Below are 72,089 nucleotides of genomic sequence, written 5' to 3'. Positions count from 1 at the left end.
CACATGTTGAGAGGGCTACTGTTTTTTGCTTTTTCGATGACCATGAAAATGTTGCGGAGCCAATATGAAATAGATATTCGGATGTGCTTTTATGATCATCCAAGCCACTACCATAATCACTATCTGAATAACCAACCAATTTGGAACTCTGTGAGTGTGTATAAAATAAATCATGATCCATCATACCTTTGATGTATCTTAAAATTCACTTTGCCACAATCAGGTGATCTTGTTTTGGCTTCTTCATGTATCTGCTAACTATTCCCATCGCGTACATGATCTCTAGCCACGTGATAGTCAAGTACCTTAAACTTCCAACAATACTTTTAAACAACGTTGGATTTACCGGCTCTCTAAATGAATCAACATTTAATTTCAAGCCTGGTTCTACTGGCATGGCTATCGGCTTGCAATCTTTCATTCTGAATTTTCTTAAAATATGTTCTACATACTTTTTTTGAGACATAAATATTCCATCTTTCATTTGTTTCACTTCGACTCCAAAAAAGTATGACATTTCACCAATATCTTTCATTTCAAATTCTTTAGTCATAGCTTTCTTAAATTCATTGAACATACTTGGATTGTTTCCCATGAAAAACATATCATCTATGTATAAGCACACGATCATGATGTCACCAACTCCATTTTTCTTCGTATATAAGGCATGCTCGTATGGGCTTTTCATGAACCCATCCTTCTAAAAGTATTCATCTATTCTTGTGTTCCATGCTCTTGGGGCTTGCATCAGCCCATATAAAGCTTTCTTTAGGTGATAAACTTTGTCTTTTTGTCCTTATCCAGGTGGTTGTTCGATGCATACTTCTTCCTCTAGGTAGCCATTAAGAAATGTTGACTTCACATCCATCTGATAAATCTTCCTTTCATTTTGTGATGCAATTGTCGTGAGAAGCCTTAAAGTGTCAACTCTGGTGACCGAAACAAGTACTTCATCATAGTCCACTCCATATTTTTCTTGTAGCCTTTTGCAACTAGTTTTTCTTTGTATTCCTCCACTTTTCCTTCTTTATTGGTCTTCATCTTGTACACTCATTTGACTCCAATTGGACTATGTCCTTTTAGTAGACTTGTTAACTCACACATGTCATTTCTTCTTATTGCTGCAATGTCTTCATCCATTGCCTTCTTCCATTTGAAATCTTCAATTACATCTTTTTATGTTTTTGGATCATCGAGTGTTGTTTCTATAGGTTTTATGATATCATAAATATCACGTAAACTGTGCATTCTTGTAGGTGCTTCCTCCGAGTTGCTGGTACTGCTGCTGATTGGTGATGACGATGTTGTAGGAGTTGCTACAATAGGACTTAGTGGAGGGATTTGATCATCGCCTCATTCTTGATTGATGAAATCATCTTCTTTGTCATCATTGAAAAATAATCCTTCAATTTTCTTTTCTTATTCACTCCATCTCCAATAGTCAACTTCATCAAATTCAACATCTCCTGAAATAATAACTTTCTTGGTGAGAGGGTTGTATAGCCTATATGCCTTTCTTTCTTTTTCATAACCAATGAAAAAGCATTTCACTCCTTTGTCGTCGAACTTCTTTCTCGTTTGGTCAGGAACATAAGCATATGCGATGCATCAAAAAATCTTGAGATTCTGACTCCTAGCTTTTGATTACTCCAAGCTTCATTTGGATTCTTATATTTTACACTTTTTGTTGGACACCGATTCAACAAATAAACAGCATATTGAACAGCTTCAACCCAGAATATTCTTGGTAAATACTTACCTTTAACCATGCTTCTTGCCATATCAAGAATAGTGCGGTTCTTTCTTTCAGCGACACCATTTTGTTGTAGTGTGTATGCAGTTGTCAACTGGTGAATAATTCCATGCTCCCTGCAAAATCTTTTAAATTGCTTTGAAGTATACTCGCCGCCTCTATTAGTTTTGAGTATCTTAATATAATGTCCACTTTGTTTTTCTACCATAACTTTGAACTCGATAAACTTGTCACGTGCTTTTGATTTTGTTTTAAGAAGATATATCCAATTTTTTCTACTAAGATCATCAATAAAAGTAAGATAGAATCTGTTTCCACCAAGTGGTGGTATATTAAAAGGACCTACTATGTCGAAGTGCACAACCTCCAATGGTCTCCTAGCTCATCGAGATTTTCTAACTTCAAAACTCTATTTGTGTTGTTTTCTTTTAATGTAAGTTTCACATAGTTGATCGGGAGGATTAATTTTTGGTAATCCATTTACCATCTTTTCTTTTGACAATAACTTTAGGCTAGAAAATCCAAGATGCCCGAACCTTAAATGCCACAACCATGAATCATCTTTGATTGCATTCTTCATACACTTCACCTCTCCAGATTCAATATCAATAGTGAACAGATGGTTACATGTCATATCAACTTAGGCAATAAATTCACCACTCTTATTTTTAGGGCGAGCATGCAATCATTCATATGTACTTCATATCCTTTTTCTAGAAGCTGTCCAAGGCTGATGATGTTGCTTTTCAAAGTTGGTATGTAATAAACATCATATATGTACTTCTTCTTTCCATTTTTTTGTGTAATTGTGACTTTGCCTTTTTAACTGATTAAACAAGTCATCTATATAAAATATGAGATATTCATTCTTTATCTTGAGTTTATTTCGTTATCAGATTTAGATAGAAATCTCATAAATTCTTCAGAAAATAGACCAAGAACTCACTGGAAAATGGTACATGGTTAATCTCTAATCCCAATTTTTTTTATGTATAGAGAAGGCAGATATTTATATATACCAAAAAACTTTTACATTCATTTCAAATCATTTTCTGTACAAAAATAATTAAAATAACTCTAGTTGTACTATTTGATTTACCAGACTCAACTATAATCACTACACCAATCTGATATTTCAATCAATTGATTTCAGTCTCAGTTCACTATAGTATTATATAACTTTAGCCAATCTATTTCTAGAATATTACCAAATTCGTGAAATGGTAGTAACATCATATCTATAGGAAAATCACAGTCTTAGATTTTCAAAAGACAATTTGACATACCAAGATAACCCTTATACTCTATTCCAATAGATTATGACCCGAGCATTAAGGGTTCAGGAGATAGATCCTTATCCATTACTAATACAGTGCAATGTATGAATAAGTTGTCCCAATAGAAATCAGTGCATACACAATAAATAATATAGAAGGAATAGAACATACCAAAAATAATATTGGGCACAGTAGTTTCAAATCCAACAATTGTGTCTTCGATCCCACTTCATTTAACTATGCTCAAGGGGTAGAGGTTGTAAGGTCACTGAATTGGCTTACACCAATTTTGTGAACCACTGACTTATTAAATCAAAAAGACATTTTTATTTCACTATTAGAAATTTACAAAACTGATAAACGATAATTTACCTTCTGTTTAGAAGTCAAAATATTACTATCTACCTCATCAAGGTCAACACAATTAGCTTCTATTAACATTCATTAACACAGAAATAAAATATTCTTAACCTCGTTTTTAGACATTTGTTACTGTCAAAATCAGTAGTCAGAATGTTACTTTTAACCTCATTACTTTTCATCGCATTCAGAATCAGATGACATCTTTAGAATCTACAAGAAACCAGGGGTTAGATCAGATCAATTATCGCACTATCACTAGTTTATATGGCATGTAATTTCTAGACTCTATTCACACTACATTCAGTCTAAGAATCAACTAAACCTTATCTCTGATACCATTAAACTTAACACCCTATACTCGGCCCAGTTGTCGAACTAGAGCTATAGGACGCTACAATAGTAAACCAAAATATTTACAAGCAATTTATTCGATAATACTCAATAATTAATAAATACAAGTAAATTCTATGTTAAACATGCATTACAATCAAAACCGAGTCTTAATCGGGCTTACGAAAGCCTTCGAACAAGTTTAGACCTAAATCGGGACCTGTAACACTCATATCCCATTTTCGTTGCTAGAATAGGGTTATGACACGTATTAGGACTTCTCATAATAACTGGCATCCAAATATCAAATAAATTCTATTAATATAGATATGTTTGAAACTAAATAAAATATACATGTACAAGCTTTAAATCGGGCCTTCGAGGCCCTAAAATAGTTTACGAATAATCGGGGACAAAATCGGAACAAATTAGGACATTTCAGGCAAAACTGAAAATTTTTCACCTACAAGGGTCACACGGCCATATGGCTCTTACACACGCCCGTGTGGCCATCCCACACACTTATGTGCTCAACCGTGTGTCAAATCGTATAACTCACTGACTAACATGCCCAGACACACGCCCGTGTGTGACACACAGCCATGTGACAGTCCATGCCCCAGGCCATGTGCACCATTAATTAACCCAAAACTTCCCTTTTCATACCCAAATGCTTGTGTACCTAAACATACCCAAAGTACATGCATACAAACCTTCAAAGTACATTCAAATAAGCTCAAAACATGGCAAAGCAATTTGTCTATGTGTCAAACCAATGTGTCATCAATAACACCACAACTCACACACCTAGACAATTCATTACTTTAAATTGAAATAAAAGTTACAAATGCACATCCAAGGTCATGCTTCCACAACCAAAATGCCCTACTCATTTCATACTCAAACCATACCAATTTCCAACTCATTCAACATACTTGTGTCAAAGGTTGCGCATGGGAGCCCGCAACCATGACGACCATGACGAACTTGTACAATCCATCGTATTCGAAGGAGGTCATTTGGCTCAATCAGACTGGTCTGTTGCTTGGAGAAATTGAAAGCCCATCTCCAAAGCTTGGAAAATATGGAAAGTGATCTTCAAATATAAGTGATCCTAGATATTAAATGTAATCTTTAGAAGATACGATTTTGTAATCTTAGAGATTTAATATCTAAATAGCTTTTAATCTTAGCCATTGATGTACTTTAATATATACCGTTTATTTTGGGGAGGCTCAGCTATAAATAAAGGCCTCTCCCCCTCATTGTAATTCACTAAGTTATTAATAGAATTTTGAGAGCATTCACTCAAACTTTTCTCTCAAGAGTTCTTACTTTTCTGTGGCTTTTGTTCATCTTTCAAGTTTATTCTTACTTTGTTCTTCTACTGTTCTTCATTGGTGCCTTAGAAGAATTCTGTTGAATTCTCAATTGTTGCGAGTTAGGCTGACTTAGGCATTTTTTAGCAAAGAAACTGCCTAAGGCCGTACGGATTACGTGGGAAAAATCTAAGTCTGTGACAGTTGGTATCCGAGCTAGAGTTCGAAGGCACCGTTGAAAGATGTCAAAAGAATTTACTGAGAATATTGAGGGAATGGAGACTCGTAGAAGGGCTAGGAAAGCTAGTCATTCAAGGGACATACTGTTGGCTTTGGAAGATCGAGTCGTCACTCTTTAGAAATCCATAGGTGATGTCAATGAGAGGATTGGTGATATCGATGATAGGGTCAATAATAGGTTACTGTCCATGAATGAGCAACTTAAAGATTATGTGTTGGACTCTGTTGAAAATCTGACTAGTAGGGATAATATCATTAAGGCTATGATAACAGCCTTGAAAGAGGATATTACGGAGCTCAAGGGTGAGCTCACAATCTATAAGGTTGCTTTGGGCAATTGAGGGTTAGCCGCTGTCGCACCCAAGCCCAGTGTGGATGTTCTCAAGCCCAAGGAGTTGAAGGGAACAAGGTCCGCAAGAGATATAGACAATTTTTTGTAGGGAATCAAGCAATACTTCTATGCCAATGGCATCAAGGACGATGCCACTAAGGTAATTACTGCTGCTATGTATCTTAATGACGTTGCTTTTTTGTGTTGGCATCGTAGACCCACCGATGTGAGATGTGGTGGGACCAAAATTGGGACTCGGGAGGAGTTCCAAAGTGATTTTAAAGTACAGTTTTATCCAGAGTATGTCGAGGATGAAGCTCGAGCAAAGTTGCGCCGACTCGCACAACAAGTCACTGTGAGGGAGTATGTACAGGAGTTTAGCGAACCCATGCTTCAAATCTCAGATATGGGTAAGAAAGAGGTATTCTTTTTCTTTATTATGGGTTGAAACTATGGGTGAAGCAAGAGTTACAACGCCGAGGAGTCCAAGAGCTTTCCAAGGCCATGTCTGTGGCAGAATCATTTATCGAATTTGGTGGGAAGAAAGACAAGCCTGAGTCCTCCAAGCCCAAATTCAAACCAAATGGCAATGGTGGGAGAGACAAAAAAGGGCCCACTAGGAATGGCAACGGTAAAAAGCCTTGGGACAAAAAGAAGAATGGCCCTATAAGTTGTTTCCATTGTGATGGTCCACATATGATCAAGGACTATCCAGAGAAGGCCGCACTCTCTGCTATGGAAGCAAAAGAGGATTCGGATGAGGATGATAATAATCTTGGTTCGATATTAGGGGGTGTCGAAGACAAGAAGGGTCATACGCTGATGTTTGTAGACATTATAGTGGCCAGCAGAAAATTGAATGCGATTGTCGACACAGGTGCGTCTGATTTGTTCATGTCCGAAGAGGCTGGGCATAAACTTGGCCTCAAGATCGAAAATGATTCAGGCCAGATCAAAATGATAAACTCAGAAAGTATTCCAATCAATGGGGTTGCAAAGGGAGTGGAGTCGGAGGCAATTAGACCGATAAGGCATCCATTAAGGTAATACCACTTAATGACTATGATTTTGTGGTTGGATTAAGTTTCCTTGACCAATTTAATGCGTCTATTGTTCCTTCTGGTAATTACATGGTGATTTCATATTCGAACCATCAATGTATGGTAAGAATGACAATGAAGGGAGGCATTGAAGGAAAGACCTTATCGATAATCCAATTTGCTGAAGGAGTACGTAGAGATGAAGTCTCCTACTTAGCCACCTTGAAAATCGAGGAAACTGTTAAGTCCATTGGTGAGATCCTGAAAGAAGTGGGCCAATTGTTGCAATCTTTTCGAGATGTGATGACTGCCCAGTTGCCCAAAAATTTTCCACCCAAGAGGGAGGTGGGCCACAAGATCGAGCTAGTGTCTAACATAGTGCCACCAACAAGGGACCCATATCGTATGTCTCTGCCGAAATTAAAATAGCTGCGGAAAAAACTAAAGAAACTTTTAGATGTTAGGTTCATTAGGCCATCTAAATCTCCATATGGTGCACCAGTGTTGTTTCAAAAGAAACATGATGGGTCGTTGAGAATGTACATCGATTATCGGGCTCTAAACAAGATCACTATGAAGAACAGGTACAATATTTCTCTTATTACGGATTTTTTTATCAGCTTGGTAGTGCGAGATGGTTTACCAAGTTGGATTTGAGATTGGGGTACCATCAAGTTCGGATAACCGAGGGGGACGAGCCAAAGACAACTTGTGTGATATGATATGGTTCGTATGAGTTTCTTGTAATGCCCTTCGGACTTACGAATGCCCCAGCTACATTCTACATCCTCATGAATAAGGTACTTCAACCTTTCCTTGATCGTTTCGCGGTTGTTTACCTTAATGATATTGTGGTGTATAAGTCTCTTGAGGAGCATGTGGGACACTTGAGGGAAGTGTTCCAAACTTTAAGGGAAAATGAGTTGTTCATCAAAGAGGAGAAGTGTTCATTTGCCCAACAAGAAGTGTCATTCCTAGGCCACATTGTGGGAGGTGGCAAGATCCGAATGGATAAGAACAAGATTCGGGCTATTATTGAGTGGGAGCCTCCAACCAAGGTGACAGAGATGAGATTTTTCCTTGGGTTGGTGAATTACTATCGACGCTTCATTGAAGGCTACTCTAGAATTACCACACCCTTGAAGGACATGTTGAAGAATGGGAAGGTATGGGATTGGAATCCACAATGTGAGAGGGTCTTTCATCAATTGAACAAAGTGATGACAAGAGAACTCGTACTTGCTTTGTCAGATTATTCGAAGCCTTATGAGGTACGCACATATGCATCAGATTATGCCATTGGGGGAGTACTAATGCAAGATGGGCATGCAATTATTTTCGAGAGTCAAAAGCTTAATTAGACAGGGTAAAAGTACACGGTCTAAGAAAAGGAGATGACCGTTATGCTACATTGCTTCGCGCTTGGAGACATTATTTACTAGGTTCCAGGTTCGTCGTCCTTACTGATAATGTTGCCAACAATTATTTTCTATCCCAAAAAAAGTTATCTCCCAAATAGGCTCGTTGGCAGGTTTTTCTAGCAGAGTTTGATTTCACAATGGTGCATAAGTCGTAGAGTGCCAACATTATGGCTAATGTGCATAGTTAAAATATGGAGTTTGCGGCAATCAGCCAACCTGATGGTTCCTTATTGGAATGCATTCGAGTGGATTGTCTCATGATCCCACAGCCAAAAATTTGATTAAGTTTGCCAATGAGGGGAAAACGAGGAGATTTTGGCTTGATGGGGAGCTGCTATACACTCATGGGCACTGTCTCTATATGCCCCATTATTAGAAATTACATAAGGAAGTCATGAAGTAGTGTCATGACTCAAGATGGGTGGGCCATCCTGGAATGCACTGAACCTTGACCCTCTTCGAGGATCCTTATTATTGGCCTCATATGGGTGATGATATGGAGAACTATGTAAAAACTTATCTAGTATGCCAACAAGAAAAGGTCAAGTTAAAGAGTCCGATCAGTTTGCTACAACCCTTGCCCATTCCAGAAAGACCATGGGAGAGTGTATCCATGGATTTTATTTTTGGTTTGCCTAAGTCTGATGGGTTTGCAAGTATTCTTGTTGTGGTAGACAGGTTTTCGAAGCTCGTGACGTTTATTCCAACTACCAATGAGTGCCCAGCTGAGGAGGCAGCTTGTTTATTTCTTAAATACGTGGTGAAATATTAGGGAGTGCCACTGTCTATTATCAATGATCAATATGGGTGATTCACGGGCCAGTTCTAGACAGAGTTGTTCAAGTCAATAGGCTCAGACTTGAACTTTTCCATGAGCATACATCCGCAAACTGATGGGCAAACCGAACAAGTGAATGAGTTGTTGGAGATATATCTTTGGCACTATGTGAGTGCCGCACAAAGGGATTGGCCTAAGTTGTTGGATGTGGCCCAATTTTCATACAACTTGCAACGAAGTGGGGCCATGAATCAAAGCTTGTTCGAGATAGTGACGAGCCAACAACCACTCAACCTAACGCTGTTGTGACCCATTATACAGGACCAAATCCAGCAGCTTATCGATTTGCAAAGGATTGGCAAGAGCAGAATGACTTGGCTAGGGCTTGTTTACACAATGAGAGTAAACGCAACAAGAAGTGGGCCGATCAAAATCGAAGAGATGTGCAATTTCAGGTGGGTGACTCAGTCCCTGCCAAACTATATTTGATTTTGCGATATACAGGTTTGTACAAGGGGCTTGTACAAAGGTATGAGGGACCGTTTCGAGTTGTGAAGAAAGTAAGCAAGGTGGCCCACAAGCTTGAGTTATCAGCAAATATAAAAATCCACCTAGTGTTTCACGTAAGCATGCTTAAGCCATTCCATGGGGATCAAGAGGATTCGAATCGAGGCAAGTTCTAATAAGCACTAATAGGGGTAAAGGTCTCCTACGACCGTGAAGTTGAAAACATTGAGGCAGATCGTGTGATCAGATGAAATTACCATCGACCGCGGCATGAATACTTAGTTTGATGGAATGGACTTCCCGATAGCGAAGCAAGTTGGGAACCTGCTGAGGCATTATGGCAGTTCCAAGGAAATATAGACCAGTTCTATGAGGAGGACGTGACGAGGGCATCACTAGAACAAGTGGGAGAGAATGTCATGGATTGCGCATAGGAGCCCGCAACCATGACGACCATGACGAACTTGTACAATCCATCGTATTCGAAGGAGGTCATCTGGCCCAATCGGACTGGTCCGTTTCTTAGAGAGATTGAAAGCCCATCTCCGGTGCTGGGCAAATATGAAAGGTGATCTTCAAATATATGTGATCCTAGACATTAAATGTAATCTTTAGAAGATACGGTTTTGTAATCTTAGAGATTTGATATCTAGATAGCTTTTAATCCTAGCCATTGATGTACATTGATATATACCGTTGATTTTGGGGAGGCTCAGCTATAAATAGAGGTCTCTCCGCCTCATTTTAATTCATTTAGTTATTAATAGAATTTTGAGAGCATTCACTCAAATTTTTCTCTCAAGTGTTCTTGCTCTTCTGTGGCTTTTGTTCATCTTTCAAGTTCGTTCTTGCTTCGTTCTTCTACTGTTCTTTGTTGGTGCCTTAGAGGAATTCTGTTGAATCCTCAATTGTTACGAGTTAGGCTGACTTAGGGCTTTTTTAGCAAAGAAACTGCTTAAGGCCGCATAGATTGCATGGAAAAAGTCTAAGCCCGTGACACTTGCATATGCTACAACATGACTCATGTTATCAAACATGTACTTACCTTGGACCAAAAAACCCCAAGCAACCAAGTTATACAACAATTTATACATAATCAGTCACAAAACATATTCAATAGCCCAATTACATGCCATATAAGCCAAGTTGTTTCAAAATCTACAAAAGGTTCCTTGAGATAGTGTGATGCTGCAGGTTGATTCGATTTCCCACCCCAAAACAAAATCTACAAAACACAAGAAAAACACAAGTAAGCTTAATGAAAGCTTAGTAAGTTTGCCAAATTAACGATAAATCTTACCAACAAACTCAACAGTTCAATTATAAGAAATAACAATGTAATCCCTGTCAAACACAGTTCAAACATGTAAGTATTATACCATACCATAACTCAAATTCTTCCGATTTCGGTAATGTATGATCTAATTTCAGTAAGCACAGAATCTCATTCGTTTGAGCTAGTTACAGAGTCTTGACCGGTTCACGAAGCTGCTCACAAAAGCTAACGAGAATCCGCAACGTATGCAGGATCTCAGTCATTATAATGATCCATTTCATCAGTACAGAGTATTAATTCATTTCACCAATTCACGATGCTGCTCACACAAGCTGTTGAGAATCTGCAACATGTGTAGGATCTCAGCCATCGGAACGATCTATGTCATCAGAATAGAGTAGCCATTCTATTCACCAGTTCACGATGCTGCTCATACAAGCTGTCGAGAATCCGAGACATATGTAGGATGTCAGCCATCGTGATGGTGTATATCATCAGAGCAAAATATTTATGTAGTATTCACCAGCTCAAAGCGTGATAACTTGTCAGTTGATCATTTCTTAAATATTTTCAATCAATCAATTATTAAGCATATTATGAATTTAATTATATAACAAATAATGTATAAAAAGAATCATTATATTATAGAAAAAATAGTACGAACTTACCGGACTGATTTGCAGTAACTGCCAAAGTACAGGGACAATTCAACAACTTCTCTATGCCTCGATTTTTAATCCATTCTTAATCCAATCAAAGAAGCAAAGCTAAGTCGAATATTTTCAACTTCTTCTTTTAGGGTTTTGGTTTGTTCTCCGTGAAGAATATGAAGTCATGTTCATTATGTTTCTTTGTTTTAATAATTATTCACCTCATTACAATTTTTCCCTTAAAAATTAAAGCAAATTTCACTCAAATTAGCATCTAGAACCATCCACTACCATATTAAACGGTTTATTTACCACATAAGTGCCTTGACTTACCTTCCCATTATCATTTGATACCTTTAACCTATAGAACTCAATTTTTACAGCTTTTTCAATTTAGTCATTTTTATTGAATTAACTACCTAAACGATAAAATTTCATATCCAAAATTTAATACAACAATAATGACCTCATAAATATTTACGGTCTGGCACATCGGAGTTGTGGCCTTGAAACCACCATTTTTTATTATACAAAAAAATAACTTAATTAATAAATCATAAATTAATTAGGATTTAATTGAAATTTATCACAATCTAAAGAATTCCACATCATTTTTATTATTAGGCCATTTAAGGAGAATCCAATTACACAACTGGTCCTTCAATTATACTAACAGCGTGTTTGGTTCGCTGTTTCCCCCCCCCTCTGCATGCGTATTCCCCCTATGCAGTAGGCCCACCAGAAAACGGTTGTTTGGTTCATTGTTTTCCATTCCTCGCCGAATCGGTTACTCCCCCATTACATTGATTGCGCGTAATAGGCATTACGGCCCCTTAGCGCCGATTACCCATTCTGCGTCTTTCCCTTTTTTCTCTTCCGTTTTCTGCCCTCGTCCTCAACGCTGTCAAAAGCTTCCCCAAAGTAATCGACAGAGTCCTCGACGTTGTCAAAAGCTTCCCCAAAGTCGATCCTTCCAAGGTCACCCCTTTTTCTCACATCCATTTCACGATTTCTTGTTTGATTTTATATTTCGATGCTTGGGTGCTTAGGAAGAAATGATTTTGAAGTTATTCTTTTCTGGAACTACTTGATATTTCACCCGATTTATAGTGTTTTATGTGCATTTTTGGGTTTCATCCCCAAAATTGAAAGCCAAATCTTTCACCGGTAATCAATAATTTTTATACAATTTCTTTTCATGCTCATGTTTACTTATTTGGGTTTCTTTCAAAATTTCTGAATCAAATTGCTGTAGTTATTGGTAGATATTAGAAGAAGATGGTGCTGGTTTTGGCTTTGGGGGATTTGCATATACCCCATCGGGCGGCTGATCTCCCTCCCAAATTCAAGTCCATGCTAGTTCCTGAAATGATCCAACACGTCTTTTGCACTGGTAATCTTTGCATCAAGGTATCCCATCTTTCTTTTCCTTTCTAGATTTTTTTTTTGTAGCTGAAATCATAGTTGAATTTGGTTCCACTTCTTTAGCACTTTGGGTTTTATGTTTCTCAGCAAGCAATTGACTATATTAATTTTCTTTTCCTTTTTTGGAACTATGGATTGTTCATTCCTTTGTAGTAGTTATGCTAAATTTATGCGTAATTTAATCTGGATTTCATGTTTTTGCCCAATTATTTTCTCTTTGAGCTGTAATATGCGAAGAGATATTATTTGCTAATTTGAATTTGGGAAAAGCAGCAGAAGCTACCATACCTGAATTATCAGTATTTTAAATGATCGCCAGTAATTGTTTTATTTGATAATTGTAATTTTGATCCGAATAGCCATTGCTGCTACCTTGCATTTATACATGCAAAGAACGATTCCTATCATGTTTGATCTGAAATGCGTATAATCACGTGTCAGATACTAGTTTGTGCCCAACTCTGACATGAGTATGTTCAAAATTTCTGAAGCTTTTCCGTATATTTGAAGGATTTTATCCCAATCCTCTGAATATGTGTAGGGCATATGTGCCACTTTTGAGAAAACGAGAAGAGTCCGTGTAGCATAGCATTAAGTAGGATTGAAGTACATATTTGGTTGAACTTAGAAACATGTAGGAAGTTAGTCACTAAGGGCTAGTTTCTCATTACTTTTGAAAAGTGCTGCAAAAAAATGCTTATGAAAAATGCTTTTGAAAAGCTTGGTCTAAAATTTAAGAGTTTACTATCTATTTAGTATTTCTTATGTCTCTAAAAGCACTTTTGAAAAGTTGTTTTTCTCTTATTTGCATAGCCAACAACAAATCAAATGAACTTGATTTGTTAGCTTTACCTTTATGGAAATTATGCCATAGTATTTCTACCAATTGAACTTTTACGGTTTTTGTTTATCTTATTAAAATTACCACTGGCACAGCTAATTCGGACTAAAATTTCAAGAAGTTCAAGATTACTTGAAGACACTTTGTGACTTGCATATTATCAGAGGTGAATATGATGAAGATACAAGATATCCCGAGACCAAAACATTAACTATCAGACAATTCAAGTTGGGATTGTGCCATGCCATGGCCATCAGGTATTATTTTCTTCTTTTCGCTGGTATATAGTATTGGACTCTGCATTTTAAATCAGTAAGTAGTTTGCCATTGATGCGGATTATAAATTTATATTGAAGCATGCATCTCCTGGTGTGAAAAATATGTGATTTCATGCTAATGGTGTTAAATAAATATAAAAATAATCGTTCATGCCTTACATTTCAAGTTAAAATATGTTCTGTTTGGAAAACTTGTAGACAGAGATCTTGCTCTCTTTTTCTGAAGCTGCTAAAGGATGCACGAAGGATCTACAGTTTTATGCATTTGTAACTTGTGATTCTTGCGGTAAGTAGCGCCTAAAATTTGTTGGAATCATGTTGTGTTCAAGAACCATACAAGCACAAATGTAATCCACTAAATGAATAATCCCTGTAGTACTCAATTTACATTTGTTTAATATGTATTCTCATAATCTCGTTACTGCTAGAAATCAATTTTTGCTTAATTTGTTGCAAATATTTTCCAGCATCTTTAAATAAATGTGTTTGCCTTCTCTTTCCATTTGGATTCGGTGTTGCCTTCAACTCCGAACATCCACGTCAAATAAAATGGGGTCTGTGGGTTCTTCACAGGCTAGTGCTGACTGCTATTTATGGCTCCATACTATTTATGTACCATTCCAAGTGGAGAGAAAGGTAACCTGGTATGTTCATCTAAGTTACTTACATTTTTTGCAAGTTGATTAATCATAGACTTACTGTTGCTTCTTTGTCCTTCTGCATCAAGACCTACATTCTACAAATATGTTGCCTTCATGTTCATCTTGAATGCACTAGAACTGTTTGCTTTACCTAGAGCTTCTTCCTAAAGATCAATATACCGATATTGTTGTGGGAACATATCCAAAAATGTAGAATGTGCTTTACCTAGAGCTTCTTCCTAAAGATCAGTTAGTCCTTGATTTTTTTTTCAGTATGTACTATGTGTTATCAAGTAGATTTGGAGTTTGAATATCTACATCTAAATTATTTTCATTTCCAAGCAGAGATCTTTTCTGATCAATTTTCTTGTAACAAAATAAATAGTATCATTGTGTTTGTTATTGTAGAATTACAAGAGTCTTGTACTAATAGAATTTGATGGAGTTTGAATGGCTCACAAGTTTGATGGAGTTTATTTTTTAATTCTTTTTTTAATTTTTTAATTATGTTCAATTATAATTAACACTACAAAAATTATCTCAACAAACGAAACAAAAAAAAGAAGTAAAATGCTACAAACAAATCATGTTTTCTTTTTAAAAAAAAGGAAGATATTTAACACACTATATTATTCAAATGGGTTTTTTTTAATAATAATTATTAAGTCATCATTTAATCAAATCCACAAAATCAATTATTTTAGATTATATTTTATAGTATTATATATTATGATTTTAGTAAATTCATATAAGAATATTTAATATTAAGAATTTTATTAAATCATATATTTTAATTAAAATATATTTAATAATAATTATTTCAAATTATATTTTATAGTATTATATATTATGATTTTAGTAAATTCATTTAAGAATATTTAATATTAAGAATTTTATTAAATTATATATTTTTATTAAATTATATTTAATAATAATTATTTTAGATTATATTTTATAGTATTATATATTATGATTTTATTAAATTCATATAAGAATATTTAATATTAAGAATTTTATTAAATTATATATTTTAATTAAAATATATTTAATAATAATTATGTTAAAATATGATTAAATTATTTATTATTGATATTAATAATCTTATTAAAATTTAATAACAATAACAATAATCATTTACCTAAACAAATTTCTGCTAAGGGTATTTTAGTCATTTTAGTTTTTTCCCTTATGCTATTACCCCTCCATTCCATTCAACCAAACACAAGAATACTATTACGCCTCTATTCCATTACATTGAACCAAACAATTGATTTGCTATTACGCCTCTATTCCATTACGCCTCTATTCCAATATAGCGAACCAAACGTGCTGTAAATTCCAATTAACAAACTTATTTACAAGTTAACCAAAAACTAATTAGGACCAAATAAATAAATAACCCTAAAGTTTAATGGATGGTAGAGGTGATCATGAGTTGGGCTACTCGGCCCGGCCCGAAGGTCCGCCCAAAAATGGGAGGGTTCGGGTAAAAATATAGGTCCGAAATATGGGTTTGAGTAAAAAAAATGAGGCCCGTTTAGAAAATGGGTCAGGCCTCGGGTAAAACTTTTTTGGCCCGGCCCGGCTTGAATTATATATTAAATATATATACTATTTTTAATCAAATATACTTTTTAACTTTCATGTTTCACTTTCGTTATCAAATCGTGCCCTCCCTTTTTTTCCCAATTCCAAAATCAAGCTTCAAAATCCCTAAGCCCTAACTCACCACCTCCATCGATCCACCTCCACCCAATTCCAGAATCAAGATTCAAAATCCCAAATTCCAGAATTTAGTAGCTAGCCCTGGTATTTCGTTAATAGGAATTTGCGTAAGCCTGGTATTTTTTTCTTTTTCTTATTCTTCTTCTTTTTAGTTCATCTTGCCTAATAGCGAAAAGGACCAGTAGCTAGCCAACCCTTTTCTTCCGTTCTATTACATAAGTGCATGTATGCATGTGTATATGTATTATGATAACACTCCATAATATTCTTTTGTTTTGCTATAATAACATAGAGTTGCAGATAGGATTGATACGGGTATGGTACTTGTTGTTAGTAGACAAGAATGATGTTTTAGAAGATTTTTGTGTTGCCTGTGTCTGTTATATTACAGAATATTTATGAAAAACATACATAGATTAGTAAATTAGTTTGAATTGCATATTAACGTAATTATGCAAAAAATAATATTAGCTTTAAATTTATATTGTGTGAATCCGTTTTGGTCATAGACCCACCACTCAAATTCCTATTTCTAACTTTCATTTGTAGATCTATATATCAAATCAGATCATTGATATATTTTTTGCTCTCTTATCATCATTGATTAAGTTGTTTCTATTTTTGCAAGTTCTTTTCTTCTTGTTTCATGGGTTAAGCTTTTTGTTGTAATATGGTCACTTGGCGTAAACTCTAGTCATTCCCCCCCCCCCAAAAAAAACAATAAATTCCTATTGTCTGTAGATCAAAATGGCCTCTAATCAGGTTTAGGTAAATATTAATTCATGTGTGAAGATTCTGGTATTTCTTTCTTTTTTCTTGTTCTTCTTTTTTTTAGTTCATTTTTGTAATTATTATTTGTTTAGATTGTAGATAAAAAAGAATCGTGAGCTTCCGACGGGATTGGATCGGGTTTTTTAGTGTCTCTTCGGTAATATTTTCATTTTTATTTATATTTTTCTCTTCTTACTGATTTAAGTATTGTTCTTTTTATTTATAGAAAATGATAGTATAGTTTTTTTTTGTTTTAATGCAATAATATAGTTTATTGAAGTAGCTGAAAAGGGCTAAACTAATTTCAGCTAAATCCAATCTCCATTGAAATAAGTTTATTTTTAGCAGGAAAGATCTATAAGCCCAAGTTAGTTTACTTATTTTCCCTGTTCCACAATTATGTCTATATATGTTTTGTCTGCATATACGTAGCCAGTTGTCTCATTACTCTTACTGTTGTATATGCATGTTTATGTTGTTTTCCATATATATACATGCAATTGCATCAGTCTAAAGTAGGTTCTAGTTGTTTTACACATTACTACAAGTTCTTCTGGGTAGGGGTGTAAGAGCTTTTATTTTGTACCCTGTTTTATATTCAATTAATACATCTCCAAGCAGGGTGTTCCTTTTGGGCTAATAAATGCAGCCTCCTTTGTAAAGTGAAAGTTCCAATGCAGAGTATATATATTGCGTTAGGTAGCTAGGTTTGTTGTGCTCAAATTAAATTATTTTGATGATTCACATCAAGTTGTAATAAACTCAGTATACCAACTGTACCAGTTTAAAAATTTATTATTGATGATTCATATCTATACAATAATTTTCTTAATGACTTTGTTTTGGTCAAGTTTAATTAATTGAAAGTTGAAACCACTTGTCCACTTCAGTGTGACTAATGCATTGATAATTATCTGTAACTAGATAAGATGTAAAATATTTCAGTCTATTTAATTTTATATTTTTATTTAAAATTTTGATACTATAATATATAGTTTTATGAAGCTATAAAATTATAGTGATAAACCTGCAACTTGTTGTAAAGCATCTGTGTTACTACTCACTCCGAATTTGGATAACATTGATAGCAGATGTGTATACTACTGTTACCCATGCTTCATCCTATACTGTTATCACTGGTTAGTCCATGTGAACTTGTTTTGATTCTCCATACCTGACTCGGTTCTTCGCGTCTTCTAGGTTCTTGCAAAATAACAATCTGACCGACCGCATACCCGATATTTATATGTTTGTCTTTTCTATATATATGTAAATGTGTCAGATTCTGACACACATTTTCTCCCTTTTTTTCTCTGTCTTTCTTGTGTTATGGCAATCATGCATTATATACAATTAATTTTAAGTTGGGCTAACATTTTATGATAGTAAATAATAATATGGAATAATTCATATATTATTTACAATTGTTGAACAATTATATAATCTTTTGGTTTATCTGGATTTTAGGACTTGAGTTTTTATGACTATGGCTAGTTCGAACACTCCTATACTTATGGATGATGGGTTTAATGAATATAAAAGTGCTTTCAAACGTCAAAAGTCTACCACTTCAAAGGTGTGGGATGAAATGACAAAGCTTGAATGCGAGAACAAAAATGAATTGAAGGCAGAATGTAATCACTGTAAGACTATCTTCTCTGCTAAATCTTCTAGTGGAACCTCTCATTTAAGATATCATCTAAATAACTGTTTGAAAAATTTTAATAAGGACATCACTCAATACACCATAGCCACTCAACCATCATTAGGAGGTGTTCCATCTATAAAAAAACTACAAGTTTGATGCTGATGAGTGTCGTCAAGCTATTTCTACTTTTCTTGTGTGTGGCAAGCATTTATTTAGGGCAATTGAAGAACTGGATTTAGATACATGATGAGAATTGTTAGTCCTAATTTTAAGAATATAAGTAGACATCCAGCTGCTAGAGATGTCCTAATGTATTATGCAAAAGAGAGAGATCGTGTTAAAGAAGAGTTGGCTAAAGCACCTGGTTTAATTTGTCTAACTTCCGATAATTGAAACTCGGAGCATACTAATGATGAATATATTTGCATTACTGCTCATTAGGTTGACAAAGATTGGAAGCTACAAAAGAGAATCATAAGGTTTAGAGCTTTATTTCCTTCGTATGATGGTTTGAACATAGCGGATGAACTTGTTTTATGTTTATCTAAATGGGGTATAGATAAGAAAATTTTTAGCATCACTTTGGATAATGCTTCTTATAATGATGTTATGGTTTCTTGTCTTAAAAATCGTTTTCGTGCAAACCGAGCTATTTTGTGTGATGGTGCTTTTTTTCAAGTTAGATGTTGTGCACATATATTGAATCTTATAGTTAAAACTGGTTTAGAACTTGCTGATGATGTTGTTGGTAAGATTCGAAATAGAATTAAGTACATAAAAAAGTCGGGAATTCATAGGAAAAGATTTTATGATGTGGCCGACAAAAGTTTTCATTTGAATGCGACCAAAAAGTTGCGTCAAGATGTGTGTGTGAGATGGAATTCTACTTATTTGATGCTTGATTCTTCTCTTTACTATAAAATGTGCTAGATTATTAGGGCCAACGGGATAAAGATTATCAAATGTTTGCACTTTCTAACGAAGAGTGGAGAAATGTTGCTATTCTTTGCAAATTTTTGAAAGTCTTTTATGATGTGACTTGTGTTTTTTCTGGTTCTAATTATCCACCGGCTAATCTTTATTTTAGAGGGGTTTGGAAGGTTCACAAGGTCTTGCTTGATACAGTTAAAGGTCCTTATTCGTTTTTAACTCCAATGGTTAAGCAAATGCAAGAGAAATTTAATAAATATTGGGCTGAGTATTCGTTGATATTGTCATGTGATGCAATTTTAGATCCTCGTTACAAGTTGAATTATGTGCAGTATTGTTTTACTACAATCTATGGTATTCATGCTTCAGATTTTGTTGAAACCATTCTTAGCAATCTTAGACTCTTGTTTGACGAGTATGTTAAGAAATCCAAATCCACGTCTTCCTCTTTGGCTGGGAGTTCTAATGTTTCGAATAAAAATCTTGTTAATTCTAGTTTGGATGAACACAATGTTAATAGTGCTGATTTGGGGGAGATTTTGATGAGAGTGATGATTATAAACGGTATTTAAATGAATCTAGCACTAGGAGTGAAAAGTCACAGTTGGAATTTATTTGGAAGAACCGGAGCTTGAGTTGAATAGTCAAATAGATGTTTTAGATTATTGGAGCAAAAGTTCAATTCGATACAATGAGCTTTCATTATTGGCTCGTGATCTTTTGACAATTCCAATATCAACTGTAGCTTCCGAATCGGCTTTTAGCATGGGTAAGAAAGTTATCACACCTTTGAGGAGTTCACTTAAGCCAAAAACAGTTCAAGCCGTTGTTTGCTTGGATGATTGGATGCGAGCTAAGGGATTTTCAACAGGTAATTATTATTCTCGTTTTATTGTTGTAATTTTTTTTATCAATTTGATTATCTAATTATTTATTCTTATTTCATGTTAGAAATTGGTTGCAAGAATGATGATGACGATGAGGACGATGAGGATGATGTTTCTTCGATTGCTTTTTAGGTTACCTTCCTTTCTAATTGTTGAAAATTTAATTTAGCTTACAATTTATAGTTTGTTATAAAATTAAATATGTTGATTGGTTAATGTATAGATATTCTGGTTGGTTGATTATATTTTGCAGGTTTTTTATGCTATTTTGGTGTTGTAAAATTTAATATAGGTCGGCTCGTGCTTAACAATTTTCTTTCAAGCCGGGCTTGGACAAATTTTTAGGCCCATATTTCGGGTCAGGCCAGGCCGGACCTAGAAAATAGGCCTAAAACTTTGTCTGGACCTGACCCAAACCCGGCCCATGATCACCTCTAATGGATGGTAATCATGTCAACACCTCTTGGACTTTTTGATTATGGTCTAATCACCATTTTGGTCCCTTTAGTATTTTATATCTATATCAATTAACTTTTACTTCTTTTACAATTTAATCATTTTACCTCAATTAAGCAATCAATCATCAAAATTACCAGACCAAATTTCAATTCACTTATACTATGACTCTGTAAATATTTAATAAAATTATTTACAGCCTTAAATTACGGAAACAATGTCCTAAAACCTCATTTTCAATAACCACTTGACTTTTGAACCGAACTTCTTATACTAACTTTTAATTCAATAATTAAAATTTACCAATTCAAAATTCAATATAAAAATTATTATTGACTCATATAATTTAAATACTAATTGTACAAATTTACTGGATTTGTGTTCACAAAATCACTATTCTTAACATTACTGAAAAACATAAAAACATATGGTTACAATTTTTACGCCGACTTTCAAAGTCGGTTTGACTTCCTCTGAAACCTTCACTCCAAGGCTTGGTTTTCTAAACCAGCGTTATTGTGGAGCCTTGTGTTTTGCCTCCTTCCTATGGGAAATTTGGATCTCACGCAACAATTTTAGTTTTCAATCAACACTTATCCACACCGCCATTATTGAACTCTCCCTTGAGCATACTACTAAGGTGAAACAGTGCACAGCTTCGTCAATGGTAGGTTTACATTGGAAAGCCCTTAGAAGAGGGTGGGCTAAACTTAACTCTGATGACTCTGCACTTTCAAACCCAATGAAGGTGGGTGCTGGGACACTCATTTTTTATGGGAATGGAAGATGGATTAGGTTCTTATCGACAAATACCACATGATATCAGCCTTGAGGTGGAGCTATGAGGGCTTAGAGATTACCTAGAACTAGCCAAGAGACTCGACTTAAGAAATCTTGAAATTGAAATCGAAGCTACCTCTACTATTAGCATGTTACTATCAACTCTAGTCTATGATTGTAGGATTCTCCTATCAAGATTGGAAGGAATGTCAATCAAGCACATGTTCAAAGAGAAGAATAGATGTGTGAATTCCCTTGCTTGCCTAGAAAGTAACTTTTCTTTGTTTGTTTCGAACCTCATCTTTTGTTTGTTTGTAATGTGCCCCGTCCAGGCCCTTCCCCACGTTTGATAGCTGATGCCTACGGGGATATTTTGTACCGAACTGTTGGTTAATATAATTATCTAATTTGCTTCTGTTTCGCACCAAAAAGAAAATCTTTGAATTCTAAAAATATTTCCTAGCAAATATGTATGTATGTACTCGTAATTGATTCCTTGAAATTCTTTATATATATATTAGATTTTATTACGGTTGTGTTTGCGTTCTCTTTTTCTCTCTCTCTCTCGCTCTTTGGTATCTTGATTGAGCTGAGAAAACCAGTCTCAATGGGTATCTTTCAAAAGTACTTAAAACATTACATACAACAAAGAACCAATCTTAAATCAAAGCTCACATCTCTTCAGATTTCGTGTAATGAGAAATCAAGAAAGATTGGCACCAAATTGTGCAAGTTTCTCGACAATGTTATATGCAAAAGGCAGCTGCAGGTTGAAGGAAACTCGTCTATTAATGAAAAAGATCGTTTCTCCACTCCCTTGATGGTAGAACAACAGTTCTTCTCTTCATTGATTTCTGATTCAGAAACCGGCGATGGCCATGGCAGCATTAACCCAACTTATGTGTGTGAAATCTGTGTTGAGCCAAAGCCATTGGATATCTCTTTCAACATCAAAGGTTGTTCCCATTTTTACTGCATTGAATGCACAGTGAAGTACATTAAATCCAAGCTTGATGATAACGTGAGTCGGATCCAATGTCCGGTGACAGATTGTGAAGGGGTGTTGGACCCAGATTTTTGCCGTGAGATACTGCCAAGGGATTTGTTTAACAGGTGGGGAAAAGCCCTTTGTGAATCTGCTTTGCTTGGCTCTGAAAAATTATATTGTCCTTACAAAGATTGCTCGGCATTGTTGGTTAATGATGGGGAAAAGAGAATTAAGAGATTCCCATGTCCACTGTGCAAAAGGGTATTTTGTGTGCAGTGCAAGGTAGCTTGGCATTCAGGTGCGGATTGCATCAAGTTTCAGAAACTTAAAAACCTTGGCTTAGATGCTATGTTGGTTGATTTGGCCAAGAGAAAGAAGTGGAGGCAATGCCATAATTGCAGCATTTATGTTGAAAAATCAGCTGGTTGCTGTTATGTTAAATGCCGGTCAGTATTTTATTTTTTTTAATATTAGATTCACTTAGTTTTGATGTTCACATATCAAAATACTTTTCTTTTGGAATGATTCTATAGGTGTGGAAATGCCTTCTGTTACAATTGTGGAGCAAAATCAAACAAGGCTACCCATTTTTGCACTAAATGTTATCATTAGTTCTTCAATAAAACTATATATGAAATGTGCTTGTTGGGGGGTTTTATTTGTATGTGAAGAGGTGTAATAATTGGGTAAAACTACCATGAAGGCCCTTGTAAATAAAAAATTAGCAAATTAGTCATTGTATATTAGATCAAAAGTAAATTGGTTCTTCTTTCACTGTTCTTATATGCCAATATAAGGTACACGTGGCACGTCATGTGTAATTGTCTGGTTATTTTGTCAGTCAGGCTAGTTTTTAAAAGTAAAAATTTAACAAAAAGAACCAATTTACTTTTTGATCTAATGTATAGATACTAATTTATCTATTATTTGAATAAACAGGAAAAAATACAATCTAACTCATCTCTACTGTACTTTCACCTAATAATTGTAGTAGACTTTTTTAAAATGAAAATAATTGTAGGAGATATTGATTGGTGTTGATTTTAATTTCTAAATTTCTCCAAATTAAATTCACACAAATTTTGTCATAAAAATAAAATGAGATATGTATGATAAATTGAAGCGAAAAACTCTAGTTTGTTGATTGAAATGTAACAAATGCTTAGTCTTTTACGGGATTATCATTAACCATGCTTGTTTATATATTTTTATAAACAGTAAGAGATAATGTGAATCAAATATATTTGTATTTCGTCATATTTGGATATTCATAATAAATTTGGAATGGATTCAATTTTAGGTCATATTTAACTTCAAAATATTTTTTTTATTTTTACGAAAAACGTATTTCGAATTTCTTTTCTTTTTTTTTTATGAAATCATAGATTCTAATTTGAATATTTATTGTTTTAACATGTAAATTATGAATTCGAATTTAAGTATTTGAATTCATTGTCCACTTTAATTTTATTTTTAAAAAAAATTTAACTTTCGAAATTTTGATATTTAATGGATTTAAATATCTATAAGATAATTTATTTGTATAATAATATTTTAATTGGTGCAAATAATAAATAAATTTTAATTTAAAAATGCATTTAGAAATTTGATTTCGAATTTTATAAAAATTACAGTCAAATTACTTCAAGATAAATATTAAAATTATATATATATTTTTTAATTTAATGTGTAATGAATGAAACTGTCTCATTCAATTATAATAATCACACATATCTTGAATATTTGTTAGCTAGGCTGTGAAAAAAAAAGAATTTGTGTTCTGTCAAAATGTCCACTCTACAATGCTTTCCAAAGCAAAGGAGGATGAGACAGTAAAAGAAATTAAAGATAGCAAGAAGTGTTGTGTCCACTAACACTTGTTTGCATATAATTGTTTCCTCTTCTTTTGGGCAAATGTTTACTCTTTCTGATTAATTATGAAAAATTCAATTTATTCCTCTTCTTAAAGTCAAAAGAGCGAAGAGTCCAATTAATATTTGGGGTAGACTTCAATAATAAGAAACTTTTTTTCTAAGGCGTCATTGACAAAACTTCAAGCAAATTAGCGCATTGGAAAGAGGAGTGCCTGTCTCAAGGTGAAAGGCCGATACTCATTAAATCAACTTTAGCTTCTTATGTTTCAAAGCTCCAACTTAAATTTGTGAATAGATTAACCAAATAGTTAGAACATTTTTCTAAGGTCATGAAGTCGGGGAGAAACTTCATCCATGTAATTGGAAAACTTTGTGCAAGCCCAAAAAGAGGGGTTGATGAATCTTTTGGCAAAATAGGCGTCCAGATTACTAACAAACCAAAGAACAATTATATCATTTGTGTTTAAAGCTAAATAGCATAGGAGTGTCTTTTTCCAGCTAGTTATTAAAAAGCCTTAATTTTCTTAGATCTAGAAAGGCATTCCAAAGGAAATGAGATATATAGGAAATCTTAGGGTAACAAACTATGATGTCACTTTAGCTCCAAATCGATCTATCTTCTTAAACGTTGATAATGCAAATATTTATAAATCAATAAGGACCCTAATAAAGCACAATGGACGACAATGGGATCAGAGACTCATAAGCACAATCTTTGGTGAGAAAACCTGACTTGATCTTTTAAGTTATTCCTTTTCATTTTTAGGAGGTGATGACAGAATCATTTGGAAATATGATTCTAATGGGAGTTTCTCCATTAATTCAGCCTATTACTACATAAGTTGGATTTAAAAGAGAATTCTATAAGAAACCCATAAAGTAGTGTCTGGGTTAATTTCTCGTAAACCCATTCATGGATTGAGTTATGCATCCAAGTCTGAATATCCAACCGAAATTTAAGAGAGTTTGGGTAAAAATATTAGACCTTAAAAATGGGCTTGGAGAAAAAAATTAGGCATATTTTAAATATGGATCGAGTTCAAGCTTGAACATTCAAGACTCGAACCCTGAGCCCGGCTTGACCCATTTTTTTTAAGTTTGTAAGGTTTTATATTATATTATTTATAACATATAAAAATGATATTTATTATAATATATAATACTACTATAATTTAAACATTAAAAAATATTAAAATAACTATGTATAAATTTTAATAAAAGAAATTAGATTAAAAATTAAATAATTTTTTTTATTTTAAAAAAAATAATACGGATGAGTCTTAAATAGGTTTTGATTAACTATTTATAAATATAGACAGACTTAACAAAACTTTAAGTTCATATTTCGAATTGAACCGTGCTTAGACGAATATAAAACATATTAATTTATACTTAGACATAACCTAAATCCAACCTAATATGAACTATGAACAGCTCTAATCTCTACAAACTTAAACTTATTATCTTCCCATGAAAATGTGCTACAGGAGCATCGCAATCAGAGGGGGATGGCAAGGAAATCCTTAATGTGACAACTATATATTCCCTTTGTGATGGCGAAATCGAGTCATAGGAGCATATATTTGTTAACTATGATTACGTTAGAGCCACCTAGTTTGGAAGGCTATTGTCGTTGAGAATTCAAGCTTTTAGCTTGGATTCCATATGAGATGGGATCTTTCACTGGCAACAAAGATGCGAGAGACAAGAAACTTCCTTGTACTTAATCCACTTAAAACTCAAGACTAGATCAGAAGCTTGTATTTTCTATCATTGAAGCAAACAATGAGAAAATGTTAACTTTCGGATATAGGAATCAAAGAGAACTGAAGAAGAGAGTTTGAACGTCATTTGGCCTTTGTCTCTTGCCATTATAAACAAGGGAGACGTAAGTTGGTTTGGAAGGGCAATCATTATAAGGAACAACAATAATATGATCATGATTTGCAGAAGACTTCTAATCTTTGATTCGTATGCGCAAGCAAAATATTCGATAATTAACATAGAGAAGAAATGAAGAAATATTGTCCAAGGAACATCAAAGACGAATTAAATCAATCATTCAATGATATTCATGCAGGGTTTTCTCAAAACAAGCCAGACAAAAAGGAAAAAGAAAAAGAGGGGGAAAACTGCGAACATTCCTTTTGTGTTCATTTTGGAATTGATTTATGTACCAAAAAGAAAACATCAGCTTAACATAAAAATAATGATAATAATAGAACTGGCGCTAAAAAGAACATGTTGTCCACCCATTTGATGGTTCTTGCAATCTACTACGAGGACAAAACTACCTCGTTAAATTTGATTGAGTGTTAATAAGAATATGGTTTACTCTTGCTTCAGAATACAAAAATATTGGAAGGGGGGGGGGGATTGGAGTCCTCGTTAATGGCATATCATCTATGACTATGGCTAATGACTATATATAAATATATGAGAACAACAATGGAGGAATAAAATACAATAATTACATTTCACTAAGATGGTTATGGTGCCTTAACTTATTTGAAGAAGTAAAAGGGGAATCTAATCTAAAGTGAGTCGAAGCTTGTCTGTCGGTAACCATTCACAGTTTTCTGGGTTTTTTTCTTCAAATTTGAGATGCTACAGTGTGGACAAACGTACTCCAGTCCATCTGTTTTGGCATAATCCTGCATTTCACAATATGCATATTAGAGATGTGAATTCAGGTGAAAATCCCGAATTGAACCGATCCAAATTTTGTTAAAATCAAAACCAACCCGACTGGTCTAATGAATACGATGGAAGTAGTTCAATAAAATAATAAGTAATGCAAAGAGATCATTGCATGGGCCAAATGGAGCAACGAGCAATCAACTCAAAATTTGCAAACAATGATACCACTTTTCACTTTATACAAGTGTCCTTATAGCTTGGCTATCCACATTCATCTCTTGACAAGAAATTTTTGAGAAGGGTATACATACCTTAAAGGCTCCAAGACCCTGCCGCCTATCACAGCCGAAATGAGCCCACTCACCGCAAACTCCACAATTAACCCAATCGCCTGCTGCACTACTGTTACCATACAAAAACTCTCCAGTGTCACTACTATAAACAATTCCATATAAGTATATAGAGAGAGGAAGAAAAGGACCTGTGACACAGCAAGCAGCATTCTCCATCTACATCATCATGAGCCAATTCATACTCTAAAAGGTAGGTCTCATAATGTCTTTTCAGAGTGTTGCCCACTCCCTAAGTAATTAGAGGAAAAAAAGAACAAATGCAAAAACTCAGTAGAATGAAATGATACAAGTAGCATTGCAAGGGGAAAGCATTCATATGTCATTTGAAATACTTCAAGGATCAGAAATTGCAAACTATCTTTAAGTTATGCTTTAAGGCTAACAACGAAAACATACGGTCATTCTATTTGTCAATGTGTGATTGCGCATCTTCGAAAAAACTTGTCCCTTCCAATTTATGCCATTCCCAACATTGAAGCCTCCTCTTGACACCACCTGTATGGGAAATCATTTTTAAAACAATTTTTTTTTGCCAGGTTTTCCTTCATATTTAGCAAAAAGAGTATCCTACCTCTCTATATAAGTTAAAAAGATCGAGACGCTTAGCATTCAGAATGGCATCAGGAAACTCGGCTAATCCACCTTGAGGAACAAGGCGAGTATGTCCCCGGAGAATCAGAAACTGCATTACATCTCTCAAGAATTCCTCCTGCCAGAAAATAATCCAACAGGAGAATAAATATATATTACAAGAACAAACAAAAAGAGATACTAAATTATGAAAGTTTAATAATTATTTTGCATCATAATGCAGCCATATTGGAAAAATCTTAACCCAAACTCTGAGAAGATGACTAACCTCTGAGCAAACCTGTATTGGAGCTCTACCACAACCGTGTTTCTTGAGAGGTAATGGATTTAAAGAGATGATCTGCTGGGCCTGGTAAGAACTTGACAAGGTTTTACGATTTGCAACCGGAGTAGGTTGCTTCACAGGAACTACCGGCAAGTTAACCTTTCCCTGGTCACCATCATATTTCTCCACTTCAAAAAGTCTCGAAAAGGGAAGCATTTTATGACGATGGGTGTGAGGAATTGGCCTCATAGCAGCAACATTTGGTTTCGGTCTTGGATTACCATTTATACCTTCCATGACATTACGGTTTAGAGGTTTAGTGCCTTTGCATGGTTCTGATCTTTTACGACTAGGTGTGGGAGGCACCAACCAGCTCGGAGATCTGGAAATTACAGAACTAGCCCAGAGGGGATCTTTTCCATGGCCCGTGCAAAAGAAAAGTAGGCGTTTGGCATCATCTTTTTCAAACGAAGCAACTGATAAACCTTGAATGCTAGCAATCCCCAGCATTACTAAACTGCGGTAGGATGCATCTGGTGCAAGTTGCCTCAAGACCTGTTAAACCATTTCCAGAAACAGATAATGATTTATCCAAGAAAAAAAAATATAACACTAACTCAAACAGAATTACCCTCATGAAGAAGGGCTTCACAGATATTTCTTCCAAGCATAATTCAGTAAAAGTTCCTCCTTCAAATGTTTATCCATACCTCAATCAAATTTATGGTAAAAAAGGATACAAAGTAACAAAGGAGTTCACATAAACATCCATGATAAAACATGAAACACACATGGATGAAGCATAAAGGACATGCATAGAGATATAGAAAAGTTTCAGAGAAGAATAAATTGGTTAAAGAGAATCACACCTGAGAAGCCCATGTGGGAACCTTCATAGACACCTCAAATACATTTGCTCCACAGGCAATCGAGGCTGATCTACGAGGCTCAGATGATGGCAATTTGCTCTCCTCAGAACTTGACTGTGCATGGACTAGCTTACTCTTCTCAATAAGCTCATTTTTTATATGATTTTCTAAAAGCTGAGGCAAAAAAACAAAAGTTTCATGTGTTAATTTAAGGTAATGACACTAGCAATAAACCTGAGCAAAAGTACTTGCCTGATCATTAAAACAAGTCTGTGCACTGCCAGATACTAAAAGTGATATGTGAGCTGAACTACAGGTTGAAAAATCACAACGCATGGTCACTACACCACGAGAAAATGTCCCCGCTTGAAGAGGTGGAGGGGGAGCACTGTAAGAATAGATGATGTTAGTATGACAATAATAAGGACACGCAAGAAACTTGGAGGTACCAGCAGGTATAAAATGTGAACTATAAAAGAAGCGATTGGAGCTGCAAGCGCTCAACATCTAAACCTAAACAAAGCAAGAGACCCTCCATCACCAAAGGAACTGTAATTTAGCTCAAAGTTATCAATACCTTGCTCTGTTATGGAGCTTGCTCCCACGTATCTGAAACAAATGCCGCAGTGGATGTAAATAATTATATAAAACAGATTCAGGGTATTAGCACAGATTATTCTCTCACACACATAACATGCTATAACTTTATAATTATAAGAAAATAGGTGCTCTTCTCCACATGTTCGTATGAACATAAAACAATTTACTTTTATGCATGAATTATCATGGCATCAGACCCCATTACAGCTAAGCAATTGCACTTGCAACCTTGTACAACTAAATTTGAAGGCATGTACAGCAGTATTGATCTCATTCTTAATCTATTTCTTATGCATCTTGACTCTCAAGGCGACACTGATATGTGCACCCTTGCAAATTGGTGTTGGTAAAACGCTGATGCCGTAATGCTGTTCAGAGAGAATGTGGTAAAGCAAGACCAACTAGAATTATCATTTGAAACCATTAGGAAAAGAGGATGAAGGTATGTAACTTTTAAGGTAAAAGGGATCAAGGATGGAGGATATTGTGCTGTCATCAGCATTAAAAGCTCATTAGGTGTCATTCTAAGTAACATAACCCAGATGCAGCCATAACTAATGTAATCTCTTAAATGATGATATTCAAAAGATGGTAGCACAAGCATATAAGCCAAAACAGGGAAATTATAATATAAGTTCAAGAAGGAAAAAAAAAAGGGGGGGGGAGACACTTGTACAAACTTACTTCTATGCTCAATAGGGCATTAAGTCCATCCTCCAAAGATCTCAAGAGGAATGCATCCTGCAGGGCATACAGTTAATAACAAATAAATACAAACTAGGATGAACGAAGTATATGATTATGGTTCAATAAAGGAAGAACTCTCAAACCTACCAATGAGCAAGGAGATCCACAAATGAGAAACCTCACTGTCACATCATCATCATATAACTTTATGGCAGGAAGATTTTCAGGGGAGCTTTCTTCCTCTTCCATATCTACCTCCAATTGAGGAACATCAATCCTAGGAGGCTCGCCAAGCAGGCACGGTTCTGGCTTAACACTTTGTTTCTGACTATTAAAAGAGATAACATTGTCGTTCTGCAAACAGTATAATCTAAAAGACGCATGGGCAAGTTGAAATGCATCCCATGTGTGGCTACATGAGCTGCAATAGACCAAAACTACAAAGCTTTAGTACTCACTTCAAGTAAAGCTACTTCCAGTTTGTAGATTATATTCTTCAATAAGCCAGAAAAAGGAAAGCATAATTTGCCTTATCAACCAAATTCACAAAATTAACTAACACGCTACAATCACTATCAAGGACGGTAGGGAAAATAATCATGCTTTATCTATAATAATAAGCAGAAGTAGGAGATAGTACCTTTGTATCACTGACAACAGTGCTTGACGAAAATGGGAAGCTGCGTAAGGCGAGAATGTATTTTTCCAATATATAACATAAGGGACTCCCTGCCAGAGGAAAAATTACATGTCAACAACTTTAATAAAAATATAAAGAAGCCTACTGAATACTAGCTCAATTGGCACCGATGTTGCTGAAGACTCCTAAGGTTAGCGAATGGATTTAGGCGCGTAAGGTTCTCCTCAGATGAATAATTAGTTAGAGGTTTGCGGAGTTAAGGGTGGTTTAAGAAATTTATCAAATATATATAACAAGTTTCCATTTGTTCACTTTATGATCATGATCAATAACTTTACCTTGGAATGAAGTGCCTCAGCCAATTTGTCACCGTTGGGAGTCTCTAAATAAACCTGCACAAACATTTGAGAATAAATCAACCAAACATAATAAACTTCAAATGAGCACTGAAAGTCTGAAACCAGCAAAACTAGTAAAAGGAAGTATAAAACAAAAGGAAACATGCATGAAACAATCCCATCGTATAATTTCAGGGAGAATGGGATCAAACTATAAACATTATTAAACAAGTACTACAAGAAAATCATGTCTCACTAACAGTGGTGGGCAATGTGGAACCAAAAAGTCCGTATAAAGCTTCTGGAGTGGACAAGTGAACATCTCCACAAACCAGATAACCAATTTCTTCACTATCAGCATTCTGCTCTCCTTGTAAGTAAACAACATTTGGCTCAGACGATTCAAGAACTCGTCGAACCTCATCGATGCTAGGATTGTTCAGAAGCTGAACCTGCATTTAAATAAGTAAAAGTGCAACTTTATAAGAAGTTCTGCTAAAATGTCAACAGTTAAAAAAGGTTAAAAACTATTAACACGATTTATATACCTCCAAGCGACCTGAAGAAGCAATCTCTGGAAAAAGGTATCTGGACTTATCATTAGAAACTGGCTGCTTCTGTTTATTATCAGAAACTTCACCACCACAAAGAATAGCAAGGAGATTGCAATGGTTCCTTGAAGACCTTTGAGCACTAAACATCATTAAAACATGCCAGACTCAGCAAGACCCAAACTTGCCACTAAGTGCAAGGCACCAATGGCCCCTTTAAGAAATCCCAAAAACCTAAAACATTACTCTGAAATCAAATCAAAACCCTAAAAAGCCAACTGCAAATCTTATTACTCGAAACCTCTGATTTTCCAAAATTCTATCACAGAGCAAAAAGGAACTTCACTTTGTATTTGAGACACTTGAAAATCCCTAAAAACCAAAGGTGGAGAGTTCAAAATCTGAAGAAAACCCACCGACCCAGATGAAATAAACAAGGGAATCGAGAACCCGAATGTACAAAATTACCAAACCAGACGAAGATACCGAGAAAATTTCTCAGGAAGCAAATCCTTCCAAAACAAAAATCGGAAAGTAAAAAAAGAACCCTAAGTTTTAAGAAGAGTCAGTCTCCCAAATAATAAAGAAATCTCAAATAAATAAAAAACCCGAAATGACACATCTTTATTCCTTCTTTCACTAACAATCCCCCACTAGCACCGCCTTTGACAAAAAAAATTAAAATCAAAAACAAAAAAAAAACCCAAAATCAAAATCAAAATTCGATTAAAATCAAAGTAAATTAATTAAAAATAAAAAAAAGCCCAGCCAGAGCCTCCCTTTTTTTCTCTTTGTTGTCAGTATGTATTTTTAATAACTACAGTTTCCCAAGTCAAAAAGAGTGAATTTGATGAACCGTTTGATCAGGAAATCCACAAAAAAGGAAAAAGAAATGCCCATTTCTTAATTGACTTTTTAATAATTTGTTTCTTTCAAGTTACCGTGCTTCAAAAGATATCATAACTAATGCATTATACTCGTTCGCAAACTTTGAGGAGGTGAAAAGTTTCTGTATCTGCTTTTTTGTGTTCTTGAATACTATACTTCAAAGTCCAATACAACCGGAAAACGTTCATTAATGAAGGGTATTTCTAATTTCTTTTCTTTCTTTTTTTTGTTTGGACAAAGATTTAGAATGGTTGGTTTGGTTCTGTTCTCATTGTCCAAGCGATCATGACGGTGATCATCATGGGTAAATTTGTGTTGGGATTGAATGATATTATTTACTGAGACTTTAAAAGCCCCGAAAACAAAAATTCTTTTCAGGTAAATATGTTCTTCGTTCAGCACTCGAACTGCTCGCTTTGTACGAACTGGGACCCAGTTCCCTGGATTTGACTCCCCCACTTTCTTTTTCACTCTTCTTTTCACTTGGTTTTATTCTCAATTTCATCTTTTTATTCTATAAAAACTTAATAACTTATCTTTTATTACAATTTCATCCTTCAAAATTAAAGTGGCAATACTATTAAATTATTGATCTCAACATCAGTTGTTAAGTAAAAAAATTAGCAAAAACATAACCATAACAATAATTTATCACCGACTTTCTGATCCAATTAAAAATTTATTAAATTTTCAAAAAATTTAAAAATTCTGGTTCAATCGATTCTTAACCGATTCAACCGGTTTTTTATTTAATTTTTACCGATTTTCGGTCTAATCAATCCAAAGCCACTTTTCAGGTCGGTCTCTCAACCAGCTGGTTCTGCTCGATTCAAACAACACTACAATTTATATGTAAAAAATTAACAAAAATCAACAGTAATCAAATTAACTCCTTGGTTTTTATGAGGTATATAAATTACAAGGACAAAACTTTGACAAATTAAAATATAAAGATTAATTTTTGGGGATGAAATTCATAATCAAAATCTTAATTTCTACAACAAACTACTTGCCTTTATAATTCTTGGATTATGTTTTACTGAGGATTAATTGTATCATACAGTTTTAAATTATAGGTTAATTCTAATTTGGCTTTTTAATTTTAAAATATTTTAATTGAATTTTTAAAGTATTAGTATTGTATCAATTAGGTTTTTTTGTTCATCAAGTCATTAACTTGGGCATTAAATGCTGGATCAAATTTAATATGAAGGATATTTAAACACAACGATCCCAAAATTTGTGTACCTACTACATGAATAATTTGAATCTATTGCATAAAAATAAAAAATAAAAACAACCTTCCTAAATTTTATTAATGTTGTCTGTTCTTTTTAGCGCTTTAGGTTCAAACTATCAACACAATATATACACGCATGTATAATTTGATTCACATGTTTTAAATATATTTTATGTCAATTTCAAACAATCATTTACAGACTAAATTGATTATTAGTATTTTAAGAATTCAATTACAATATTTTAAAATCCAAGAACTAATTTAAAATCTAAATGATAGTTTGGAGATGTTTAGCAAAACTAACCCTTTCTCTTAGCAAGTTTTTTCCATGAACAGAATTTCACTAATCACGGAAAGATTACATGTTAATGAATTATCTTTTAGTATTTCTATTATACGTGTGCATTTGAATATAACATATAATAAATAATTAAAATGTAAAATTTAAAATTAATTAATAATAGCACATATAATATGTACAGTATTAAGTTGGTTTTGAGCTGACTTGTAACACTGAAATAATAATAGTAGTCATTTAATAAAATGGTATATTAGTCATTTCCTTACTGAGTCGATACCTGGTTTACCTATGACATCATCTCAGTCAGTCAGGGGTTTCATTAATAGTATAGAAAGACATTTTATGTTAAAAGTTACTTGTTTTAAGTTTATTTAAGAATTATTGCTGGTGTAGTGATAAAAAATTTGTTTATAAATCCAATAAACACAAGTTCAACACGTAAATTTTAGTTTTTTATTTAAAAATATGAAAAGATAAGAAGGTCGTCAAAATAATAATAGTCATTTAATAAAAAGATATATTAGTAATTTCCCAACCGAGTTGGTATCAATTAATCCATGACACCAACTCAATTAAGGGTTTTATTAATAGTTTAGACTAGTATAGATATACTGATGGAGGTAATAAAATGCGCATAATAAAATTAAAATGTAAAAAAATATTAAAATAAAACTTTAATTGAGTGATAAATTAAAGGTTTTACTAATACAATTATTGTAAGTGTGAAAAATATTAAAATAGCCTCAAATAATATTACTTATTTTTATTACGGAAGGACATTCTCATAATTTCCTAATAGAATTGGTGTTCAGTTGACTTGTAACACTAACTCATAAATAAGTTAAATAATAATATAGATGAATTTTAAAACTAGTTTGCACATATTAAATAATTGTGTTTTGTTGAAGTATTTTACTTTTTATATTTACATAAGGATATAGTCATGGAAAGGTTTATATGTTTTAAATTAAAGTATTTTATGGTTAACAACTAATTAGAATTTAAAGTGATTCTATTAAATAAAACTAGAATCAAATATCATAAAATTCTAAACTCTAAATAAAGTTATTACAAGAAAGACTTGTTTAAATTAATTTCTTAATTGAGTGTTAGTTTGGTTGATATTAGTATTGTTGCTAGTATAGAAGAATGTGGATTCGAGTGTGCTTAAAAGACTTTACCCTCCTATTCAAGAGTTGGGGTGAGATTGTGACAGGGGCGAAGTCAAAACAATCTTTTAAGGGGCCGAATGAAATTTTAATTTTTTATAGTCTATATCTTTATAATTTTTAAAGGATTAAATTGAATTTTTATAATTTTGAGGAGGTAAAGTACAATTTTACCTTTACTAATTTAAATTTTAAAAAATTTTAAGAGCTTAAATAACAATTTTACATTTTAGGGTGGACCGAGTCCCATGCCAGCCCCCTCTAAATTCGCCACTGAATTATGGGTAATTATAAGCATTATATCAAAAATATTTTCATGCAAGATATGGTTACATATCAAAAAATAAATTATTAAAATCTCAAAGTAAATAAATAAGATTTACGTTTAAATTATACTTTAATAAATTTAAAATATTAAAAAAATGGTATTTGTCATTTATTTAAAGTTATATATGTTGAAAAACATTAAGAAAATATGGCAAAGTTGGCACAACCAAATTTAAAAAGAAAAATTAAAACAAAATTTTATCATGAAATCTAAACTAATGAATCTATCAAATAAGAACTTATGTATGGGAGATAATCTCTGTCCCAATAGACCTTTAGGAAGGTGTCTAGACTTTTTGATCAACTGGAACTGAAGCATAATGTGTTTAAATATTCTACCAATTGATCTTCTCTATTATTTTTAAACTTGAAAATATTTAAAGAGTGGACTCTAACTTAAAAAATTAAACACAAGGTAAAAACTTATACTCTCAAGGAGAGTCTTTACACAAACCCTTACAGTATCTTTGATTGAGTGTAATGGGTGTAATGGCATAACCATTACAGCCCTATTCTGTGGCCCCACCTAACCATCTGTTTGGTTGGGTGTAATGACCTATTACGGGCTTATTAGATTACAAGTGTATTCTTAAAATTGTATTCTTAAAATTGGCTGCTTAATGGCCAATTTCTATTCCCTTCTAAAAGCAGCTTTTAGCTATTCCTTCCCTCTATTCTGATTTTCTTTTTCTCATTTTTCAATTTTTGCCCTCAGCTTCATCTTCTGCTTCTATAACTTTCTTTGCAACCATCTCTACGTTTCCCTTTTTTTCCATTGATTGCAGAGGAGACATAGATATTTCATTGATTGCAGAGGAGACATAGATATTTCAGGTAATTTTTATTTTTTCCTTCTTTATGATTTTTCTTCTTTAACGTTTGGGTTATAATTTTCCCTTCTCTCCCCTTTGTTCTGTTTCTGGGTTTTCAAGCTAAAAAAAACTTTCAAAAGCTCTCTCATGGAAGGTCTTATATCATGATTTCTTATTATGGTTGCCTTTGGCTCGTTAGCTTGCTCAACCTTGTTTGGTGTTTCGTTCAGGTTTGTGGGTTTTTTCCCTCTAATTAATTTTAATGAGTTGGTGTTTTTCTTGAATCTGATTATTGGATCCGTTAGACTATGGTTGTTTCCTTGACATGGTTGCTTTTTATTTTTATTGTAAAGCAAATTGCAATGGAAATTACTGTAAAAGACTAGCTGATATTGAAAAGTAAAATTAATAATTGATTAAATGAAGGAATTGCTAAAATCTGACATTAGTTATAGACAAAATCTAATTGGTCAACTTATAAGTCAGGCATTTTGCATCCAAATAACAATGTACTTTCTTGTTTTAATTCTTCACAAATTTGTTTAGTTGATATCCAAAATACTCTTTTTGTTCTTGCTTCTATGAGTCTGGGACAACGCAATAAGTAATGCTACTTAAATTAGTGGAATGTAACTTGGGTGTCTTGGTCTCATTAGACAAGGTGCAAAAGTTGTTCGGCAATTTTTTCGCATTGTAAACTTAAGAACAAGATTATTGGACAGGAAAGCTATCTAGTATGAGTTTTTTAGGTGATGCTCCTTTGATGTTGTATCTAAGATCAATGTAGAGAAGCCAATAATGAAAATATAGATCAATAGAATGGAAATATGTATAGTAAAAGCCTTCTTTCTTGAGCTTGTGTTCGATAGCTGTGTCTCTTTTAGTGTGGCATGAGCTAACATCTAACTCATTTACCATCATGAATGGTCAATTTTCCCTTTTTCTTAAGTGAGAGAAAATCTGTTTACTTTATCCTTTCACGTATGAATTGTATCTTAGTGATCGTTACCAAATAGTGTTTTCTGCTTAACATGGCTTATTTGAAAATGATTTCTGTTAAGCAGCTGGGCATCTTATTCTTTGATAGTATGAATGAGTTAGGTTAGTAAACTATATGTTTTTAGGAAAATCATAGCCATCAAGATTAATGAAATATGATTGAACCCTGAAGATCATAATTCTAGTTGACAGTAACTTTATTTCTCCATGCAGGCCTGGGAATGCACTCCTGGAAAGGAAATGGCCTGGAATATCTTATCATTGTTCACAACTTCTGGGATGCTATTCCTGGAAGTTAGCTTGTTGGCATTTCTACTGCAAGGAAATCATGCTAGTGGGTTGCAAGCTTTGACACGGACATTTGTTATTTCAGGGCTTATTGTTGGTTTGGACTTACTTCTCAAGGTATTTATTTTATTCTTAAATATTTCACCTTTCTTGGAAGTTGCATATCTATTGCTGGTGAATCAGATGGTGGTGGAATAACATTACAGGTTCTTCCTTCCTGCAAACTTTACTATTAATAGCAGAGTCACCATTCTTGTGGCCTATAGTTAGATCATTGATCTACTTTAACTTCTTAAGCAATCTCAAATTTGAAGTATGATCGTGCATACTTGTTTTTTAATTGTTTTCATTTTCTACTATGGAAAACACATGATGTTGTTCCCTTTAGTATTTTTCTTGTAGTGAATTCTTTTAACATTTCTCTGTTGATGCTTTATATATTATGATATTAATATTTCAATGTATGTTTTCCCTCCTTTAGGCTATTTACCTATTTGGATTCGGTGTGCCCTTGTTCATTGACAACTCCGAACATCCACGTCAGATAAAATGGGGTTTGTGGGTTGTTCACAGGCTAGTGCTGACTGCTATTTATGGCTCCATACTGTTTATGTACCATTCCTAGTGGAGAGAAAGGTAACCTGGTATGTTCATCTAAGTTACTTACATTTTTTGCAAGTTGCTTAATCATAGACAAATATGTTGCTTCTTTGTCCTTCTGCAGCAAGACCTGCATTCTACAAATATGTTGCCTTCATGTTCGTCTTGAATGCACTAGAACTGTTTGCTTGTGCACTAACTGGAAATGGAGCTAGCTTTGGGTTTTGGTAAATACAAGCTTGTTGCCAATTTATAATCCAAATATTATTTATATTAGTATATTATGTTCCTTTTCAAATGGTTTTCTAAAGAGGTGTACAAAACACATTTACAGGTTGTACAGCGCCACAATCGTTTGCTACCATGCCTTTTACCTTCCTCTTCTGTATATTACTTTTCTAGCAGATTTTTTTGAGGTAATAATTTATTTTCATATTCATAGTAAAAAATGCATCTGTTTAATTGATTTTTAGCACAGATTTATAACATGTAAGCGTGGCCAAAATATCTTTTAATGAATGCAGGAGGAAGACATGCATTTAGAGAATGTGTACTACTCAGAGATGAAATATGCTGGTTTCTTTGATGCTGACTGGGAGTAAGCATCGAATGAACTTTGAATTAGTAGCTTCTCTATACATAAAGCTCTGTAAATATAAAGTGTAGTTCAGATTGTAAAATATCTGCTCAAACGAATGATGGATCTATGTCTCAATATACCGGTATTGTTGTGGGAACAAATCCAATAATGTAGAATGTGCTTTACCTAGAGCTTCTTCCTAAAGATCAGTTAGCCCTTGATTTTTTTTTCAGTATGTACTATGTGTTATCAAGTAGATTTGGAGTTTGAATATCTACATTTAAATTATTTTCATTTCCAAGCAGAGATCTTTTCTGTTCAATTTTCTTGTAACAAAATAAATAGTATCATTGTGTTTGTTATTGTAGAATTCCAAGAGTCTTGTACTGATAGAATTTGATGGAGTTTGAATGGCTCGCAGGTTTGATGGAGTTTATTTTTTAATTCTTTTTTAATTTTTTAATTCTGTTCAATTATAATTAACACTACAAAAATTATCTCAACAAACGAAACAAAAAAAACGATGTAAAATGCTACAAACAAATCATGTTTTTTTTTTTAAAAGGAAGATATTTAAAACACTATATTAATCAAATGAGTTTTTTTTAATAATAATTATTAAGTCATCAATTAATCAAATCCACAAAAACACATTTTCTTTTCTTTTTTGGGTGATTGATAAAGAAATGAATTTCAAGTTTTTTAAAGTATTATACATTATAAAGTAGATTATATATTATTTTTATAGTATTATATATTATTATTTTAGTAAATTCATATAAGAATAATTATATTAAGAATTTTATTAAATTATATATTTTTATTAAATTATATTTAATAATAATTATTTTAGATTATATTTTATAGTATTATATATTATGATTTTAGTAAATTCATTTAAGAATATTTAATATTAAGAATTTTATTAAATTATATATTTTTATTAAATTATATTTAATAATAATTATTTTAGATTATATTTTATAGTATTATATATTATGATTTTATTAAATTCATATAAGAATATTTAATATTAAGAATTTTATTAAATTATATTTAATAATAATTATTTTAAATTATATTTTATACTATTATATATTTTGATTTTAGTAAATTCATATAAGAATATTTCATATTAAGAATTTTATCAAATTATATATTTTTATTAAATTATATTTAATAATAATTATGTTAAAATATGATTAAATTATTTATTATTTATATTAATAATCTTATTAAAATTTAATAACAATAACAATAATCACCTGCCTAAAAAAATTCTTTTAAGGGGTATTCTAGTCATTTTAGTTTTTTTCTTTATACTATTACAACATCATTCCATTCAACCAAATACAAGAATACTATTACGCCTCTATTCCATTCCATTCAACCAAACAATTGAATTACTATTACGCCTCTATTCCATTACACCTCTATTCCATTACAGCGAACCAAACGTAATAGTAATTCAATTGTTTGGTTGAATGAAATGGAATAGAGGTGTAATGGAATAGAGCTGTAATGGAATAGATGCGTAATAGTAATCCAATTGTTTGGTTGAATGGAATGGAATAGAGGCGTAATAGTATTCTTGTGTTTGGTTGAATGGAATGATGTTGTAATAGCATAAGGAAAAAAAAACTAAAATGACTAGAATACCACATAGCAGATTTTTTTTTAGGCAGGTGATTATTGTTATTGTTATTAAATTTTAATAAGATTATTAATATAAATAATAAATAATTTAATCATATTTTAACATAATTATTATTAAATATAATTTAATAAAAATATGTAATTTAATAAAATTCTTAATATTAAATATTTTTATATGAATTTACTAAATCATAATATATAATACTATAAAATATAATTTAAAATAATTATTATTAAATATAATTTAATAAAATTCTTAATATAAAACTAGATAAAGCTAAGCTCAATGAGCAGCAAATTCTCTAAAGAGGAAATAAATGGTAGGATCCTGACTTACGAAAATTAGATTTCCAATTTTTTAAGGCATTTCACTTGTTTGATATCATAGTAAATAATTTACCTTTTTTACACTACTTATAATCATAAGTTTGTATAAATTATTAACAATAAATAAACACCATAATTTACTTGAACCCTATATTAACTTGATGGATAAAGTATCTATCACCTCAAATGTGATTTGGGTTATCACCTCAAATGTGATTTAGGTTCAAATTATAATCATAGTAAGCTCAAACTTTTATTAATGCCAATGCCAACACTACCAAAACCTTTTGGACAATTATTTCGAAGATTTAAACCAACAAAAAGAAAATCAATAAGTAATAAAACCATAGAAAATAAAAGAAAAACATTGCCTTTGAAGCACATTCAATTGAGCACTTGATTCTCTTTGATATCTCCCTGATTTCTTCATCTTTATTCATAATATCAAACATAGGCAAACACAACAATAACTGTAACCCCCCTACCCCTACCAATATTTTATTGAACTATAACTAACATAGGATAACTAGTTGACTTCTTAAAACAGACAAAGACCAGACCCCAAACCAAACCAAACTGCTAAACAACAAAGCAGACATCATTGAAAAGATCCCATCCCCAGATTGCATCATTTTCAATTTTTAGAAAGGAGGAGCATAGAGCTGGAGAACCTTCTGCCAGGACGGTCTGCTGCTAATATCATCCCACCAAGCACTCACATGCTTCCTGCTGGTTATCATGTATTCTTTTCCCATTTGACCCACAAAGTACTGAGTAAATGGCAGGTGGCTCAGGTCAGCAAGGCTGAAGAAATCACCGGCCAAGTACTTGTTCTTTGACAGCCTCTCCTCATAAATATCCAGAACTTTGCCTAGCTTTTCCTCGCTTTCTTTGATCAAATTTTCATCAGGAGGGAACCCCATCTTGGAAGCAAACATCAGATGTAGGGTCAAGGCATAAATTGGTGGGTTCAAATTGTGTGCCTCAACCTCTAGCCAATTTTCCACTTGACCCATTTCCTTTATTGTCTTTCCCAGTAGATCAGTCCCTTGTGATTTGTATTTTTCTGCATAGTACCTTATGATTGCACGGGATTCTGCAAAAACCCAAATTGTAAAAATCATCATTTGGTGCTATTTAATTATTATGAATATTAAAGTAAGAAAGATTTGTTTTTAAGAAAGTGGTTTAGAATGTCATCTTTCTTTGCTAAAGAGTGAGCACTCACAAATTGAAAACTACAGAAACCATTTTCAAGAAAAATACAGAAACCAATTTCAATTGAAAACTTCAACAACAGATTTACATGCAATTGCAAAGCCAGATAAAAGGAAATATGGAAATATATATTACCACTAAAGCCAGATTTACATCCGAGTTTTTCATTTACAAACTAGATACAATTCAAACTAGTCCAATAGCTTTGTACCTCAATTAAAGTTTCAGTTATAATTTCATTACAATGAAGAATAAGCAAGAACAATCAGGCATGGAGCCTGGCGCAGGTCTGCACTCCAGCAACTAGAACTGGCCATATCAAACCAAAAAAAGAAGACTCAAAGGCATTATCCCTAAACCATAAATATAATATGCCATATGATTTAAATGTAAAAACAACCCAAGAGCATAAAATTTGCAAATTTTGTCACAAGATGCAAGGGACAGTGCACTAAGTTGTAATAACATCCAATAAGTATAATGATAAGGTGAATAACCTAGAACACAATATAAACAGATCACAATCTAAACTTCATGCTTCATGGACAATTTTCAAAGCTAACTTCAATACACATAAATTTTCTTCTTTTTTTTTTAAAATCCAGAGCACAATATAAACAGATCATTCAAGAAAAATACAGAAACCATTTTCAATTGAAAACTTCAACAATAGATTTACATGCAATTGCAAAGCCAGATTAAAGGAAATATAGAAATATATATTACCACTAAAGCCAGATTTACATGCAACAACACAAGGAACTCTCTACTTCGGCAAGATGGAGAAAGAAAATGCAAGACCATAGACATGCATAAACTGTCTCAGCAAAGATCACATGCAAGAAAGGGTTTAAAACAAGAAGTAGAAGTAAAAGGGTACAAAGCATATTACCTCGATAATTTTTTCTTTTTAGAAACTAAAGAAACCTACCAGAGAAAAAAGACCCTAGGCAGTACAACTGCACTGCACCAAAAGTAAAAAGCTCTAGTCTAGATAATTAAACTCTTGGAGTCTTCCAGGTCTCAGCCATAAAATTAAGAAATACTTGCCTAATTTCAAAGAGAGAAAAAATGCCAGCATTTTTTCCATTAAAATGTACATTGACTTGCCCTTTTATCATGTCAAGGTTCATCAACTGTGCAGAAACAAAGAAACAAATTCGAGCATGCAAACTGCCAACACTTCTTAATATCTCTCAAGAAACCATAGTTAAATTGCAACTCTTTTCCTATACAACAGAGGAGTCGCCTGATTGTCATTCTAAAGCAGGAGAAGCTTTCTAGAGGTAGAAGAACCAATATATAACATTCATGGCTAATTAATATTAACCAGCTCCCACCACATTCAATACCCAGATTGATATCATACTTGAGACTCACATTAGCATACAACTCTGCATCCCCTCCAAAAAAAAAATGTAACCATATCCAACACATATTTGGACATTGATATTAGGAATAAGATCCTCTAAATATATGAAAAATTTTCAAAACAATTGAGTATACCCATATCCGGCACTCACCACCTAATCCTAATCAACATAACATAGACCATAATACATGAAATTGTCACCTATCATCTTGGTTATGGTCAAACAATGGTGATTAATGCCTTCCAGTAACAGCAATGGTCCTGGCTACAAAAAGCCAGAAACCAATATTCTTCAATTTTCATACAACAATAAAAATCTAACACAAAGAAGAAAACATTGAAATCAAAACCATAATATTCTCACAAAACTTTGAAATCAAAGCCACCCTGCAATCAAATAGAACTCCCCAATGGAATAAATGACTCAGACCACAACCATAAATCAGAGGAAGCCGAAGACAATGTTGAAGCAAAGATTCATACCTGAAATCAGCCTCCGATGAAGCATGGGTTACAAAAATCGCAACAAAGAAACGATAGAGAAATAAATCCACTGAAATATAAGAAAAAAAAACATTGATTTGAAACCGAAATAGAAATGAAAAGGCAAAAACAGACAAAGAAAAAGTTCAAGATTCATACCTCAAAATCAGCCTCCAATTAAGCAGTAGATTTCAAAAACCACAAAAAACAGATTCTAGTGTGTGTGTTTTGGCCTTTGGTTACCCAAAGCTAAAAAAATGATAGGAAAAAAATTCATAAGAGACCGAGAGAGAGAATCGGTAAAGAAATGGGAGGAGATTTCGATTGAAGAGATATTGTAATGACCCAATATTGCCCGGCCCGATATAGATAATAAATAAAACCAATATAAAAACAAAATTAAAAGTCCAAAAAACCATAGTGTCCAGATTACAAATCGACACGGCCCAATAAACTAAATGCCAGGTCTAAATCACCTAACCCTAACCCAACACAAAACATTCTTTTTAATCAGAAAGCCCTAGCATCACTGCCCTCCAGCCGCCGCAACAGTAGCCTCCCACACGCGCGCCTCCATTCCACGCTCCTCCGTACGACCGTACCTGCACACAAGCAAACAAGAAAAGACGAATAGAAAACAGTAACAAACAAAAATAAAGCAAAACATATTTCTTTTGTAATGGTTTTTCATTTTCCTGGCTATATAAAAGCCAAAAATGCATTGTAAACGTTTACAGAAACACGCATGTTGAAATACAAAAAAAAAAAGCAAAAGTTTCGAAAAGGTGATTTGGTTTTTTCTTTCTTTCTTTTCTTCTGTCTTTTTTTTCTAGATTTTCATTTTCTGTTCTTATTAATCGTGTGAAAAAAACATTGAGAGGAAAGGAGAAGGGTTTACCTTCGCTGGTGCGCCGCCGGAATCCTCGTCCATTCTGTTTAAATCAGAGTCGGATGGGGATTCTAGGGTTTGAAATAAAAAAAAAAAAAAAGGAAAAGGGGGTATTTAGTTTTTTTTGTTTGGTCAGTTTGAAGAATGGAAAAATGCTCTGATTTTACGGCTATAAGTGGGCTTTATATGGTGCATAAAATGGCACCGTTTAGGGCCTGCTTCAGTGGCTCTAAAACGGTGCCGTATTGACCCTGATCCGTGCGCGACCCGATCCGCTCCATGGGAGATCCGCGTGTTTTGATTAATGGGTTATTTACAACTCTGGTCCCTCCGCTTTTCAAGCGAGCTTCAATCCAGTTCTTTTATCTCTTTTTAAATTTAATCTCTTATTTTATTTTTGTTTCATTTTAATCCACGCTAAAGACGCTGCGTTTTGGGGGAAGGGAATATCTCCCATTCGGTCCCCATATTATTCGCGCGTCACGATTTCCCCCTCCATTTTGATTTATTTTCATTTTCTCCCCCGAATTTCTATTTTCATTCCGATTTAATCCTGATTGATATTTTTGCTATTAATTAATTTATTATTATTTTTATATTACTATTTATTATCGTTATTACTATTATATTTGATAATATTTCTATTTACCTATTTATATGTTACTTTATTATCTACTACTATTTTTAAACTGTTTTTATTATATATATGCATATACGTAATATATGTTATTTAATTTTAAACTATATATATATTTTTTATACATATATATAACTTCATTGTAATTATTTTTACCTCACACTCATAATTGATTTCCTATAATTATAGTTATTTACCTTAAAGTTGTTTCTAAATATAATTTGTACACTTTTTATAGTTTTATAATATTTATTTTTAAATTCTCCTCTATATCTATATATTTTAAAAATTTATATGATAATACTTTTACACTATACCCTTATATAAGTATATAATTTTTATTAAATTATTTTTATTTATGAATATATCATTGATTTCATATTATTATAACTATTGACCTTTAGTTTTCTTTCGAATATGTTTATATGTTTTTTAATCAATCTATACAATTTATTTTCAAATTCTACTTTACATATTTGGTTTATTTCAACCCTTTTGCTAACATTATTATTATATATATATCTATATTATTTTTCATATTATTATGTTTTTGTATTTAATACGTAATACTTGCTTAAGTCCGTATGTATATTGTTTTGTATATTACATCTTTGATTTTATATTTGTGCCATTTCATGTGTGTTAATTTACCTGATGTCTCAATTACCCTTTTTTTTCCCCGTAATTTGTATGTGATGTGAGATAATTGCCCTTACGTGAATTGTATTGTTTGCTTGTATCTATCGCTTCTTTGTTGATTATTCGCGTACATTTTAATTTATGAATCACCACTCCATGTTGTGCGCTATTATTTCATTGTTTTTAAGACTACTTTTATCATTATTTAAATATCAAAATTATTTTATACCAAAGTCTTTTAAAATAATGAGACACCCGGAATTTGGGATCTTCAAAAAATTGAGCCCTAACGTATTGGGTTCCAATTTTCCTCGTTGAGTCCAAATAATCGAGAATGTTCTTTAATTAAAACATAAATAAAAAGCTCATTCTCGGGAATTCGACACATTGTGTCCTAACGCATTGAATATGACATGTTGTCTTCTCGAGACGAGGATTTTTCTAATAAATGAAAATAAAGGCAATATTCGATATTTAGGAATTTTGTGAAATCAAGCCCTAACTTATTGGGTTTTGATTTTCTCATTTGACCCAAATAATCAAATATCATTCTCAAAATGCATAGGTTTTAAAAAAGGTCAAAAGATAAACTTAATTTTGAGGATTTAGAACGTCGCACTCTAACTTACTGAGCGTGACAATTTATTTATTTGAAATAAGTGAGTCTCACCATCCAATTTATATTATTCAAATTTTCTTTTAAAAGGATCGTACTTTAAAATCTTTTCAAAATTTTGACACTAAGACATTAAGGAATCGATTTGGTACCAAATTTGGGCGTAACGAGGGTGCTAACCCTTCCTTGTGCGTAATCGACTCCCGAACCGGTTTTATCAAATTTCGCAGACCAAAATCGTTTTCAAGGTGAGCCGATCACACCTCGATAAAGGATCGGTGGCGACTCCAACTTTCATTTTTTAAAGTCGACAACTATATTTTTGTTTTCAAAGAAATGGTTTCGACAGATATATTTGAGGATTTGTTATGAAAGCAAAAGAAATGATGATAGAAATTAACTCTGCAATATCGATGAAAGAAGAAGCAAAAATCGATGAGGGCAGAAAAAGGAAACGAAAATAAGAAATGGGTAAGAATTCCCTAATCGGCGCTGAATGAGGGGAATACCTATTACGGGACCTAGGTGTATTAGGGATGGAACTGATTCGGGACGTAATGGCATTACATCCAACCAAACACCGGTTTGGTTGTGGGCCCGCGGAATAGGGGGAATGCATTACTATTCCCCCCAACCAAACAACACGTTAGATTCATATTGCAATTGCTAGACTATTGAAATTATAATAGTTCCTAATCTAGAACCTAAACTAAAAAAATAAAATTTATCTGAGTAAAAGAAAAATTACTCAAATAAACTTTTACTAATTTTTTATAGAGACTTTCTTAATATATTATTGTGTTTAAATTTCAGCTAGTATGAGAATTATATAAAAAAAATTTAATTCTTATTTAGAGTTCTTAATTAATTAAATCAAAGGAATTTGGCACTATAAGGGGAAGAGACCCTATGCAATGGCACACGTGCACTAATGGGCTTATAGAGTTAGTTCAAGTTGGATTAAATTTTTGAAGATTACCTCTCTTAATTTAAATAAAAAACCAAACCTATTTTTAAATCAATGGATAAAGTAATAATTAGATCCTGAATTTGGTAATGTTTCTCATGTTAATCTGTGAATTATTTTTTAGATCACATTAGTCCCAAAACTTGGTAATTTTTTTTAAATTTGGTCTCTGAACTTAGATTTTGTCAAGGCTTGGTGCTTTGAGACTACCACATTGTCACCTAAAATTTTTTATTACTTTTAAATTTTATCTACATTTTAAAAAATTTCAGTGATGATGTGATACAACCATAGAGTGTCACGCGATTATTCTAGTACAAAATCCAAGTTTAGAGACAAAGGGAAAAGTTGTCAAGCTCAAGAACTAAATATTTCTTTAACCTTTTAATTAACTAAATAATTAAATATTTCATAAAAAATTAATTATTAAAAAATAAATATTTTCTTTAATTTGTTCACCTAATCCCATTCAGTTTTATCTTATGATCACAATTGTATCTTCCATGATGAAAAATGATCATTACTAATACTAGTAATAATTAAATCATTTTTTCTCAGCAAATGACCCATGACCATGTTTCATTTTTATAATTCTTACGACATCAATGAAAGGTTATCATTTACTCTTTTTATCGTGCAATGATTCTACTGTTGTGAATAGAGTTACGCTATGTACAAATCGTGTACCCAAAATATCAACTTTTGGCTAGTACATGGAAAACATATGTTTTCAATATATCAGAGTACACATGTCATACACACATAATCATTCATTTACTCAGAATTTAGATAAGCCACACTCTGAATGTCACAAGTGAAAAATCCATAAAAGGACCTAAGATAAATTCAACTTGCATGTTGTCAGATGTATTGTTAGTTCAAACAATCACATCCATGCTTCTATTTTTTAGAGTTAATTCAGCCCCGATAAACAAGACAAGTTATCTCCCCAACTAGACTTATAAACAACATAATAGTCTTAACATGAGTCTTTTACTTAGTTTAACCTCATAGATTATAGACAATTTAGATTACATACTAATATAAATTATCTTCTCACATTATAATGCAATTATATAATGTAACTTAATATTAGTTAAACCTTAGGTAATCAATGAACTAAAATTTATTTGTTCATTTTACTTTACATGAAAAAACCGTTTGTAATGGGCCAAATTTGCCCGACCTTCGTGAAGAAAAACAGTCCAAATACAACAGTTTTCGGGCCCAAAATCCAAACCAAAACACAACAATGAATGGCCCAAAATTAACCCCCAGGCCCAAGAACAATTTCAGAAACTATAGAGTTCTAGGGTAAACTTTGGCCACCGCAACCATGCCCCCGAATCTCCGTGGATCTTCACCTGCGCATTAAGGAAAAACAAAAATGGAAAGTGAATCAAAAGATTTGTAAATTAAATAAAGAAACAGATTTGTTTCTTCTTTAGATTGATTTCATACGGCTATAAAATAGCCATTGTAATGCTGTAAAATGGGGGGAATTCACAATCAATAAAAACATCCATATTCCACAGTCGAAAACAGCAAACACCAAGAGCAATACAATCGATTCAAAGGTTGATATTTACTGTTTTTATATTTCTTATTTACTTTTATACGAATAAGAAGACAAATAAAAGGAAAGAAATAACCTAGATCTTAAGTCCCGGTCACCGTGAACGGCCAAGGAACCGTCTCCGATGAAAGACGGTCGGAAATCGAAAGGTCTCTCAGGCTTTTGAGGTGTTTCTACGGATCTTTTGAGGGTTTTGGGCCTGGATTTGCATTAGAGGGCTTCGAAGGGACCGGATCCGAGATTTTTTCTTTTCTGGCCACCGCATACGACGGTGCTGGCGTCGAAGATCGGCGGCTGGTGCAGTGGCCGATGACCGGACCGGAGGCCGGATATTGAGGGAGGAGAGAGCTTTTCAGAGCTTTTTTTTGTTTTTTTTAAAACGGTTTTTAAATTATTTTTGAAGGATAATTTGGCTTCAATAGCCTCTTCAAAACGACGACGTTTTGAACCTGGGTTGACCCAAATCCGACCCGACCCGGCCTAGGATCCGCACGTTTTTAAGCAGAGGGGTAAATTGCGCTTTTAGCCCCTCCGCCTTTTAATGTTTTTACAATTAAGTTTTTTTTTATTTTCTTAATTTACCCTTTAATTTATTACTGTTTTCAATTTCGTCCAAATGTGAACGGCGTCGTTTTGAGGAGAAGGGAAAATTGCCCTTCCAGCCCCTCTATGTAATTTGCGCGTTCAATTTCGTCCCCAGACTTCAATTATTTGCAGATTGGCCTCAGAATTTTTTACTTACAGTTCAAATGGGTCCCCTTTTCTTTATTTTTTATTAATTTTTTTATTATTATTTTTATTCTTTTTTATATATTTTTCGTATTTATTTATTTTTTAAATATATGTATACCTTTTATTTTTTGTACCTATATACATACGCGTATTTTTTTAAATAATGTTTTTATTTATATGTAATGAAATATTTTATAATTTATATGTATTTTTGTATATATATGTATACATATTAATATTTTTAACCAATTTTTTTTGGTATTTATATGTATATATGAATATATCTATTTTTAAAAAATGCAAACGTATGTATTTTTTTCATATACTTTATAATCCATTTTTTCCTTTCATTTTCATAAACGCGTCATGTATTATATATATGTATAAGTTTCATAGTCCAAAATTTCATATGTAAATTATGTGTATGTCTTTAAATTTCAATGTATATATTATGTGCCCTTTATTCTTTACATTTTGTTTTTTTCATTTGATTATTAATTCATGTTTTCGTTCATATGTTAAAAAAGAATGTTTTTATTTGTTTGATATGTTGCATGAGATTATTTTTATTATGTATATTACTTTCGCTTATTGATTTATTTATATTATTGTTATGCCATTGTAATATTTATTATTGCATTGTATATTTAATGTAGCATTACATCATTTTTTTACTCGATTTCAAAATTTTTAAAATTGAGATAATGCTTGTATTTAGGATTTCCAAGGAAATTGAGCCCTAACGTATTAGGTTCCGATTTTCTTCGTTAAATCTAACAACCGAGTATTTCTCTTTAATCAAAAAGTAAGAACTCATTATTGGGAATTCAACACGTTGTGTTCTAACGTATTGGATGTGACGCATTGATTTCTCGAAATGAAGATTTTAAAAAAATATATATAATAAAGGAAATATTTTGAGTTTGGGATTTTGGAGGAATTGTGCCCTAACGTATTGAGCCGCGATTTCTTAAATCTTGAATAAATGGATATTCTTTTAAATTTTTATTATACGCGTATTTTGGCTTAATTCATTTTTGAGGAAATTAGAATGTCGTGCCCTAACGCATTGGGTGTGACATTTTCTTTCTCTGAAATGATAAGGGTCTTAATACGTAACGTTTTTTTAAGTTTTTGCTAAGGATTATATTTTTGAAATTTTCGACATTAAAACATTAATCAATTAACTAGGTACTAATTTTTGGGCGTAATGAGGGTGCTAATCCTTCCTCATACGTAACCGACTCCCGGACCTGTTTTTCTAAAATTCGTAGACCAAAGTCGTTTTTAGGTGACCCAATCACACCTTAATAAAATATTGGTGGCGACTCCCAATTTTTCCAATTTTTATCGAAAACTAATTTTTGTTTGTTTTTAAAAGAAAAAAATGGTTTCGACAGCTTGGCGACTCCACTGGGGACCAAACATTTTTTTAAAAAAATTAAGAGAGTCGAGCCGCAAAGTTGATTAATTTTTGTCTTATAGTCGAAAAAAATGAAATTCATTTTTAAAAATTCTCTTGCATTCATGCTTAATTGATTTAAGTACTTTAAATTATTTTGCATTATACATTACATGTACTGGATAATTTTACCCTCTAAGTGGGAGTGAGAAGCTATTCCTTCGTGAGGTTTTCACCTTCGTATAGAATAGTGGGTCGCTTTCGGGATACATCGGTACCTATGCCTTCGTGAGATTTTCATCTCCGTATAGTCATAGGAAAAATGTGTCCCCCTGAACTGAACTTGATCTATATGAGCCTATAGTGGGTGAAGATCAAGGAATCTGCTGGTTCGGGTACCTTTACTTTAGAGCCAAACCGCATATAATGAGCCTTAGGAGCTTGCCTTAGGTAGAACTACACTAAACCCTAGTAGATGTCCTAATAGATGTTTTACTCTTCCTTGATTATATGCTTATATTTGATACTAACTTTTGTGTTTTATTTTATTTACATGACATGACATTTCATTTCATCATAAAATGCGTCAGTTCATATTCAGTTGCTAGATAAAAAGCTGGTCATGGAAAAAGGGTTTCTTGATAAAGTGGAGGACAATGCGGCTGTCCGAACTTGGTCTGAAACAACGCAGCAAGAAAAGGGCGATAGCCTAGCCGATGGGTATGTATCGGAATTATGAGATTTTACTCGCATCAGCGTAACTCAAAACAATTTGCAGGAGTTGAAGGAAATTTGGGATCAGTGGAATAATGAGGTTAGACAGTTATTTTATGACAATTATGGGGATTTGCCTTATTTGCTTGATGTGAAGGTAGACAAGCATTTGTTTTGAGCCCTCGCCCAGTTTTGGAATCCTGCTTATAGTTGCTTCACGTTTGGGAATATCGATTTGGTGCCTACGATAAAAGAATATGTGGCTTTACTCTGATGTTCAAAGTTTCAAGTGGACAGGGTCTACTCGAGAGCGATAAATGTGCCAACCTTTTCAAAGAAGCTGATAGGTATAACAGGGATGTGTGAACAGTGGGATGCTGCACGGATTAAGCAAAAGGGGGATAGTAAATGCGTTCCTTTGAGAAGTTTGAAAGATGCAATTCTAACACATCCAGATGTGAGAAAGAGGTTAGATGTCTTTGCTTTAAATATATATGGCTTGGTTGTCTTCCCCAAGGCCTTGGGGCATGTGGATGAAGCAGTCACTGATTTATTTGACCGACTTCATAAGAAGGTTACACCGATTCCGGCAATTTTGGCAGAAACCTTCAGGTCATTGAATGCATGCCGAAAAACAGGTGAGGGCAGATTTATTGGATGTGCACAGCTTCTACTTTTATGGTTTCACAGTCACTTTTGGAGGGTGGATAAGGTTTCGTATCGGGTTTTCTCTGAAAATTATTCACCACTAAAGGAGATAGTAGCTACGCCGAGGAGGGACGACATTTCAGAAGAGAAGTGGATGGCGATTCTTCAAAGTCTTCAGGAGGAAGATGTTGAGTGGAGAGCTCCTTGGTTACTTCCCGATGAGATCCTGTATAGGTGTGGTAATTTCGATTGGGTTCCACTACTTAGGATTTTGGGAGCTAGTGAATATGCCCCGTTGTTGGTACTGAGACAGTATAGGTCAAGACAATTTATACCTGCGACCCAAGGGATAGCTGATTGTAAATTTTTATACAAAGATGATGGTTATAGAAAGAAGATTCAAGAGATGTCTAGCGCGTGGAAACAGACTCGCTGAATGAAGGGGTTAGCTGTGGGTCCGATGACAACTCCTGAGTATAATGAATGGTGGGGTAGAAGAATCAACGACAATATACCCAAGGTAAATCAAGAGGGTCGCCAACCAATAGAAGAGCATTTGCGAGTTATTCCTTCTGAGTTGGAAATCATAAGACGAGATTTTGAGAGAAGAAATGCGGATTTAGAAAAAAAGATAGAGCAAATGGAGGAAGAAAAGATGAACTTAAGATTGGACATATACGTTCAGAAGCTTGAAACTGAGAAATTAAGGAAAAAGAAAAACAAGGCTGAGGAGGAGCTGGGTAGTCTGAAGACGGATTATAAAAAGTTGCGTCTGTCAATCAGAATTGCCGGGCTGGGAAAAACGTCAGAACAGTGGCGAGCAGAAATTCGAGAAGAAAATGACAAAGCCGATAGATGGGAACAGAAATTCCAAGAAATGTAGAGACGAAACGAGGCTTTAGAAAAGAGTTTGTCAAAAAGTCAAAAAGAAAAAGGCGATTTAAAAGATAGGGTGATCGTGTTGGAAGGATCTCTTCGTCAGTATCGAAATCAAAATTCCGCAATAGAGTTGAAAGCAAGCTTGAACAAGATTGAGAAAACGAAGCAAATAATCGAAGAGCTAGAGACGGCGTTACAAAATTGTGAAAACTGGATCAAGCACTTGAAAGTAAATGAAAATCGTAATAAGGAACAGCTACACTACTTTCAGAACCAAGTTAGGAGCAGAGATCATATTATGGAGTAAGTTGTGGTCCAGATCCGAGAAGTAGCTGATCATGTACAAGCTTTGGCAGTACAAGCAGACATGCTGAGTGTGAAGTATGAATTAGAATCAGATCGGAGGCAAGAGCTAGCTGTGTTACTTAGGAAGATTAGAATGCTGAGCAATAGGGCAAAGCTTTATTTGTAATTCACTTTATGTAAAGAAATTTGCTTTCTAGTAAAGTTTTCTTATATGGAATTGAATCAAAATTGACGTCTTTTTTGCATTCATGCATTGCATTACTTCATATGCATTCAAAAATATTAAAAGATTCTAATTAATTTACATCATTCCTCAGTTAATCTAGAAACCAACTAGCCTACTAAACACAGCTACGGTACTCGATAAAAAACTAAGGATATGGATCAAAGGATGGAAAGGCTAGAACAGTCCCAAAAGGAAATGCAGGAGCAGCTTCAAAAACAAATGAATGAGTAGCAAAAAATGATAGACAAAATAATGGAATCTCAAAGGAGTATGATGGCCCAGTTAACTCAATGGTTCAAAAGGGAACTGATAAAGGAAAAGGCTCTGTGCTCAATGTTGAAGAAGGAGACAATGAGGGACCTGTCTATCCTCCAGACTTTACTTCCCAGCAAGTTGAGATATACCCGCGTAGGTCCTCTGTTACCATTAATCCTCAGCAATTTCAGGGTGACGCTGCAACGCTAATGAATCTCCAGGCAAGATCAGGCTCTAATCCCGGAGCCAACCTTGTTAATCCTGTTATCCCTGATTTCGATAAGACGGCTGAAAAAGAGAAAATGAAGGACGAGTTGCCAAAATAGTTAGAGGAGAAGTACAAATGGCTGGAAGAGAAATTTAGAGCGATGGAATGTGCAGAGAGCTACTATGGGATGGATGCTAAAGAATTGAGCCTGGTCTCGGATTTAGTACTCCCTTACAAGTTCAAAATGCCAGAGTTTGAGAAGTACAATGGAACTAGTAGCCCCGAAGCTCATATTACCATGATCTGCAGACGAATGACCGGTTATGTCAATAATGATCAACTCTTGATACATTGCTTCCAGGATAGCCTCACATGGGCAACATCCAAGCGGTACAATCGATTAAACCGTACCCAAATTAATTCATGGAGACATCTGGCACAGACGTTCATACTGCAGTACAGCCATGTGACTGACATGGTACCTGATAGGATCACTTTGCAAAATATGGAAAAGAAACCAGGCGAAAGTTTTAGGCAATACGCACAGAGATGGAGGGAGGTTGCCGTACAAGTTCAGCCATCTCTTTTAGAAAGAGAGATGGCGATGCTTTTCATTAACACCTTGAAGGCCCCATTTATTACACACATGTTAGGAAGTATTACTAAAAGCTTTTCTGACATAGTTATGAATGGCGAAATGATAGAAAATGCTATCAGAAGCGGGAAGATAGATACGGGAGAAAGTAGTAGAAGGTCGGCTTCAAAGAAGAAGGAAAATGAGGTCAACAATACAAGTTCATATTCAAAAACAATTACGATGAATCAGCCGGGAAAAGTGGCTGTTAACCAACAAGGTTCATCAAAACGAGGATCTGATACAAGGCAAAATACGGAGAAGCTTCAATTTACGCCGATTTCGATGACGTATAGAGAATTATATCAGAATCTATTTAATGCACACGTGGTTTCCCCTTACCACTTGAAACCTCTGCAGCCTCTGTACCCCAAGTGGTATGATGCAAACGCACAATGCGATTATCACGCAGGAATCGCAGGGCATTCTATAAAATATTGTACGGCGTTCAAGAAGCTGGTAGAAAGACTCATAAGTATAGGTATTATTAAAGTGGATGATTCGCCCAGTACAGAGAATTCGTTACCTAATCATAATGAAAATAGAGTGAACATGATAGGAGGTAACATGGGTAGGAAAATCGAAGAGGATATCGCAGAAGTGAAGATTCCTTTGAGATGGGTCTGGAAGAATATGGTAGAAAGAGGGTTGCTGGTAATGGATTCAAAAAGAAGCTTTGAGGAGAAGGGAAACTACTGTAAGTTCCATCATGAGGAGGGATATGAGATTCAAGAATGCACAGAATTCAGAGCCTTGGTTCAAGGCCTGATGGATAACAAGGAAATGGAGTTCTATGAAGAAGCTAAGGAGGAGGGGAGTATTTGCACATCCGAATCTGCAAAGGTTCCAAGAGTAACTCAGCTTGTGGTCATCATCTCGCGGCCAATGAATGATGAAGTGAGAGTGCCAGTAATGCCAAGAATCATAATAAAGAAACCTGCAACCTTTTCTTACCAAGATAGTAGGAAGGTCCTGTGGAACTATGAGTGCAATACAACTATCCCTGGAATGGATACTACAAAGAACCAGGATGTGAGTGCCGATCCAGAACATGTGAAAGGAAGGGCCATAATAGTGAAACAAGAGGGGAAATAGCTAAGCCTGTGTTGTCTATCAACGAGCCAGTGAAGGAGGAAGAAGCCGTGGAATTCCTTAAATTCTTGAAGCACAGCGAGTACAATGTTGTCGAATAGTTGCATAAACAACTAGCTCGCATATCCGTACTAACCTTGCTCTTGAATTCAGAAGTACACCGAAGTGCGTTGATGAGGATGTTAAATGAGACCTATGTGGCCGATGATATTTCCGTCAGCAAGTTAGATCAGTTGGTCAATAATATCAGTGCTGATAATTTCATATTCTTCAATGATGATGAAATACCTCCTGGGGGCGTGGGATCTACTAAGGCTTTGCATATCACTGCACGATGCAAGGGGCATATTTTGCCAGGAGTGTTGATTGACAATGGATCAGCTTTGAACGTGTTGCCACTATTCACACTCAATAGGCTTCCCATAGACAGTTCGCACATGAAAACATGCCAAAATATGGTGAAGGCGTTTGACGGTACAGAAAGAAAGGTCATAGGAAGAATTGAGATACCCCTACTAATTGGCCCAACAGTTTATGAGGTAGATTTTATTGTGATGGATATCAAACCTTCCTACAACTATTTATTAGGAAGACCATGGATACATTCGGCGGGGGCAGTACCGTCATCATTACATCAGAAGCTGAAGTTAGTGTCAAAAGGTCAGCTAGTGACAGTTAACGCCGAAGAGGATATAATAGCAGCTGTATCCAATGAGATGGCATACATGGAGACTAATGATGAGTCAGTAGAATGCTCATTTTGATCTTTGGAGTTTGTAAACGCGGCATTTTTTCCTGAAGGAAACAAAATTTTGGTGCCTAAATTATCCAAAACTACAGGGATGGCTTTCCAGTTGTTGGTAGGAAAAGGAGCTTTACCTGGAAAAGGGCTGGGGAGATATCTTCAAGGGAGGATTGAGGTGCCAGTATTGAAAGGGAAGCAAGATCACTTTGGCTTAGGATACAAGCCAGACAGGGGACAGAGAAAGAATGAGTTAGAAAAAAGACAGGAAAGAAGAAGGGCGCGTCTAAGTGGGGAGGAAACCAAATGGGAGCCAATGATAATTCCACACGTATCCAAAACCTTCGTATCTGGAGGAGTTATTCATGCTAAGAGAAAGATACCGTTTGAGGAAAGCATTGAAGAGACGTTGGGAAATATTCACATCACTGCCATTCTTGAGCATGAGAATGAAGAGACGAGCTGGTTAGAAATTCGTCCTTATGAGCCTGGGAGTGTTCTAGAAAATTAGACTGTGGAAAAAATGCCTAAAGTCTTTAGAACTGTCTAAGAGTAATATTCAGAACAAACTTGTTGTTTTAGCCTAGAAATAACAAGAACTCTTTTGTGAAATAGGCTTATGTTTGAATATCATTATTTTAATAAAACATCTTTGCAATCGTTTCGAGCAAATATTCTTTCATTCTTTCCATACAAGTAAATATATTCTTTCATTTATAATCATTGCACAAGTAATTGTACATAAATTCATACATTTTTTTGTAACCATATTAGGTCCCTCTATATCAACAACGTGAATGATGTCGCTACGAACTTAGAGTGTCCTTTTGAACGAAACATGTGTTTAGAGGGATCGCACGACTTTGAAGATGATGAAGATTGTGGTTTATCTCTGGACTTGTTCAGGATGGTAGAACAAGAGGAAAAACAAATTCTACCTCACAAAGAATCAGTAGAAGTTGTGAGCTTGGAAGAAGGAAAATAGGTGAAAATTGGGACTGAGAGTTCTGCAAAGACAAGACGAGACCTCATTGAATTACTCCGAGAGTTTAAAGACGTGTTCGCATGGTCATACCAGGATATGCCTGGATTGAGCACTGACATCGTGGTACATCGCCTACCTATAAGGGAGGCTTATAAGTCAGTTCAACAGAAGCTCAGAAGAATGAGGCTTGATATTGTGCTTAAAATAAAAGAGGAGGTCAAGAATCAGTTTGATGCTGGATTTTTACAGGAGGTCAAATATTCTGAATGGGTAGCTAACATCGTTCCAGTTCCTAAAAAAGATGGAAAAGTACGAATGTGCGTGGATTACAGATATTTGAACAAAGTAAGCCTAAAGGACAATTTCCCATTGCCACATATTGATACTTTGGTCGATAATACGGCGGGATATTCGCTGTTTTCTTTCATGAATGGGTTCTCAAGATATAATCAGATAAAGATGCATCCAAAGGATATGGGAAAAACTACATTCATTACTTTGTGGGGAACATTTTGCTATAAAGTAATGCCATTCAGATTAAAGAATGCGGGAGCAACATATCAAAGAGCCATGGTAGCCTTGTTTCATGATATGATGCACAAAGAAATTGAGGTGTATGTGGATGATATGATCACCAAATCCAGAACAGAGGAGAAGCATGTACAGGTCCTAAGAAAATTGTTCTTAAGACTAAGGAAGTTTCAGCTCAAGCTCAATCCGACAAAATGCAATTTTGGAACTAGGTCAGGAAAGTTATTGGGCTTCATAGTCAGTGAAAGAGGAATCGAGGTTGACCCAGACAAAGTTAAGGCAATACGAGATTTACCACCACCACGTACTCAGAAAGAAGTTCGAGGTTTCTTAAGAAGACTAAATTACATTGCTCGGTTCATTTCACAGTTCACCGAAAAATGTGATCCTATATTTCACCTTTTGAAGAAACATAATCCAGGGGTTTGGAATGAAGAATGCCAGAGAGCGTTTGAAAAGATAAAGCAGTACATATCCAATACTTCAGTTCTGTCACCACCTAGCCCAGATAAACCCTTAATTTTGTATTTAACGGTGTTCGACAACTCCATGGGATGCGTGCTGGGTCAACATGATGCGACTGGGAAGAAGGAAAAGGCGATTTACTATCTCAGCAAGAAATTCACTGATTGTGAGATAAGATATTCGCCTATCAAAAAATTATGTTGTGCCCTAATTTGGACGACCAAGAGGTTGAGGCAATACTTACTCTATCATACGACTTGGCTAATTTCAAAATTAGACCGTTTAAAGTATATGATGGAGTCAACAGCATTGAATAGAAGAATGGTTAGATGGTAAATCTTGCTCTCTGAGTTTGATATCGTATATGTAAGTTAGAAGGCCATCAAGGGGAGTGCGATAGCAGATTTCTTGGCTAGCAGAGCTTTAGAGGATTATGAGCCTCTAGACTTTGATTTCCCGAATGAAGATTTGATGTATGTGGCAAATGCTGAAGAGGATCCCCAAGGAAATCATTCTTGGAGATTAAACTTTGACGGAGCATCGAATGCACTAGGCAATGGGATTGGGGCAGTCCTGGTGTCTCCAAATAGAGATTATCATCCTTTTACCAGTAAATTGGACTTTGATTGCACTAATAACATGGCTGAGTATGAAGCTTGCATCATGGATATACGGGCAGCCATAGAGCGGAAAATTAAGACATTAGAAGTGTACGGAGACTCAATATTGGTGATATAGCAACTAAGAGGGGAATGGGAGACAAGAGACCTAAGTTGATTCGTTATCGGAGATTGGTTCTGGAATTGATTGAAGAATTCGATAACATCACCTTTTGTTATCTCCCACGGGAGGAAAATCAGATGGCTGGTGCTCTTGCTACTTTAGCTTCCATGATTAAAGTGAATCAGTTAGAGGACATAAAGCCCATTCAAATTAGTATTTATGAGATCCCGACCCACTGTTACAGTATTGAAGAAGTGGAGAATGATAATCGTCTCCGGTACCAAGATATATTACTATATGTAAAGAATCGCGAATATCCTGATCAAGAAACAGAGAATGATAAGAGGACATTAAGGAGACTAGCTATTGACTATGTCTTAGATGGAGAGATCATATACAAAAGGGGAAAGGATCGAGTATTGTTAAGGTGCGTAGACGCTGTAGAGGCTAGAGAAATTTTAGAAGAAGTCCATGAGGGTGTTTGTGGAATGCACGCTAATGGATTTACCATGGCTAGACAGATTATGAGATTCGGATATTACTGGTCCACTATGGAAAGAGATTGCATCAATCATGCTAAGAAATGCCATAAATGCCAAATTTATGGGGATAAAATACACGCGCCTCCTTCTCCTATTCATGTTATGATTTCTCCGTAGCCTTTCTCCATGTGGGGTATGGACGTCATTGGACCAACATCACCGAAGGCTTCTAATGGACATTGTTTCATTTTTATGGTTATTGACTACTTCACTAAGTGGATAGAAGCAGCCTCATATGCTAATGTCACGAAGTCAGCAGTCAGTAAGTTTTTGAAGAAAGAGATCATATGTCGATATGGAATGCCTGAAAGGATTCTATCTGACAAAGTATTGAATTTAAACAACAACACAATAGCAGAAGTCTGTAATCAGTTCAATATCAGACACCACAATTCGTCACCGTATCATCCAAAAATGAATGGTGCAGTAGAGGCGGCCAACAAAAATATTAAGAAGATTGTGGCGAAAATGGCTGAAACTTACAAGGATTGGCATGAGAAGTTACCATTCGCTCTTTTAGCTTACCGAACATCTGTCTGGAATTCTACTGGGGCAACACCTTTTTCTTTGGTTTATGGAATGGAGGCAGTTTTACCTATTGAGGTTGAAATTCCTTCTCTCCGGGTATTGACTGAGTTAAAATTGGATGAGGCCGAATGGATCCAATCTCGGTATGATCACTTGAACCTAATTGAAGAGAAAAGATTAAAAGCTATTCGTCATGGTCAAATGTATCAGAAGTGAATGACGCGAGCTTATAATAAGAAGGTTCGTCCTAGAGAATTTCATGAAGGGGATTTGGTTTTGAAAAAGATCCTCCCTTTACAAAAGGATTTCAGAGGGAAATGGATGCCAAACTGGGAAGGACCTTATGTTGTAAAAAAGGTTTTTTCTGAAGGCACTTTGATTTTGAGTGAAATAGATGGCAAAAGGAAGAGGCCAATGTGAAAACCTGAAAAGGGCGCCTTGAGACCAAAAGGGGTTTGAGTTGAAAACTCAAAAAGGGTGGCTCAAACATTGTCAGATTGAGGCATATGGTGATCTTGCTTCACTTAAGTCAACAATAAAAGGATATACAACGTCTTGGGGCATCGACAGAGTACTGTGGATCTCCTAAACACATGTTACATTCAAAATGATTCTTGGTTTGCACGGAGAAGTTCAAGCAGTGATATCCAAAGCACCTAGTCTTCATATTATTTGTACCAAGTTTGTTGGTTCTTGTAAACACTTCATTCTTTGTTGTTCTTGAATACTTTTTCTTTTCAAGACACTTATTATCAATAAACTCCTTTTTATTATTTGAGTTATGACCTAATTCATCTCTTACTCAGTATCTTTGATCTTTACGCAAACATGTCGCGTTAGAATAATGATTGATGGACTAATAAACTTTCACAAAAGAAGTTTTGTATATTACTTTGGGAATTTCTAAATAATTTAGTAACCTGAAACAGAACTATTGGTTAGAACGCCCCAAGTTCAAAAGTTAAAGAGCCTAAGAAGGAAAGAGTCTAAATTAAGACTGTTTTTTCAGATTTGGTTGCCTAAATATCGAATGAGACAGCAAGAAGTCTTGATGGGGTAGAAAGAAGTCCCCTATGGAAAGAAAGTTCCTCATTTGGGCATTTGGTAGGACATCCTGAGAAGGGTGTAAACAAATTTCATAATTTGTATCATTGAATTACGATAGGAGAGGATTGAGAAGAGTCAAATTTTCCTACTCTTAAGTCATGGTGGAAGGAATATGGTACAAATTCTGCGTTCTAGAGGGTTGAGCTTTGAAGTGCACAATGGGGGGCAATTTAATTAAGTGTTTCTTCGGAGATATCAGCCAAGCAAAAGGCATCCGCGACAAAACCTTAATAAACTTTAAGAAATGATAATTCTTGAAAAATGACATTCTGCATTCATTCAAATGTCATTCATACATGTCTAGATAGGAGCATTGAATTTATTTTGATCATAACATCCTAATCATTAGGCATAATTAAGTTCATAAAATGGATTTTTTACAGGTCATGTTCCCTCAAGAACAAATCCATAACCGATAATCCTATCTTCCTGAAGTTGCAGTGGAGTGGATTAAAATCACAGATCTTATCTCTCTGAAGTTGCAGAGAGCAGATCGCATCTAGTCTTGTCTCCCTGAAGTTGCAGTGGAGCAGACTAAGCAAGCAAGTCTTATTTTCCTGAAGTTGCAGTGAGGCAGACTGAAGATGACAAATCTTATCTCCCTGAAGTTGCAGTGGAGTAGGTTAAAGCCGATAACCCTATCTTCCTGAAGTTGCAGTGAAGTGGATTAAAAACCTTGAATCTTATCTCTCTGAAGTTACAGAGAGCAGATCGCAGCAAGTCTTATTCTCCTAAAGTTGCAGTGAGTCAGACTGAAGATGGCAAATCTTATCTCCCCGAAGTTGCAGTGGAGCAGGTTAAAGTCGATAATCCTATCTTCCTGAAGTTGCAGTGAAATAGATTAAAAACCTTGGATTTTATCTCTTTGAAGTTGCAAAGAGTAGATCGCAGCAAGTCTTATTCTCCTGAAGTTGCAGTGAGGCAGATTGAAGATGGCAAATCTTATCTCCATGAAGTTGCAGTGGAGCAGATTAAAACCAATAATCCTATCTCCTTGAAGTTGCAATGGAGCGGATTGGAACCACAAATTTTGGATCTTATCTCTCTGAAGTTGCAGAGAGCAGATCGCATCTAGTCTTATCTCCCTGAAGTTGCAGAGGAGTAGATTGAAGCACTAGTTCCTATATCTCTAAAGATGCAGTAGGAAGGAATAGGGCTACCTGAAGAAGAAGAGTACCAAGGTCCCACACAACCGGACAAAATTGGCCATTTCTAAAGTCTTTGCTCCGTTCCCGTTACATGATAACGAGCAAAGAGGGGCAGCTGTAATAGGCCAAATTTGCCCGGCCTTCGTGAAGAAAAACAATCCAAATACAACAGTTTTTTGGGCCCAAAATCCAAACCAAAACACAACAACGAATAGCCCAAAATTAACCCCCAGGCCCAAGAATAATTTCAGAAACTCTAGAGTTCTAGGGTAAACTTTGGCCGCCTCAACCATGCCCCCGAATCTCCGTGGATCTTTACCTGCGCATCAAGGAAAAACAAAAATGGAAAGTGAATCAAAATATTTGTAAATTAAATAAAGAAACAGCTTTGTTTCTTCTTTAGATTGATTTCATACGGCTATAAAATAGCCATTGTAATGCTGTAAAATGGGGGGAATTCACAATCAGTAAAAACATCCATATTCCACAGTCGAAAACAGCAAACACCGAGAGCAATACAATCGATTCAAAGGTTGATATTTACTGTTTTTATATTTTTTATTTACTTTTATACGAATAAGAAGACAAATAAAAGGAAAGAAATAACCTGGATCTTAAGTCCCGATCGCCGTGAACAGCCAAGGAACCGTCTCCGAGGAAAGACGGTCGGAAATCGAAAGGTTTCTCAGGCTTTTGAGGTGTTTCTACGGATCTTTTGAGGGTTTGGGCCTGGATCTGCATTTGAGGGCTTCTGAGGGACCGGATCCGAGATTTTTTCTTTTTCGGCCACCGCATACGGCGGTGCCGACGCTGGAGATCGGCGGCCGGCGCGGTGGCCGATGACCGGACCGGAGGCCGAATACCAAGGGAGGGGAGAGCTTTTCAGAGCTTTTTTTTTGTTTAAAAAAAACGGTTTTAAAATGATTTTTGAAGGATAATTTGGCTTAAATAGCCTCTTCAAAACGATGACATTTTGAGCCTGGGTTGACCCGAATCTGACCCGACCCGGCCTAGGATCCGCACGTTTTTAAGCGGAGGGGTAAATTACGCTTTTAGCCCCTCCATTTAGCCCCTCTGACTTTTAATTTTTTTACAATTAAGTTTTTTTTTATTTTCTTAATTTACCCTTTAATTTATTATTGTTTTCAATTTCGTCCAAATGTGAACGACGTCGTTTTGAGGAGAAGGGAAAATTGCCCTTCCAGCCCCTCTATGTAATTCGGGCGTTCAATTTCGTCCCCAGACTTCAATTATTTGCAGATTGGCCTCAGAATTTTTTACTTACAGTTCAAATGGGTCCCTTTTTCTTTATTTTTTATTAATTTTTTTTTATTATTTTTTGTTCTTTTTTTTATATATTCTTCGTATTTATTTATTTTTTAAATATATGTATATCTTTTATTTTTTGTACCTATATACATACGCGTATTTTTTTAAATAATGTTTTTATTTATATGTAATGAAATATTTTATAATTTGTATGTATTTTTGTATATATATGTATACATATTAATATTTTTAACCAATTTTTTTTTGGTGTTTATATGTATATATGAATATATCTATTTTTAAAAAATGCAAACGTATGTATTTTTTTCATATACTTTATAATCCATTTTTTCCTTTTATTTTCATAAACGCGTCATGTATTATATATATGTATAAGTTTCATAGTCCAAAATTTCATATGTAAATTATGTGTATGTCTTTAAATTTCAATGTATATATTATGTGCCCTTTATTCTTTACATTTTGTTTTTTTTCATTTGATTATTAATTCATGTTTTCGTTCATATGTTAAAAAAGAATGTTTTTATTTGTTTGATATGTTGCATGAGATTATTTTTATTATGTATATTACTTTCGCTTATTGATTTATTTATATTATTGTTATGCCATTGTAATATTTATTATTGCATTGTATATTTAATGTAGCATCACATCATTTTTTTACTCGATTTCAAAATTTTTAAAATTGAGATAATGCTTGTATTTAGGATTTCCAAGGAAATTGAGCCCTAACGTATTGGGTTCCGATTTTCTTCGTTAAATCTAACAATCGAGCATTTCTCTTTAATCAAAAAGTAAGAACTCATTATTGGGAATTCAACACGTTGTGTCCTAACGTATTGGATGTGACGCATTGATTTCTCGAAATGAAGATTTTAAAAAATATATATATAATAAAGGAAATATTCCGAGTTTGGGATTTTGGAGGAATTGTGCCCTAACGTATTGGGCCGCGATTTCTTAAATCTTGAATAAATGGATATTCTTTTAAATTTTTATTATACGAGTATTTTGGCTTAATTCATTTTTGAGGAAATTAGAATGTCGTGCCCTAACGCATTGGGTATGACATTTTCTTTCTCTGAAATGATAAGGGTCTTAATACGTAACGTTTTTTTTTATGTTTTTGTTAAGGATTATATTTTTCAAATTTTCAACATTAAGACATTAATTAATTAACTAGGTACCAATTTTTGGGCATAATGAGGGTGCTAAACCTTCCTCATACGTAACCGACTCCCGGACTTGTTTTTCTAAAATTCGTAGACCAAAGTCGTTTTTAGGTGACCCAATCACACCTTAATAAAATATTGGTGGTGACTCCCAATTTTTCCAATTTTTATCGAAAACTAATTTTTGTTTTTTTTTAAAAAAAAAGAAAAAAATGGTTTCGACACTGTTGAGAATAATTATACAAAGAATATTAAAAAAATTTGGTAATTTTTATTTATTCAATTAGTTCAAAAATATTACAATTAGAAAATACAAGATTAACTACACTCAAGACTATTAAGCTCGATATACACCAAGAGGGGGTTTGAATTGGTGTTTTAAAAATTTATAAGAAAGATGAAAATTTTTAAAAAAACAACACAATAATTTATAGTGGTTCGGCTTCAAGGATTTCCCAAATTCACTAATTTGAAACCTTTTTAGGATAAGATTTAGCCCTTACAATCACTATCTTTTAAATGGGTAATATAGAGCCACTTCCCTTAAGGCTTTCTACACAAAACCTTAAGTAAACATTCACAAAGATGATAAATATGTTGGATCTAGTGTCTTAATAGTAGTATTTTTGTCTATATACACTTGTAATTTTTTCGAACAAATTAGTTAATAAAATTATTCTGAATTACATTAATGTCCTTTGTATATTGTCCTCACGTGATTTTTGCATGTAAAGTCAAATAGAAGCAAATATTAGCTCACTGGTTGTCTAATGCTTAACTAATACTAAGTGGTGTTATGTGGTCGAATCGTAATACGGAAAGACATCTTATATTAGTATACGAACCTAAACATGTTCTTTGTTAAATCGGAAATGAGCAAGTCAATTAAATGACTAATATATCGTCTATCAAGTCTAATTAGGAAGATGCTTTTTCTTAGGCATCGGAACGGATGACTCCTAGAAGATAGAGACATAGATGTGACTGATTAGACTGATAGTACATCGGACTGGACCCAATCAGAATAGATCCTGAATCCGTTTATAGATTTATTCACTTGTGACGTTCATAGTGTGGCATACCTTAATCCTAAATGGATGATGGACTATGTATGTGTGACTTGTATACTTTGATGTAAGTAAAAGCTTGAGTTCAAATGGATAAGGAACTAAAAGCTGGTGCGTTGGGTGTACGACTTCTACAGCATGTAGCATCATTCACAATAGTGAATTCATAACCCAAACCATGGGTAAATGATATCCTCTCATTGGCATTACATGATAGATGAAAAGTAAACGTGGCCACGGTACTATAGCATGTAATTAGGGAGAGCTCAGTCACGGTAATATAGTGGAATGAATGACTTAATTACTATATGATAATAATTTACTTTTCATAAAGGAAGATATAATGGCTACCATGAGATAAAATAGGATTATACTGAGAGAACGGATTTATCCCAAAGAGATTAAGGATATCTTATGAGGGTAAGATACTTATGACAAGGTCATTGGATGAGCACTGATCGAGTAATTTTTATAATAGTATGTAATTGGGGAGAGTTCAGTCACGGTACTATAGTGGAATGGCTTCGTGACTAAATGAGTTTATAATTAATGGGCGAAAAGTTGGAACTTAATTATAAATCATTTGAGCCCTAATTACATATGTCCAATTGGTCCCTCCACTAGCTCATTAAATCCTGAAATGAATTGCATGTTGAATCAAATGAAAAAAAATGGATATAAATGATAAATTTAGAGAAATGAGTTATATTTAGAAATTAATATGGTTTTTTACTAAGTATGGAAATAACCTGAGAATTAATTTATTTTTTTGAATTATTATTTAACTAAATAATTGAAGTTCGAACATGAAATTAAATTAATTGGTCATTATGAATCCGTTGAATGTAGAAAATTAAATATATTTTCTTATAGATTCTTTTACGGTAAAGTTGCCATAAGTTTAACTGAATAAGATTGAGTTGAGAAAATTATTTAATTAGAAAATTAATTTAATAAATAATGTCTATTTTGAAAATAGAAAAACATGTATTGAGTTGGATTAAATTATAAAGTGTTGGGTTAAAAGTCTAGGAAGCACATATAATTGAACCTAATAGAAGAGAGACTCAAATCTCCATCATAATACATACGAGGGGAAACACACCATATTAGTCTCTTTTTCTCTGAACTAGAGGATTGTTTTTCTATTAAATAGGCTTTAAATGAATTCTATTAATTCAACTAGGGTTTCACTTCCTCTCTCTCTAAATAGATGGCAATGATAGTGCTAAAAACACAATAAGTTATACATAACTTTTAAGATATTGTTATTCTGTCTGAAAACAGTCAGAATTTATTTTTAAGTATATATTCTATTTTTCGGGAATAACAATTTACTAATTTCTATAAGAGAGACTTTCCTACTGAAAGTAAGAAAATATTTTTGATTTTGTGTTTGATTCGAATTTGTTTGAGCCCATATTCGTGGTACGAGAATAACGGAGAAGGTCATTCAGTTGAAAGCCAGGAACGATAAGGATCCGTCTAGCCCAAAACACAAGTGTGATTTTGGGAAAAAATTATTTTTATAAATATCACAAATCGACTCGGTTTTCAAAATTTTTATTTTTCTACTATGCAAGAAAACTATTTTCGAACCAGATGTTTTCCAACAATATAAGATTAAGAATGAATTACTACATTTAGAAGGTAGATATACAACAATTAAGCTCTCTCGCAATACAAGATAATGCTTGAAAGAATGAATTACAATTGAACCCACAAGTGTGTAAAAGTGAAAATAAGAATAACAAAGAAAAATGATTGGATTTTTGTTCTTGATTTTTATAAGCTTGTTTCTTGTCTTCATATGAGTGTCCTTGAATCATATTTATATCCTCTCATTGATGTTTGGACGTTTGGAGTCGTTGGAGAGAGTTTTTAGCCAATGAGAGCATTTATTTCGCGCATTTAATGTAACCTGCAAATATATGTCTCCCAACGTATAAGCCTTGTCTTATAACAAGAAGAACAAAATATGATTGGTGTAGCATAATGTCTCAAGACACAACAGATATGTCAACATTTAGAGATATGTCTCAAGACAGATACACGACTGTCTCGAGACATGGCTCCCCTGAAGCAACCCCTAGTTTTGATGTTTCTTGTCTCAAGATAAGGTTCCTTTGAAGCACACTTTTAGTTTCAATGTTGGCCTATCTTGAGACAAACATGATTATCCCTCAAGATATAGCCTGTTGTCTCGAGACAATGCTTCCCTAGAGCAAATTTTACATTTGATGTAGAGTGTCTCGAGGTCATATGTCTTGAGACACTGCTGTATAAGCATATTTTCAAGGCTTAGGAACATTTTAAAGGACATGAGAGTGCTCAAAAACTTTTGTAAAAAAGATTAAGTCATTTAGATTTTTTTTTTGAGTTTGTAACGCTTGAAAATAGATTTAAATATGATCAAAGTAATTTGTGCAGATTTGGTAAATTTAATTAATTTAGAATTAATTTTTTATATCAAAACATTTGAAAATCAAAACTAACGAAAACAGATCCTAAGAATATACACGTCAAAGGAATAGACAATCCATATATATTTAGTAAAGGCTTTGGTTTTACCAACATATATGTTAAATATTAGGTAACTAACTATGAATATTTATTTATTTAGCTTCATTTCAATATAGAAATTATTGAAGATAATTATACCAAAAAAAATATTAAATAAATATGTGATAAGTTTTTATTCAATTAGTTCAGAAAATTAGAATGAAAAATTAATTACACTTTGAATATAAACCCTAACAATACGCATGTAGAAGGAACAAATTGTCAAATTTTCTTTTTTTTTTTTGCCAAGGCTTTGGTTTTAATATACATAATACATAATCATATATGTCAAAAAAAATACATATACGTATAATAAAAATTTAAAATTAATTTCAAGGAATTACCACAAATTTAGGAAGAATTGATTTTTTTTGCACATTTAATACTTATAAAAAATCAAATATAGCATTCAATTATTAAAATATAAAAAATCAAGAATTTGACTATCCGCATATAAATATTACTTTTTTTATGAGAAAATTTTATTCTTTATCTTTTTATAGTAAACAAAAGTATATGCCTAAAAATTAGGAATGTATAGGGATGGAGGCCTCCTCAAGCAGAGATCTATGAACATTTTCCTCTAGCAGTCATCTTACATACTATGGTGGACCTGTGAGAATGACTAATTGATTTAATTTCTCTACTTCTGCCTTGGCCAAACAATCAACCACCTTGTTACTCTCTCTTAATGTATGTCTAAACTTTACTTTCCAATCCTTAGAGCACCATTCATGTATTAATCGAACTTATACAACGTTACTAATTGATGTAAAACCATTTCGAATAGTGTCAATTAACATGGCATTATCACAATCAACCTCTACCTTAGTGAAGCCCTTTGACCAAGCCAACTTCAAGCCTTCAACAGCCGCTCATGCCTCAATCTGGAAAACATTGGACACCCTTGTTTCCATATTGAAACTCATCAATCAATTTCCGCTTGAATCTCTCACGACTCCCCCTATTGTCGCTTTGGTATTGCTTATTGACACTGATCCATCAATGTTAATCTTAATCCAGTCAGGATCAGGACGTTGCCACCCTTGTTCCGTTTTAGAAAAACAGGCCAACTGTTCCATGTTACTACTAAAACCAAAACACTTTGCCCAAACAAGAGCCAAGGCAATGAATTCATGGCTACTTCTACTAGCATTATTAAAAATGAATTCATTACGACTCTTCCAAAGAAACCAGGTCAAAATTGAGAAAAAAGTTGGCCGTTCGCCCTCATTGATTCTTGGATTCCCCTCGTTCATGATATTCCAGTGTATCCAACGCCCAACATGTAAATTGAAGAAAACATTCCATTTAATACTAGGTATTAATGACTTCCACATAGACTGAACGAAACCACAATCTCTTACAACATGAATTGTTGATTCCACTGCCTTACCACATTGCTCACAAAAAGGGAAGAAATTCATACCTCTTCGTGTATGCTCCTCATTAGTCAAAAGTTTATTCCAGACATGTAGCCACAAAAAAGTTAGTACCCTTTAAGGTGCCTTCATTTTCCAAATAACTTTGTCACTCTCAAATTGATTAGGACTGGTAGTACAACAAAAATGCTTATATGTATCTTTGATGGAGAAATTTCCGGCTGCCACCCACTTTTAAGAAATACGATCTATCCTCGAACCCCTTAATGGAGGATTGCTAACTTGTATTCGATCTACCACATTCTTAGGGAGAACTGTTAGAAGCCAATTGGAATTCCATTCTCCTTCCGCATCCACCAAGTTACAAAAACGGATGGTTTCATCAAGAGGACCACTTCCAATGTACTGAAGTTTTAAAGGACCTGATTCTCGCAACCGGGCATCGTTCCAAAAGTTAACCATCATTCCATCCTAAATGATCCAGATGAGACCTTGCTTCACCTCACTCCAAACACTAGCAATGAATCACCATACATAAGAACAATTGTTATGGTGCATTTCCTCCGGAATAACCCCATGAATATTGTACTTATTTCGAACTTCGAAGTACCCGTACCCACAGTGCATCCGTATTAGTCACCGGATTGAAGCCCAGTTTTAAAAGGAACAATTTATTTTGATTATGTAATCGTTGAATTCCTAACCCTCCCTTAAACACTAGTTTACAACAATCATCCCAACTAACTAGAGACACTTTTTTAGTTTCGTTAGAGGAACCCCATAGAAAGCCCTAAGTAATCTTCTAGATTTCCTTGCATATCGTAACTGGAATTCGGGTTATGGTCATGAAATAATTGGGAATTGAAAATAATACAGACTTCACCAAGGTGAGTCTTCTAGCAAATGATAACTTACGAGCATCCCATCCATTTAAACGGTTCCGCACCTTATCCAAAATAAATTGGAAGGTGTTACTCCCAACCCTGTGATGAAAGAACTGCATGCCAATATATTTCCCTAAGTCATTAACTCTAGATAACCTTAAATTGCCACATAGGTTTGCAGCTACTTCTTCTGTCACATTGTTAGAGAAAAACAATTG

The 72,089-nt window shown here is 34.0% G+C and overlaps 4 protein-coding genes across 4 annotated transcripts; 2 read left to right on the top strand and 2 right to left on the bottom strand.

Moving 5' to 3' along the window:
* The first annotated feature begins 22,193 nt into the window (after positions 1–22,193).
* Positions 22,194–23,617, top strand: LOC107900279 (probable E3 ubiquitin-protein ligase RNF217). Its single transcript, XM_016825945.2, has 2 exons — positions 22,194–23,101; positions 23,189–23,617. Exons 1-2 carry the CDS (start codon positions 22,275–22,277, stop codon positions 23,265–23,267), a joined length of 906 nt encoding a protein of 301 aa, XP_016681434.1. The 5' UTR covers positions 22,194–22,274; the 3' UTR covers positions 23,268–23,617.
* Positions 23,618–26,810: 3,193 nt separating this feature from the next.
* Positions 26,811–33,160, bottom strand: LOC107900987 (AT-rich interactive domain-containing protein 4). The gene is made up of 15 exons (XM_016826799.2): positions 32,061–33,160; positions 31,773–31,964; positions 31,513–31,566; positions 31,175–31,263; positions 30,682–30,955; positions 30,532–30,588; positions 29,825–29,856; positions 29,500–29,635; positions 29,248–29,421; positions 28,382–28,933; positions 28,094–28,231; positions 27,919–28,017; positions 27,651–27,751; positions 27,481–27,571; positions 26,811–27,183 (listed from the first exon to the last, which is right to left on the bottom strand). Exons 1-15 carry the CDS (start codon positions 32,214–32,216, stop codon positions 27,064–27,066), a joined length of 2,265 nt encoding a protein of 754 aa, XP_016682288.1. The 5' UTR covers positions 32,217–33,160; the 3' UTR covers positions 26,811–27,063.
* Positions 33,161–36,853: 3,693 nt separating this feature from the next.
* LOC107900988 (protein CANDIDATE G-PROTEIN COUPLED RECEPTOR 2-like) lies at positions 36,854–39,555 on the top strand (the record flags this gene model as incomplete). The annotated part of the gene is given in 6 exon segments (XM_041095557.1): positions 36,854–37,030; positions 38,013–38,204; positions 38,569–38,731; positions 38,812–38,914; positions 39,022–39,103; positions 39,212–39,555. Coding segments are annotated over 6 exon segments (795 nt in total), but the record flags the coding sequence as incomplete, so codon positions are not given.
* Positions 39,556–41,604: 2,049 nt separating this feature from the next.
* On the bottom strand, positions 41,605–45,378 carry LOC107900989 (glutathione S-transferase F9). The gene is made up of 4 exons (XM_016826800.2): positions 45,222–45,378; positions 44,483–44,925; positions 44,324–44,393; positions 41,605–42,346 (listed from the first exon to the last, which is right to left on the bottom strand). Exons 3-4 carry the CDS (start codon positions 44,346–44,348, stop codon positions 41,892–41,894), a joined length of 480 nt encoding a protein of 159 aa, XP_016682289.1. The 5' UTR covers positions 44,349–44,393; positions 44,483–44,925; positions 45,222–45,378; the 3' UTR covers positions 41,605–41,891.
* Between the last annotated feature and the right edge of the window lie 26,711 nt (positions 45,379–72,089).

The sequence above is a fragment of the Gossypium hirsutum genome, chromosome D06, assembly GCF_007990345.1.
Source record: "Gossypium hirsutum isolate 1008001.06 chromosome D06, Gossypium_hirsutum_v2.1, whole genome shotgun sequence".
NCBI classification, from domain to species: Eukaryota; Viridiplantae; Streptophyta; class Magnoliopsida; order Malvales; family Malvaceae; genus Gossypium; species Gossypium hirsutum.
The sequence above is the reverse complement of the archived record's forward strand: the minus strand, read 5'-3'. Positions and strand labels throughout refer to the sequence as shown.

Coding starts and splice junctions, on each gene's coding strand:
- LOC107900279 (XM_016825945.2), top strand. CDS start 22,275: ATGGGTATCTTTCAAAAGTACTTAAAACATTACATACAACAAAGAACC. Junction 23,102..23,188: donor TGCTGTTATGTTAAATGCCG/GTCAGTATTTTA, acceptor ATGATTCTATAG/GTGTGGAAATGCCTTCTGTT.
- LOC107900987 (XM_016826799.2), bottom strand. CDS start 32,216: ATGATGTTTAGTGCTCAAAGGTCTTCAAGGAACCATTGCAATCTCCTT. Junction 31,264..31,512: donor CTGAGGCACTTCATTCCAAG/GTAAAGTTATTG, acceptor TTCCTCTGGCAG/GGAGTCCCTTATGTTATATA. Junction 27,572..27,650: donor TGCTGCTTGCTGTGTCACAG/GTCCTTTTCTTC, acceptor GTATGGTAACAG/TAGTGCAGCAGGCGATTGGG.
- LOC107900989 (XM_016826800.2), bottom strand. CDS start 44,348: ATGCTTCATCGGAGGCTGATTTCAG. Junction 42,347..44,323: donor TCATCGGAGGCTGATTTCAG/GTATGAATCTTT, acceptor GGGTTTTTGCAG/AATCCCGTGCAATCATAAGG.